The 71,009-nt window shown below is 42.9% G+C and overlaps 6 protein-coding genes across 7 annotated transcripts; all 6 read left to right on the top strand.

Moving 5' to 3' along the window:
* The first annotated feature begins 4,161 nt into the window (after positions 1-4,161).
* LOC134458629 (uncharacterized) lies at positions 4,162-7,078 on the top strand. The gene is made up of 5 exons (XM_063211059.1): positions 4,162-4,538; positions 4,821-4,880; positions 5,427-5,735; positions 6,022-6,204; positions 7,003-7,078. The coding sequence occupies exons 1-5, from the start codon at positions 4,162-4,164 to the stop codon at positions 7,076-7,078; spliced, it is 1,005 nt and encodes a 334-aa protein (XP_063067129.1).
* Positions 7,079-7,196: 118 nt separating this feature from the next.
* Positions 7,197-11,177, top strand: LOC134459022 (trichohyalin-like). The gene has a single exon (XM_063211374.1). It carries the CDS (start codon positions 7,206-7,208, stop codon positions 10,389-10,391), a length of 3,186 nt encoding a protein of 1,061 aa, XP_063067444.1. The 5' UTR covers positions 7,197-7,205; the 3' UTR covers positions 10,392-11,177.
* Positions 11,178-26,180: 15,003 nt separating this feature from the next.
* On the top strand, positions 26,181-27,666 carry LOC134459021 (uncharacterized). The gene is made up of 2 exons (XM_063211373.1): positions 26,181-26,886; positions 27,010-27,666. The coding sequence occupies exons 1-2, from the start codon at positions 26,614-26,616 to the stop codon at positions 27,610-27,612; spliced, it is 876 nt and encodes a 291-aa protein (XP_063067443.1). The 5' UTR covers positions 26,181-26,613; the 3' UTR covers positions 27,613-27,666.
* Positions 27,667-33,320: 5,654 nt separating this feature from the next.
* LOC134459020 (uncharacterized) lies at positions 33,321-35,420 on the top strand. The gene is made up of 3 exons (XM_063211372.1): positions 33,321-34,059; positions 34,412-34,664; positions 35,015-35,420. The coding sequence occupies exons 1-3, from the start codon at positions 33,783-33,785 to the stop codon at positions 35,181-35,183; spliced, it is 699 nt and encodes a 232-aa protein (XP_063067442.1). The 5' UTR covers positions 33,321-33,782; the 3' UTR covers positions 35,184-35,420.
* A 3,066-nt stretch (positions 35,421-38,486) lies between these two features.
* On the top strand, positions 38,487-46,114 carry LOC134458412 (STAM-binding protein-like A). Of its 2 annotated transcripts, none has more exons than XM_063210717.1 (10): positions 38,487-38,606; positions 39,178-39,388; positions 39,570-39,645; positions 39,749-39,844; positions 40,232-40,646; positions 41,058-41,182; positions 42,001-42,138; positions 44,470-44,582; positions 45,200-45,299; positions 45,781-46,114. In XM_063210717.1, exons 2-10 carry the CDS (start codon positions 39,186-39,188, stop codon positions 45,835-45,837), a joined length of 1,323 nt encoding a protein of 440 aa, XP_063066787.1. In that variant the 5' UTR covers positions 38,487-38,606; positions 39,178-39,185; the 3' UTR covers positions 45,838-46,114. The 2 variants fall into 2 exon arrangements, with proteins under 2 accessions (XP_063066787.1, XP_063066788.1); XM_063210718.1 differs by having other exon boundaries at positions 39,040-39,388.
* A 1,406-nt stretch (positions 46,115-47,520) lies between these two features.
* Positions 47,521-64,200, top strand: atp6v1b2 (ATPase H+ transporting V1 subunit B2). The gene is made up of 14 exons (XM_063210716.1): positions 47,521-47,668; positions 48,415-48,470; positions 49,199-49,297; positions 49,606-49,699; positions 49,984-50,061; positions 52,474-52,613; positions 54,753-54,854; positions 55,250-55,347; positions 55,792-55,915; positions 57,361-57,511; positions 58,532-58,614; positions 59,433-59,537; positions 61,969-62,098; positions 62,630-64,200. Exons 1-14 carry the CDS (start codon positions 47,530-47,532, stop codon positions 62,764-62,766), a joined length of 1,536 nt encoding a protein of 511 aa, XP_063066786.1. The 5' UTR covers positions 47,521-47,529; the 3' UTR covers positions 62,767-64,200.
* Positions 64,201-71,009: the final 6,809 nt, after the last annotated feature.

Raw genomic sequence — 71,009 nt, 5'->3', positions numbered from 1 at the left:
ACAGAACCTGGACGAAGGCTGGAAGAATATACTACTTTCCAATGAAATGTAGCCTACCTTTGTAAAACTCATTAAAGGATAGTTCCGGCGTAAAATGAAAGTTTCACCATCGCTTTCCCATGCCACATAATGTATCTAATGATGAGCCATTCCGGGCAATGCCGCGCCGTTATGGAGTTAGCTTATTTTAAGCTTTTTGGTGAAAAACGCAGCCAACGCATCACGGCGGGGCCAATTCTAAACCTATTCTTTTCTGATGTTTCCCCGCTATAAACAACTTAAAAAACGCTACACACTTCATCACAAAGATCTCGTCAATCAAACCGAGGCACAGAGAATGTCATCGAACCACACAATCTTTCACTGGCCAGTGTTTTCAGAGGTGTCTCACTGTTGCAACTCTCTGACCCGGATGCAGGCTACTCAATCAGGTGGCTAGGTAGGCTAAACATGGTCCGCGGTTCGCACCGGCTGCGACCGTAAAATGAAAAGCTGGAACCCCGACCGTTTTCACCGACTGCCACTGTCTAAACCAGCCATATTGCGGGAATGGCTAATAGCATTAGAAGTGGACGAAACTGTCATAAAAACCCGGAGGGATCGCTACTACCGTGTGTGGAGGGAGCATTTCGAGGATGATGGATGATGGCTACAAGAAGAGTAAGGGAGATGGAACACCTAAACGAAACCGTCTAAAGAGGAATGCTGTGTCAAAAAGGCGCATGGCTGGAGGTATGTTTGAAGAGAGAGAAACATGTGTAAATGTGTCTGGCTCATGAATCTTGACTGTCTGTGAATCTGTGAAACTGGTTGCAACACCGCGCGTCTTTGCCAGCAAGCACTCTGTTTTGGGAAGGCATAGCCTACAGGTACAGTAAATGTAGCCCACTACAGGAGATAAATACACTGTCAAAACAAACTAGCGCGGGATGGCAAGTGAAATTGTGAAATTGTGCGACCTGAGGCATTCGATGTGGTTGATGTCAAGCATGCTAGAGTAGTTTCAGTGAAGTAGACTCTAATGACCAGGCGCGCGAGGTCAGATGGACCATTACGCAACGGAGGAGGGCTGGAGGTGTCGTACTAGAAGTACTCTTACAGATGTAAGTACACCACCAGTGGTGTGTTATTACAAAGCTGAATCCATGTTATATTATACCGTGTTGCAATTACTTTGTAAGAGTAGTCTGCCTACCTGTACTCTCCATGCAACTCTTCAAATCTGCTGCCTGCACACACGGTAGTAGCGATCCCTCCGGGTTTTTACGCCAGTTTCGTCCACTTCTAATGCTATTAGCCATTCCCGTAATATGGCTGGTTTAGACAGTGGCAGTCGGTGAAAACGGTCGGGGTTCCAGCTTTTCATTTTACGGTCGCAGCCGGTGCGAACCGCGGACCATGTTTACCCTACCTAGCCACCTGATTGAGTAGCCTGCATCCGGGTCAGAGAGTTGCAACAGTGAGACACCTCTGAAAACACTGGCCAGTGAAAGATTGTGTGGTCCGATGACATTCTCTGTGCCTCGGTTTGATTGACGAGACCTTTGTGATGAAGTGTGTAGCGTTTTTGAAGTTGTTTATAGCGGGGAAACATCAGAAAAGAATAGGTTTAGAATTGGCCCCGCCGTGATGCGTTGGCTGCGTTTTTCACCAAAAAGCTTAAAATTAGCTAACTCCATAACGGCGCGGCATTGCCCGGAATGGCTCATCATTAGATACATTATGTGGCATGGGAAAGCGATGGTGAAACTTTCATTTTACGCCGGAACTATCCTTTAAAGCAAGCATCTATATTCCCAAATCCACCACAGGACAGTAAACCGCTGCAGTTATGACTAAGTGCTTATTCATTTGCTCCCCTTAAAAGACTAGTTAATACCGTTTCCTCCTATTACTCGAAATGTGTAACTTTCTATGAAATGTGCCTTTGCTTTCCACAAACAGGAACTCACGGCTGACGCACATTTACATCGCGAAAAGCAATATATGGCAAGTTTACATAAAAGGCGCACACTTACCGAAACAATGCTTTCAGAAGCCATCCGATGTCCTCTCTTCTGGACGTTGGTAGCCCGGTAGCCGTTTTGGCAATGGCGACCGGTAAAATTCAAAATTCAAATATCGTTGACAAGATAACTTAGATTACAGGGTTGAAATGACCCAGGGCCTGGGTGCTGATGTGGGTTTGGCCAATAACCCAGGTAATGGGTCAGAAAAATAACCCAATATGGGTTATATTTAACCCATTTTTTATAGAAAAGCAATTGACCCAGGGGTTTAGTCAAAGTAATAACCCAGCTCTTTTTAGAGTGTATGTTTTTTAGTATTGAGCTCACTTAAATGACCATACTTTTTGATTAATTTGCGCATCATTTTTATTTTCCTCATCATTTTCTTTTATTATTTTTATAATAAGTTTCATTATTATTTTGTTTTATTTTTTTGTTTTACAGTGTTTTGTGACAATGTTGTATGGCGATACTGCACTTTAAACAATGAATATTAATGTTGGACTTCATTTCATTGTGTCAATATAGGCTACATATTTCATGTAAAAATCACTGTATCTACAGTGACAATAAAGCACTCTACTCTAAGATGGCAAGTGCACTGACTGGGCTCATTCGGAATGTTGGAGAATTTCAGTGCATGTGCTTGTTGTGATGTCACAGTGAACCAAAGTTCCGTTGCAGTACAGAACAAGGCTGCTTCAAAAGCCCCCATTCTACACAGCAACAGACTAGAGAAAGAGGTGAGTGAATATTCTCCTTAACTTTACATTTCAAACACATGCTTTCAATTCATTTTAATTAAAAATTAAGATTATTTTTGTGTATTTATTAGAGTTAATTTATTGCCGCTGTATTTTTGTTACTATTATTGTTTTTTACCTGCCACAACTTCAATCACATTTACAGTATAAAGCAAAACTATTTTTAGTACGATTTTCAAAGGTAGAATAGAAAGGGTAATTTATTGTAAGATATTTAAATAAATGTGTCAATAAATTACTGAAATAGGCTGGTGGTAATTGTGGATTAGATATAATCGATGATTAGATATAATAATAATTAAGTCTTTCCAGTAAATTAATACAGGAATTACATGTTTATTGCCCAAAAGAAAATCTCTTGTTTTCAGGAGTTATAGAATACTAGACCAGCATGGTCCAACAATACACAAAAACAAGTCTAAAAATGCAGTGGCCTAATGGCAATAAAATAAAAACACCACCTCCAAAATCGTGTTTTTATTTGCAGTGATGTGACAGAAATTATGTATTTCCTCTTTTTTATCATATATGTGATGGTTGTCTGATTGTTATAATTCATGTAAGTTATCATTCATATTATTTCAGCAATATCAAATCATACATCTCTCATTGAATGATTCTGTTGTCTTGGACATGACATCACAATGACAGGCCAGCCAGCTATCAGAGCATAGTATGAACATTCCTTAGGTATAAGAGTTTTGTAAGAACAGTGTCATAAATACTGCTGTCATAGAAACAAGACCTCACAATGAAATTGAGTTGCTGCCCTAATTTTACTTGAGGTAGGCCTATAAATGGAGGTGTTTGATGATAGTTGACAAGACAAGAATGACATCACAGAGGAACATCTAGATCACAATAAGAATAGCATGATGGATCGTACATAAAGCAATTGGCTGATATAATACTACACATATACACACACACATGCATAACATGCCTGCTATCTACAGTGTTGTTAGGTTAAGCAATCACGATGCGATGCCAAGTTGTGTAAAAAATATTTCTCCTCCATAGAAAGGTGCACAGTAGTATTATAATGTGCTCCGGACCGTTCCCGGCCGGCCAGTGGAACACTGTAAGAGAACGCTGAAAGACACACAGACATGCTACACTAACTACAGCCACATTACACAGTGCCATTAGTAATACAACCTGGTCATTTCCATGCTGCTTACAGCAACATCACAACAGGGACCTTGTCTTCTTCCTTGCCTTGTCTTCTTCCTTGCCTTCTTCCTTACTAAGGGCCATGTCTTAGTAATCAAAAATGGTTCATGCCCCACTGCTTCTTCTCTCCACAGACATGTGTTATTACAGTATCGGCTGGATTTTACCTTGAAGTGTTTGAGAGAGCAGGAAGGCGGCCTGCGCATCATCAGGACATGGACGTCCAGGCAGGAAGGCAGCCTGGCCCTGCGCATCTGGACATGGACGTCCATGCAGGAAGTCGGCAGCCTGCGCATCAGGACATGGACGTCCAGGCAGGAAGGCGGCCTGAGCATCATCTGGACATGGACGTCCAGGCAGGAAGGCAGCAGCCTGCGCATCTGGACATGGACGTCCAGGCAGGAAGGCAGCAGCCTGCGCATCAGGACAGGGACGTCCAGGCAGGAAGGCAGCCTGCCCCTGTGCATCTGGACATGGTCGTCCATGCAGGAAGGCTGCAGCCTGTGCATCAGGACATGGACGTCCCAGACGTTCCCATGCACCTGCTGCAATCCCTCTCCATCAGACCGGAGCTTTATGGAGCGTTTGAAAGGTGTGTGTGTGTGCGTGTGTGTGTGATCACAATGGCCGTGATTGACTTTCATTCACTTTCATTTCATTTTCCTCACACAATCAATCAATTGTCCCTGATTCACTTGTGAAAACACAGTTGACCATTCAAAGCTGATGTCATTGTAATACTGAAGGATGCTGTGACAGTTTGCCCCCAGTCACTGCCCTTACTTAGTAATAATAACTTAATTGGTTATCCCCTCGTCTGGAGCTGCAGCTACAAACAGATATGTAACAATGTGTATGTTTTCTTCGCTGCCAGGGCATTTAGGACTTATCTTGAGCTCTACGGTAGTGGAAATCCTGAAAACGTATCTTCATGGTGAGTAAATCATAGTTTTTTTTTTCCTGAATATACTTTTCCAAATTGTAATGATAATAATAATAATAATAATAAATAACACTTAAAAGCTAAAAAAGAAACCCCACAATCTTCAGGGCCAAGCAATTGAGTCTGTAGCCTACATTTGTTGTAGAAAAGCCACTGCAATTCCTGTCTTTTTATTGAGTGGGTTAGCACGACACCATAGTATACAGACATTTCAGACAGATGCTGAAGAAGGCTTTGGCCAAGACGTCTATCTGCATGTCATTTTCACCCAATAAATAAAAAGGCAAGACATTGCAGTCAAAAAAGTGTCTCTCCTAATAGGTAAAGCATAAGCATTACCAAACCTTATTCCTGCCACAGATGATAAATGAAATAAGGGAGCTATACTGCTGGGTCAACAAACCATCAAATGCATTTGAAACAATATAGCAGCCTCGTCTTGCATAAGAACACCTTACGATGTGGCACATTATAAATTTACAACTTTGCACACATATATTGTTTTCATTTTTTCATTTGTTTTTGTTTTTACTGTAGCCCTGGTATAGCTCCATTTGATGGCCACATCGTGGGCAACAGCAGTAGCTATGATGATATTGAAATTGGGGAGAGGAGAAGAAGCAGCACTGCACACCAAAAAAGGCAAGACAAGAAGATCAGAGAGCTGGAGAGAGAAGTGGCGTTTCTAAAGGCCAAGGAGAAGGCACGTCAAGCCAAGAAGGATCTGAAGAGAAGGACGCAGATGGAGAGATTCAGGGTGGAGTCGGAGCAGAGACAAACGCAAGTGGAGCAAATGAGAGCCGAGATCGAGCGTCAAGAACGCATGCAAGAGATGCAAAGGAAAAGGTATTGTTTTTTAAATGGTGATGAATGATGAGAGACGAGTCATGTGGAGATTTTAGGTGTCGTGAAGCCCTTTACTCAAAACACACATCTGCACTGTACAAAGACCAACGTAAGAAGATGGTTAACTTAATTGGACATTCCAATTTTCAAATTCAAACTCAAGATTCTGATGACGCAGATGACATCATGCCTAATGAAACATAAAAATGCACAAAAACATTTTACACAGCCATACATCATACATCAATCTATTATTTTGCTAAGTCAGTCGTATTTCCAACAAAAGGATGGAGATTGACCTGCTAGGCATGAAGGTGGCGATGAGCATGGTGGACCAGAGAGGAACTGCGGAGGAGGTGGAGAGGCTGAGGGCCGAGCTGGACAAGAAGAGGGAAGAGATGAGGAGACTTGGGGAGAGGGCCATGGCAGGAGGAGGAGGAGGAGGAGCGGTGCATGACACACAGGTAGCGTTTGTTGTTCTGCGTTTTCCTTTTCTGTTTAACCCCTGCAGAGCCTATGTTATAACCCTACTGACATCACAATTGTAATGTTTTTTTTTGTCTTAATATGTTACTTAAGACTCTTTGTAATGTCATAGCAATGTTGTTGTGACGTTGTTAAGTATTTTCCGCAAATAGTGAACAGGCCCACCAGCGATGCATGACACACAGGTGCATGACACACAGGTGCATGAGACACAGGTAGCGTTTGTTCTATTTCTGATACCTAACTAGGGGTCAGGATCCCTAGTGGGGGGGTCGCAGAATTACTGCTGGGGGGTCGCGGACAGAAGGGACTAGGGGTAGTTTGGATAACACAGGTTAACAGCTAACATCATTTTTATAAATGATTGGACAAGAGGGCTGAGATGAGGAGACTTGGGGAGAGGGCGGTGGCAGCAGGAGGAGGCCTGCATGACACACAGGTAGCGTTTGTTGTTCTGCGTTTTCCTTTTCTGTTGTAATAAGACTTACTGCAGTAGTTCCCAAACTAGGGGTCAGGGCATGCAAAACAGTCTTTTGTTCAAAAGGAGGTCCCCAAAGAAAATGTTTGGGAACCACTGACTTATTGTATGGTCAGATTGCATAATTATACTGTCTCATCCTTTAATAATATTAATCTTTTACTAATTGACATTGTATAGCACTTGATCAGTGAATGCTGTGTTCGAACGTGCTACAAAAATAGAACTCATTTACTTAGGCCTACTGTACTTACAACTTGCAGGTGGATGATGTGAGAGCAACTACTGTGGATGTGATGACAGCTGCCCGGATGAACACGGGCACCCTAGAGACAGGGATGAGGACCAACCATATCGGGAGACCAGGAGGAGGACATAGAGAGGAAAAGATGGAGGAAAATAAGAGCACGACCGCATCAGAGGCGAGTAGATTGGATATGCCGGAGACAGAAAGGCTTGGAGAGGAAGCTGAAAAGCGAAAAATGGCAGACGAACGAGTGGAGGCGATGATGAGAAGGTGGAGGGAGATTGAGAAACAGGCAGAGGAGATGGAGAAGGAGAAGGAGGCGGTGGTAGGTGGATGCACAGGGGAGGAGGAGGTGCAGTGTTTGGAGAGAAAGCCAGCAGAGCTGATGAAGGGAGGGATGGAGATGGAGTTAGGCGAAGAAACAAACGGTGTGCAGTTGGACACAGAGAAGCTGACACTGGGAGTGGTGGAGAGGAGCAAAAGAGAGGAGCGAGACACAAAGAGAAGAGAGCTGATGAAGGGAGGGATGGAGGTGGACGGACGGACGGAGGAGGAGGACAGAGGAATAAACGGAGAGAAGCGAGAGAGTGCAGCGATGGTGGAAAGCAGAAGGCAGAAGACAGACATGAGTCTAGCAGAAATGTCCATAAAGGCAAAAGACACAGAGAAGCTGACACTGGAAGTAGTGGTGGTGGTGGAGAGGAGCAAAAGAGAGGAGCGAAAAGACGCAAAGAGAAGAGAAATGGAGAGAAAGCTGCCAGCCGAGAAAAGCACAAGCACACAGGCAATGGAGGTGGAGCTGAAAAGACAGGACGAGCAGCAGAGATGGAGGAGAGAGGAGACGATGCCGACAACCTCAGTGGAGGCGATGAGGAGCTCGGTATGGATGGAGGGACAGAGGGAGGAGAGAGGACAAAGAGAGAGGCAGCAGATCATAGATGAGATTACAACAAAGAGCGCAACAATGGAGAAAGATGGAGAAATTGCAAGAGTGAAAACAGGGAGGAAGGACAACGCAATGCTAAAGACTGTAAGTCTTGGAGTTGCCAAAAAACAATTGGGAAGATTAACTGTGGTGGACCAAGAGTCTTGGAAAACCGCTGCAGACCATTTGGGCCAGAGGACGGATGTGGAATCCGTAGGAGAAAACACAGATGAGGAAACAAGCTTGACAGAGGAGATGAGGAACGAATCAGCTGAGGTGGTCCAAATGAGGAACGAATCAGCTGAGGCGGTCCAAATGAGGAACGAATCAGCTGAGGCTGTCCAAATGAGGAATGAATCAGCAGAGGCGGTCCAAATGACAACGATATTGGAGAGACGCATGGAGGAGGCAGAGCAGAAATCGGAGGAACTGGCGATGAAGAGGATCGAACAGGACAGACGTCTGGCAGAGTTGGAGAGAAACGCCAAAGACACGGAGAGAAAGAATGAGGAGTTGAAACGGGAACGAGAGGAGGAAGAACAGAGATTAAAGAAGTTTAATCGGATAAGAGAGGAGGAGGAGGAGAGACTGGAGCAGTTGAAACAGGAAAGAAAAGAGGAAGAGGATAGACTGGAGAAGGTGAAACAGGAGAGAGAGGAAGAAATGGAGAGATTGGAGAAGGTGAAACAGGAAAGAGTGGAAGAAATGGAGAGATTGGAGAAGGTGAAACGGGAGAGAAAGGAAGAAATGGAGAGATTGGAGAAGTTGAAACGGGAGAGAGAGGAGGAGGAGCAGAAATTGGAGAAGATGGTGGAGCTACCGAGAGAATCCGAGACGATAGACAGGCAGTCGCAAGAGGAAAGAGAGGAAAGAGCTGAAAGAGAGGAGCAGTTTAAGGAGATGGAGGAAATGATCGACGTAGTGCTTAAAGTAACTGAGTTGGAGGGAACATTGGACGCCTTGAGGAAAGAGAATTACGACCTCAGTGTGCAGTTAGGCGAAGAAACAAATGACACAGAGAAGCTGAGGAATGAGGAGTTGAAACAGGAAAGAGAGGAGGAAGAGGAGAGACTGGAGAAGTTGAAACAGAAAAGTGAGGAAGAAATGGAGAGATTGGAGAAGTTGAAACGGGAGAGAGAGGAGGAGGAGCAGAGATTGGAGAAGATGGTGGAGCTACGTAGAGAATCTGAGACGATAGACAGGCAGTCGCAAGAGGAAAGAGATGAAAGAGCTGAAAGAGAGGAGCAGTTTAAGGAGATGGAGGAAATGATCGACGTAGTGCTTAAAGTAACGGAGTTGGAGGGAACATTGGACGCCTTGAGGAAAGAGAGTTACGACCTCAGTGTGCAGTTAGGCGAAGAAACAAATGACACAGAGAAGCTGAGGAATGAGGAGTTGAAACAGGAAAGAGAGGAGGAAGAGCGGAGATTGGAGAAGTTGAAACAGAAAAGTGAGGAGGAAGAGCAGAGATTGGAGAAGCTGGTAATGAAGAGGATGGACGAGGAGATAAAGAATGAGAAGTTGAAACTGGAGAGAGAGGAGGAAGAGCAGAGATTGGAGAAGATGGTGGCTGAGGCGATAGACAAGCAGTCGCAAGACGAAAGAGAGGAAAGAGAGGAGCAGTTTAAGGAGATGGAGGAAATGATCGACGTAGTGCTTAAAGTAACTGAGTTGGAGGGAACATTGGACGCCTTGAGGAAAGAGAATTATGACCTCAGTGTGCAGTTAGGCGAAGAAACAAATGACACAGAGAAGCTGAGGAATGAGGAGTTGATACAGGAAAGAGAGGAGGAAGAGCGGAGATTGGAGAAGTTGAAACGGAAAAGTGAGGAGGAAGAGCAGAGATTGGAGAAGCTGGTAATGAAGAGGATGGACGAGGAGATAAAGAATGAGAAGTTGAAACTGGAGAGAGAGGAGAAAGAGCAGAGATTGGAGAAGATGGTGGCTGAGGCGATAGACAGGCAGTTGCAAGACGAAAGAGAGGAAAGAGCTGAAAGAGAGGAGCAGTTTAAGGAGATGGAGGAAATGATCGACGTAGTGCTTAAAGTAACGGAGTTGGAGGGAACATTGGACGCCTTGAGGAAAGAGAATTATGACCTCAGTGTGCAGTTAGGCGAAGAAACAAATGGTGTGCAGTTAGAGGACACAGAGGAGCTGACACTGGGAGTGGTGGAGAGGAGCAAAAGAGAGGAGCGAGACACAAAGAGAACAGAAATGGAGAGAAAGCTGCCAGCCGAGACAACAAGCACACAGGCAATGGAGGTGGAGCTGAAAAGACAGGACGAGCAGCAGAGATGGAGGAGATCGGAAATGCCGACAACCTCAGTGGAGGCCATGAGGAGCTCAGTATGGATGGAGGGACAGAGGGAGGAGAGAGGAGGACAAAGAGCGAGGCAGCAGATAATAGACAAGATGATGCCGACAAAGGTAGAGGAGGCAAATGGAACAGAAACAATGGTGAAAAAAGAAAAGAAAGGCAAAAGTGCACTGAAATGGCTGAAGAAGAGACTGGGAATTTAACACACACACACACACACACACACACACACACACACACACACACACACACACACACACACACACACACAGAGGGCCGGCCCAAGTCTTTATGGGGCCCTAAGCACAATATTATCCGGGAGCCCCCCAAACCACCACCTACTCAGCATCAGATGCTTCCCAAGCATCTTTTACTTGCACAAGTGAGGGGTAGGAGCTAAGGGCATTGGTAGGCTGTCTGTAAATTGTGTTCCCATCATGCACTGCACTTCTTGGAGCAAAATTGCTCAAACAGAATGCCATTTATCGCCCTCAGTTTAGTTTCAAAACTCTATTACTCTTCATTCTATTCTGCATTTCTTGTAGGGTTTTCAGAACTACAAGTGGTACTGTACATGACAAAATGACTGTATCTACGGTCATTGAAGTGACCCCCAATATATAATGGCTCCTGTTTCCATTGTGGGAGTAAGTGGTACATGAGAAAGAAATATATGACTAGGGAAAATGGTGGAGAGTTCATTTCTTCCTGGAACTTTACTCATGGGGGACCCTGGAGGCGTTGGGGCCCAAAGCCATTGCATAGTTTGTTTATGTTTTGGGCCGGCCCTGCAGACACACACACACACACACACACACAAGCCTGCCAACAGGGGCGGGGGGGACAAAGGGGTATGTTGTCCCGGGCGATATGGGGATAGGGGGCCCAGAATCGGGTCCCCATTACATTGTACTGAAGGGTAGGGGGCCCTTTCAGATGACTTTATCCTGGGCCCATAAAAAGCTGACACACACACACACACACACACACACACACACACACACACACACACACACACACACACACACACACACAAACACAATAAAAATACTATATAATAAATAAAACTATTACTCACCAAATGCTGTGTATTATTTCAGATTGATTTGAACTTCAGCGTATGTAGGCTATGTTCAGAAGTGTGTGTGTGTGTGTGTGTGTGTGTGTGTGTGTGTGTGTGTGTGTGTGTGTGTGTGTGTGTGTGTGTGTGTGTGTGTGTGTGTGTGTGTGTGTGTAACTTCTGAGATGAGAGTTGCAGTATGTTTACGGGTGGGTGGAGGGCAGCCATGGCCTAATGGTTAGGGAGGTGATCTGAGGGTTGCAGGCAGGGCTCTAAATTAACACCTGCCAACCAGCCAAATGCCGTTCAAGATGCAGTTTGGCTGGTAGAAAATAAAACTTACTAGCCACTGGCCCATTAGTGAATGTGTATTAACATCTACTAGCCATCTTGGCTGGTAATGAAAAAAGTTTATTTAGAGCCCTGGTTGCAGGTATAGGTGCTGGAAAGGGGGATGCAGTGATGCATTTGCGTCCCCAATTTCGGGCTCGCTAAATGAGGCTTTCTCAACTAATACTGCAGACAAATGAATGAAGTGCAGCAGCAGTAACATTGTTAAGAAATAAAGAATGAAGAAAAACAAATGCACCACCACTTGTTCTGGCGCCCTTGGTTGCAGGTTTGAATCCATCCCTTACCTCTCCCTACACCTACCTACAACATCCATGGCTGAAGTGTCCTTGAGCAAGGCAGCCTAACCCATTGCTCCAGGGACTGAACCAATACCATGTAACTGTAAATTGCTTTGGACAAAAGCACCAGCCAATAATAATAATAATAATAATAATAATAATAATAATAATAATAATATTTAGTGTTTAGACTGCAATGTCAACATATATCATAGTCTCAAAACACTTATGAAACAAAGAATGAAATAAAAATAAAATTATGATAAAATAATTATAAAACTGATAAAAGAACATAATGTGGAAAAAAAAACTGATGGTAAAATTCATCAAAAAGTCTGGCTAAATTGAGTGCTATTAAAATTACAATAGTATAGCAAAAAATTGAACAACAAAGATTTATGAACCTAAGACTATATAATTAATAATCCCTGTAATAAAATGAAAACAAAATGTCTGTAGTGAAATGGTTGATGGACAGATGGAGGACATGGGGATCATAGGAGAGAACCATAAGAGGACAGGAAACTAAATATGAACACAAAAATGTATTATTATTATTATTATTATTATTATTATTATTATTATCATCACTTATTTTGCATTATAATATTACAATTATTATTATTATTGTTGTTGTTGTGTATGGAATAGCGGACAACGAGGTGTCCCGATATCAAGGGAAATAATGGACGAGGCGGAGCGTTCTAAACAGCCCGACGGCGCAGCCGAAGGGCTGTTCGCTTCGCCAAGTCCATTTTCCCTTGATATCGGGACACCTCGAAGGCCGCTATTCCGCTTATCACCCGGTTACCAGCATTTAAGTATTAATTTATTAATATGTTGATCTAAGGCTTCGTGAGAAGGTACATTCACCATTGCGCTTGGTACGTTGCTATGGGAAACACTTCCTAATCTAGTGAGACGCGCCTCTATCGGAGGCATGTAAGGACGCGCGCAGAATGTTGGGGTGACTTGACAACCAAATGCGATAGAATTGACGACTGGGTTTTTGACTTGACAACCAGATGCGATAGAATTAGTAACGGGGTCTTGACTAGACAACCAGATGCGATAGAACTAACGACGCGGTCTTGACTTGACAACCAGATGCGATAGAACTAGTAACGGCACTTCGCCAGAAAGTTTAAAAGAAGTAACTTGGACGCCCGCACGCCCGCATGACATCATAGGTGTCCTGCTACTGGGGAATAAAGGACACCTGCTCAGCCAATCAGAAGACGTTCCGTCTGCTCACTGGGTGATAATAGGCCTAATCGACATTAATCCCCTTTGTTGCTATGGTTTCAGTCATAGTTGTTGTTTTCAGTGTTGCTATGTTTGGTTTCAACATTCTACTTCAATAAACCAAGATCAACTGAAACAGCAGTTTGAGAACTATCCCTACGAGGACAAGAGAACATGGAGAGCAGCAGACAAGCAGGCAATGAGGACCAATGGACAGACAAGGAGGCTGCAGGAGACAACTCACAGCACAACGATGAGAAAAAGAAAAGGTTGATCGAAGAGATGAGGAACAATGAGGTACACGAGTTGGGAAAAGCCACAGAAGATAACGTGGACAGTGACTAGACAGATTCAAAGTCTGTTGGAGAAGACACAGATGAGGAAACAGATATTGCAATAGTGAAAATGGAGATAAAGGAGAGCAGAATGCAGACTGTAAGTCTTGGAGTTGCCGAAAAACCACTGGGAAGATTCATTGTGGAGATGGATGAAGGAAGTGTGGAAACATGGAACTACCTGTAGATGAACTAGTCCAAAGAGAAAAGGAGTTCAAGAGAAGGAGTAAAGAAGCAGAGCAAATGTTGGAGGACTTGAAATGGGAAAGAGAAACACTGGATGAAATCCTTGAAATGCTTGCAATGGTAGAGGAGGCGGAAAGAGAGCTGGCTGACTTGAGGAAAGTCACTTACCGTTACGTTACAGGTTGCGACCTGTCAATTCAATTGTCCCAGATGTCATGCCCAGAAACTCTTATGACTGGAGAGACTGAAGGAGAGACAACGTTGATTGCAGAGGCAAGCCAGATGAATGAGGAGCTAGATGAAATCCTTGAAATGTTTGCAAAGGTAGAGGAGGCGGAAAGAGAATTCTGTTACGACCTCTCAATGCAATTGTCCCAGATGTCATGCTCAGAAACTCTTATGCGTGGAGAGACTGAAGGAGAGACAATGATGACGGCAGAGGCAAGCAAGATGAATGCCCAGCTAGACTATAATAACCAAGAGAAGAGACTGGAAATTTAACATACGTGCACACACACACACAATAAAAAAAATACTATGTAATAAATAACAAATATTACTCACCAAAGGCTGTGTATGATGTCAGATTGATTTGAACTTCAGAGTGTATCTGTTAAAGTGGAATTCACCTCTGGGCAATGTGTGCTGTTATCACATGTAATTTATCCTCATTTTGCACATTACATGAGAAAAATAAAGTAATTTGCATTATTTCGTTTAATTTAATACAATTATGTGCTGAACCACGATTGCCAAAGCTATTTTAACGTACTCAGTTAACCAGAATGCACTGCGGGAAACTAAGTAATCAGTGTGTCTGTATGTGTATGTATGACATCTACTAGACCAATGCTTGAGCTGGCCCAGCCCCAGGGCAGACTCTTGACATGATGTTTAGTTTAGCCTGTGTGTGTGTGTGTGTGTGTGTGTGTGTGTGTGTGTGTGTGTGCAGGGACGTGCACAGGAATTTCAAAGGGCAGTTGCTCTAACCTGAAGAAAGGGCAACCCCCCCCCAAAAAAAAAACCCATCAACAATGAGCGGCCTTCAGAATTTTTAGGAAACTGCACCATGGGTATTATTATTTTTAGTAGTAGTAGGCCTAGTAGAAGTAGTAGGCCTATATTATTGTCATAATTATTAATATTTTTTATTGTATAGTATCCTGAATATGCGTACCATATGATATAACATGCTAGTTTTTAAACATGTAGGCCTACCTATTAATCATATCAGAGATGATCAGCCTTATGCCCACCTGCCCTAAATGTCTCCTGATCCACATTTCCTCATGTGTGGTATGTGGCTGCCCCTAAATTAAATGAAATTATGAGAAAAAGCCTTGATAGTTTTTAAACCTGTATCAGTCACAGAGATTATCAGTCTTATGCCTACCTGCCCTATGTGCAGAGGTCTGTGGCTCTGAGTCATCCTCATCATGAAATGAAATGATGAGTAAATTAATAGGCTAAATATGAGGATGCTTAATCAATTAATCCACTGTCATCTTTATAATCCTTGTAGCAGCCAAAGTAGACTTTAAGTTATAATAAATAGAAATAGTTAAAAATTGTTAAAAAGATCATTTAATTTGAATTTGAAATTTAATTAATAGGCATATTCCATGATTAAAATGATGAATATTATATAGGAAAGCTAAAACAATAAGAATTCACAGGTTTAGGTCATTTGTTGGGTCTTTTGTAGCCTATATTAAAAATGTGTACTGTCGCTTTAAGAATGGACGAGCCGGCTTTCATTTCAGATCGCAAAGAACCGTGGCGTGGGAGCACCAGTTCTCATATGTTGCTCTGAAGCTCCGAGCTTCTCGCAGACTTTATAACCTTTTATTTTCATTACAGATATTTTAGTTAGTTCATGCACATTTTGTAGGCCTATGTCTTGAGAAGAACAGTAAACGTCAGTTAGGCCTATCACGTGGAGTGGATTTATTTCAATTAGGCCTACATGGACATTGACAGTGGAAACAGTAGCCTATCTTTGGGTCGGAGAATAGGCTATATCAGCGTAAGAAAACGCACTTGCCTAGCGGTCTCACCAAGATCAAACCTCTACAATCCTGAAAAAGATTCTCTGCCTCACCTGCACCTGTTCATTTTTTTCGCAGCCAACTCTGCAGAGATGTGCTTCCTTTAGCTAGCCTACCCCCTTAAGTTCTCTCTTGCTTGATAAAACGACATGTCATCTGCATGTTTCTTAGTTGGGTTAGCCTTCCACAAAACAACCTGAGCCATGTAAAACGTTGACTGCAAGCAAGATAGCTGGCTGTCGTATTCCCCCAATATCTGAACGTGGCACACCCCGGCTGTCAGATTGATTGATTGATTGCTTTATTGACAACACATCAGTTATCTTCTATTAGAAGCACTGTTCTTCCTGTGGTCAAAACAAATTCATACATTATTTTACATTTTTCTCTTTTCTTTTTACAAATAATACAAACCCCAACAGAAGACAAAAACACAAGACACACAAAACAAAACAAACTCAAAAGAGGAAATGAGAACCTATCACTCATACGTTACGTTGGTCATATTAATACTACTATACATAATTAATAATCTATACTAGATTATTTAGGATCAAACGTCCTAAACTCGAGATCGGCTTTAAGAGACATTAATTGTGATCATGCAGTTTAATACTGTGTAGTCTGCTGTGTTTCCAGCTCACCTCAGGCCGTCAGGGCAGTCGCTCTACTCCCACGACATCTTCGACATATTTTGCGTCTCTGCCCTGGTCGCATGCATGCTTGTTCCCAAGTAGAGCTGCGCGTGCCCCCCGCATCGCGCATGCTGCCTCTCCCTTTGCCTATCTCTCGAGATGCAGGTGAATCTGAATTTGAAAACTTAATTTAGGAAGCTTCAATCAAAAATACGAATTGCAAAGCAAATCAATTGAAACATGAAATCTTAGCCTATTTCTTCGAGGCATATCTACAGCTGGCTGTCGGGTTTTTTTTTGCTAAACGTGGCGCTGGCTGGCTGTCAGATGTATGATAACTAAAAGTTCTAAACTCAACATTGTATTAGAGAGGTTGATTGTGAGCATATTTTGTACCCTAATATGTAGACTGTGTGTAGGGCTCTAGCCGACACCCAGGCATCTTCAAAATCTTTCGTGTGTCTTATAGGCGCTCAAAGCGCCTGTCGCGTGCCTTCTCCCTCCCCACCGGAGTTGTTGCGTAGCCTACCTACCTCACATCGCTCGTGCCCATTCTCGACGGGTCTGATGAATTTGTATGACTGACTTAAGTCTTTATTGTACAAAACTTCAATCAAAATTATGAATTATAAAGAAATCAAATGATATTGAAATATGAAATTATAATTGCCATATTATTTTACCTTCCCTTGGAAGGGCAATATCAGCCAATGTGGGCAAAAGGGCCGTTGCTCGGGCACCGTGGGCAACTATGGTCTGCACGTGCCTGTGTGTGTGTGTGTGTGTGTGTGTGTGTGTGTGTGTGTGTGTGTGTGTATGTGTTGTGTGTGTGCTCGTTATTTACTCTTTATTTACTCTTTAAAAAAAACCCAAAAAAACACTAACCCCTCTTTGCAACTGCACGTGTTGTTCTGTATATTTCCTGTGCACTTTGTATTTGCTTGTGATGTTGGCTTGATTATGTCCTCTTTTGAAAGTCGCTTTGTGTAGTAAATAGAATGTATCAATGGAATTCCACCTCTCGCGTGGAGAGTTGATATACTGTGTTCCACTGACAGTTAATTCAGTTGAGGTTATGTATCTGAAGAGTACAGTAAACCGTGCCATATGCCATGCGTAAGGAGGAAGTTGAAATGGAGCTGGAGAGGCTCATAGAGCCGGGCGTAATGGGGCACCTAAGTCACGCCCTTCTACTTCCGATCCGTGGGGCTGGAGCTCTCAAAATTTTGAATGAGAGTTAATGGAGCGAGTCAAGCGTTTGGCATGTGCTCCAGATTTCACATATGATGTAGGGCTGGTAACATTCCCCAGAAATTTAATTCTTAAAAAATGGTCCGAATATCGAATATATTTGAATATTATTAATTAATTAATTCTTTTTTTTCCCGCGGAGTAAATCACACAAAAAAACGAGCACTGGGCACAGAATAGACACTTTAGACATTGGGTAAAAGGCTATTGCATATCGTTCTACCTGTTTATTTTGTGCTGGAGATCGAATAGATACGAACAACACAATTAAACTCAAAGTGGGAAAATAGACACACGGCACTAGCCAGGCTGTGCCCTCCTAGTGGCGCAACACTTTGAACGTCGATGATAATCAGGCAAACACGGTGTGAAAGACTATCTTGGTCCGTAACTGGCGACTGTAGATGTTAGAAGCAATGTTGTTTGGTCGTAAGTAAATGTCACTCTTAATTTAGGGCGTATTCATTCAGACCAGGATTGATAAAAACACAGCGCTTGGTCAAAACGAAAGTCTATCACCTGGAGTTGGTACGGGGGACCCAGATAGTCTTTCACAACGGCACCTTCGCGGATGCGCGCTCCCTCTCTCTCACTCACCCACACACGCGCGAACAGACACACACACACACACACACACACACACACACACACACACACACACACACTAGCGTCACCCAACCTCTCCAACTAAAATTTGGGCTGTACCTCGCTTGATTCCATTGCTGCTTTGACAAACTCCTTGATGCCGCCTGCTTTTGGTCTCGTGCCCAATTCAAGTAATTCGTGACTGCCTCTTGTCGCCTTATCTTAAGCCATCATTTGTGGTGGACGGTGCAAAAAAAAATGTGAAGACCAGTCGCTTATCTGTAGCTACAAAAAAGCTATATTGCGACTTTATGGTGCTCACTCACACCTCGCCAGCTTCCATAACACTTTATCACTCGGCTCCCTTTTATTCCGTGCATAGTTTGGGGTGGGGGTGTAGAGCTCCACGTTGTAACAACTTCTTACAATGCGGTTCAAACGGCAATGACAACTCAAATGTCAAAACAATCTGCTCAAAGCTACTCTCTATCAACAAAGGAACTCACAGTCCTTGCTTCCTTGTGGTGACATGTGACTGCAGCAACTACACACAGGCCAGTAAGGGACGCACCATGGACACTTAGGAGAATCAATGCGCGCGCTGCCCTGCGCAATATATTTCGTAAATTATTCGAATATTCATTTTTGCGTTCGAATATACATATTTTTCCCATATTCGAATAATATTCGAATTTCGAATATTATTTTACCAGCCCTAATATGATGACAGTGAATTTGAAAGGTTTGGATTTGCGTCGTAAGACCACTCATTTTCGACACGCAAGAAACGTTATTTTAGCTTTTGTGCAAAACTGTGTTAGAGACTACACGTGCGCCTCGCATATCTGACGTGAACCGAGGCACAGCCAACCCTACCGCTGCACCGTGGCTGCACGTCAGACATGCGACGTCTGTTGTGAAGACCAAATAATTACATATTTTTACACACACACAACTCAAAAATCGCTTGCCAAGTGAAGTCAACAAGCACACCATTGGTTGTTATTAATTCTGAGGCACAGCATATGTGTGATCGACGGGGAAATGTGACGTGGGTCGGAAAATAGCTTTGATCTGTCCATTACAGCCCAGTCAAAAGTTTTTTGCGTTCCCAGCCCCACGAGCCGCCCGGAAGGGGTGGAGACTTAGGTGCCCCATAGAGCCAGACAAATTTTCAGAGTGGGCTGCACCAATAGTGCCGGTGCTAAAGCCTGACAATACAGTGATAGGGGGAGACTCACAGTAAACTCAATCTCCAAGCTTGAGCAGTGCCCAATTCCAAAATTGGAAGACTTATTCAAAACGCTGATGGGAGGGGTGAAGTTCACAAAACTAGACCTCAGTCAAGCTTACCAACAAGTCACGCTCGATGAGGCCTCAGAGCTTTTTCAGGTGAATCGCTTACCATTCGGCGTGTCCTCCAGTCCAGCCATCTTTCAGCGGCTGATGGAAGGGGTGGTGGCAGGCATCCCGAATGTGGCAGTGTACCTGGAGGACAATCTGTTGACGGGGCGGAGTGACCACAAGCACCTGGAGACACTGAATGCAGTCCTACAGCGGCTACGAGAGGCAGGTCCTCGACTACCGACTCCGAACACCTTCCTGGAGAGGGAGGAGGAGTTCCTGGGACACACCGTGGACGCAGAGGGGCTCCACCCTCTGCCGAACAAGGTAAAGGCCATACAACAAGCACCTGCACCAACCAACATCACAGAGCTGAGAGCTTACTTAGGCTTACTCGACTACTACTACAACAGGCTCTTGCCAAACCTGTCAACGTTGTTAGCTCCCTTGCACAAGCTGCTGCGTAAAGAGACCAAGTGGCACTGGCATGGTAAGCAGGAGAGAGCATTTGAGGAGTCTAAGAGACTCATGCAGCCGACTCCCTCTGCCACAGTCATCCACCACGAGAGAACAGGAGGAGCGGGTGCTGATGATGGAGGAGGTGACGCTTGTGTCAGCCACAGACATGAGCCAGTGGACACGCAAAGACCCTGTGCTGTCATCGCGAAGCCGGTAGCAGGGGGACCCAGCTGTATGCCGGAGGGACATCTGCAGGACCTCACAACATCACCAGAGTCAAGCAGTCCATCCTCAGTTGCAGTGAACAACACTGCACCCCAACCAACAGCTGCACCTGTTCGAAACCGGCATACTTGAAGAATTACAGGGAAGGATCACACACACACACACACACAAGGGTGAAGGCTGGTCGCTGCCCTAAACCATACTTACCGAACACACACACACACACACACACAAGGGTGAAGGCTGGTCGCTGCCCTAAACCATACTTACCGAACACACACACACACACACACACACACACACACACACACACACACACACACACACACACACACACACACACACACACACACACACACACACAAAAGGGTGAAGGCTGGTCACTGCCCACTAGTGTGTAATTCAATTTCCAGAGGGACTTTAGCGCCCTCTGGTGGCGTAGTCGGTTCATTGATTAAACAATATTTTTGTCAGTTCACCTGGTCATGCTACATTAATGCGGCCATAGACCTAACGTTAAACAGCCATACTGGATGTAAACATCTCAGCAAAAACATAAAACCCGTTTCCACTAGCAGAGATTGTCACAAACCACAACATGGAATGTAATAAGATTCCCAGTGTGAAAACACTTAACAATTAAAATACATGGATATGACTCTGACCCTCAAGGGAGATGGTTAATCCTAAGAATGGCTGTAGAGGACAAATTTATCTGCTTAGTTAATGTATATGGGCCAAATTCTGATGATCCAACTTTTTTTGGAAGCATACATGATAAAATTAATGAAGATTCTTATAAGTGTGATTATTATATCATGGTCGGAGATCACAATGTGGTCCAAAATGGGGAAATTGACCGTAAAGGGGGTATTAGAACCGAGTACCATCCCCAAAGTCAGAAAGAAATTAAAGCAATAATGAATGGTAAAGACATGGTGGATATTTGGAGATTAAAGAATCCTAAATTACGGAACTATACATGGAGAAGACAAAATCAAGCAAGCCGTATTGACTATTTTTTAATTTCCTTTTCTCTGGTTTCAAAGGTTAAAAAAATATTTTTTTTAATTAATTAATTTAAATTAATTTCTCTGCACTTAGATATAGCAGATCATCCTAGAGGTAAATCCTATTGGAGAAACTGCTGGAGGATTCTGTCTTTATAGACAAAACTAAAATTTTCATCAAGAACTTTTTCTTAGATAATGTAGGCTCAGCAGACCTTCAAATTGTATGGGATACATTTAAGTGTGTTCTGAGAGGACACACAATAACAATGGCATCGTTTACAAAAAACAATATAAATTAAAAGAATTGAACATAAAAAAATGAGATTGACACGTTAACCGCACTTGCGGACAAAACCAATGCTACACAAAATATGTTTGATAGACTGGAACAGAAACAACAGAATATGAATAATTAATGCAAGAGAAAATAAATAATGCATATTACTCAAATAAAGCTGAATGGATGGAAAAAGGAGAAAAATGTAATAAATTATTCTTGAGCATACAACGAAATAATGTATCCAAGAAAAATATCAATTGACTAATAGATAGTTAAAATATTATAAAAACCACAACAGAAGAAATCATGGAAGACATTGAGAATTACTTTACTGAAATATTTTCACCAGATCATATAGATGAACATGATGACACCTTTTTTCAAAAACAAGTTCAAATTGATGAATAATCAAACCAGTCATGTGAACGTCCCATCACAGAGGAGGAACTCAGAGGCATTTTTTTCATTTAAAAATGGAAAAACACCAGGACCAGATGGGATCCCCATTGAAGTTTACCAGACTTTTTATGACTTGATTAAAAACCCTTTACTGGAGTGTTTTAATTTTTCTTATGGAAAAGGTACACTTTCAGATACACAAAAGCAAAGCGTAATCTCTTTGCTCCTCAAACAAGACCAAACAAGAAAATATAAAGACCCCACTCAACTTAAAAACTGGAGACCTCTCACCTTACATGGGTATGACTCCAAAATACTGGCAAAATGTATTGCAACAAGAATTAAAAAAGTACTACCATCAATAATACATAATGACCAAACAGGTTTCATACAAGGACGGAACATATCAAATAGTATCAGACAAATAATTGAAATAATTGAACACTATGATAACAAAAACAAAGCTGGATTAATATTTATTGCTGATTTTGAGAAGGCCTTCGATAAAATCAGTTGAGGCTTCATTAACAAATGTTTAAAACACTTTAACTTTGGAGACTCTTTAATAGAGTGGGTGAAAGTGATGTAGGAAGGCGCTATCTGCAAAGTTCTAAATAATGGGCATTTATCCAAGTCAATAGCAATACGAAGGGGAGTCAAGCAAGGCTGTCCTTTGTCTCCCTATCTTTTTATCATTGCAATTGAGATCTTGGCAATAAAAATAAGATCTAACAGAGGGATAAAAGGTTTAGAATTAAATGGTATTAATAATAAAGTATGTATGTATGTATGCAGATGACTCCAGTTTCATGATAAAACCAGACAATGAATCGCTTTATAATCTGATTAGTGACCTGAATAACTTTTCAAAAATATCAGGGCTTAAACCCAATTATGAGAAATGTAGGATATTGCGACTTGGTTATTTGAAGAGTAGTGATTTCTGTCTTCCATGTGATCTTCCGGTGGAATGGGTAGATGGAGCCGTCAACATTCTTGGCATCCATATACCCCACAATATTGAAGAAATATCCTTAATTAATTATAAATGCAAGTTGGGTAAATTAAATTCCATTTTACAGCCATGGCAAGGTTATCATCTGACTATTTATGGTAAAGTAACACTTATCAATTCCTTAGTTGTGTCTCAATTTACGTATTTAATGTTAGCACTCCCTTCACCTCCTGAAACCTTTTTTTGAATAATATGAACAACCAGGCCCGTTTCTAGGATTTTGGGGGCCCTAGGCAAAGGGGTTGTCGGGGCCCTAGGCAATTTTTTTCCGGGGGGGGGGGGCGGGGGGGGACCTGATGGGGCAGTCACGGCACAAGAATTTCTGTTTCGGATGGGCCAGACCATTTTTGGATGGCACTTCAGTCATTGTCACATAGCCTACCATTACAACATACAGAATCCATGGAAACCTAGGAACAAACTAGTGGCTAGGGCAACACATGTGGCTTGTGGCTAGGGCAACACATGCATGAAGGGCAATGAATGCATAAAAAGCAATCATATATGTGTACATCATCATTTTCTGTGAGGAAATGCAATCTAATTATTATGATAACTAGTCCCTACAGTTCATTTTATGAAACTTTATGAAGAAAGACCTGGGCAAATAAAGCCCATTCCATTCAGTAGGCTCATTTCTCATGAAGTAGGCCATAGGCTAATTAAATGTTCAGTTGTTTAACCTCTCACATGAAAGTAGGCCTATATGGCCCAATCAGGGTTTTTTTTTTACCCTACCACGAAAATCATGATCATTGCACAAATAAAGAATGGTCTAATCTTTCCAATCACTTTTAAAATCTAACCGAGGGTGCCTATAGTCCAGAAACTCAAGGCTGAGAAACGAATGAGCAGGCACAGTGGGGGTTTGGGGGGATGTGATATTGGTAAGCAAGAAACCCAATGGGGGTCTCCTCGACGAGATTTTTTTCGTATCGCATCCATCACGCACTTGAAAATACAATCCAAATGTTGCCTAATATCGCAGCAAACACGAATAGGCTACTGTAAAGGCTACTGCTACTGGCTAGGCTAGAACTACTGCTACAAGTTAACAACCACCTGCGTTACTCCGTGGTTGACAACGGTGTCAATTATAGGGGACCAATATCCTGGTGCCCTTACCTTGAGTTGTCTTGACCGCAGAATGTAGCCTATCCCAGAATGTATCCCAACCTCTGACTGTAATCCACGCATTTCCACAATCATGGTTCCAAATTCCAAGGTGTAATCCAGCAGGAAAGGCTATTGTGCTACAATTTAGCTATCCCACTCAACGCACTTGTGTGACTCATGTTATCCGATAGCGATAGGCATTACATTGTTCATTCGTTTCTTCTTGCGTTTGTCCACATCCAAAACAGTTCCGTGTCGGGAAAATGCGCGTTACTGAACAATCGACGTTTGCCCAGTGCTTGTTACAGCACGTGGATTAATGCTTCACAGACGTTTTTGAAAACACAATACACTGTAAAGTGTAGGCTAAATGAAGCACCTTGCTGTCTGTGCGATGTCAACTGGCCTGGCTGGGACAGTTTGGTGTTTTGGCAGTACAGAGAGTAATGTGTCGTCTTCAAAATTAACTTGTATTATAAAAGCAACTGTCTTGAGCCAAAAATGTAGAGCATACTGTAGGCTGAACTGGCGTCTGCGCAACACCCAGTGAGAGATTTTGTCGCTTGATTTCCAGTTTGTATTTGCGCTGGATTTTGACGCTTGAACCAATTGGAAGGGGGCCCCCCTCCAGCTGGGGGTACATTGACTGACTAAATTGTTGTTGCGCTGTTTGGTAATGCAAACCTATTGGGAGGGGGGCCCCCTCGAGCAGGGGGTATTAGAGAGGCGCTGTTGCTTACCTCGCAGCAGCGCCCTTCATACAGATGACAGTGCCTTATTGTAAAGCTATTTAAAATCGTCATTGCTGTTGGGTACATAACCTGTCGTCCCTAGGCAACTGCCTACATTGCTTACCTTAACGCAACGGGCCTGTGAACAACAAATATTTAAGTTTATCTGGAATGGCAAAAAACATACTGTAAAGTTAGACGAGCATATCTATATAACGATTATGAGGTAGGTGGTACGCAACTGTTAAACCTGAGAGCAATGAATAAATCATTAAAAGCATCTCTCATACAAAACATTTATTTTAATCCAGACTGGCTTTCAAGCAAATTGCTCAGAAACATCCATCCGTTGTTTGAGAAAAAAATGTACCCATTTTTACAGATTAGTCAAACACACTTTAATAAGATGGAAAGCATTATACAGAAAGCTTCTAGCTTCTTGATGGAGGCACTGCAAAGTTGGCTTCACTTTCAGTATTATCCGCCAGAAAAGGCTGAATATATATTGCAACAAATCTTGTGGCTTAACTCTAACATTTTGAGTGGAGGCAAAGTCATTTTCTTTAAACAAATGTTCATTAAAGGAATTACTTTTGTGAATGACATTGTAAACGAGAAACATCAAATCCTCTCATATAAACAGTTAAGAGACAGGTATGGGGAGGTATGTACAACTCAACAATACAATCAGTTAACTTCATCTCTACCATCAAGGTGGAAGCAAAAAATTAAAACGAGCAGTGACAGTAATTTAGTTAGACCAAATATAAAGCAGAACAAATGGCTAAATCAATCAAAAATAAACAAGGAAATATATAAGTTTTATTTACATACAGATAAATTGGTTGAGCTCGCATGTAACATTTTTGATAGCTGGGAAAAAATAATTGATTCTCCTCTGTTATGGAAGGAAATCTTCAATAATTTGTATGAATCATCATTAGATATAAAAATACGTTTTTTTTTCCAATATAAATTAATTTGTAAATACTTAAACACCAAGAAAATGCTTCATATTTGGGGTATAGAAACAAATCCATTGTGTCGTTTCTGTTTAGAAGAAGAGGAAACTCCAGAACACTTATTTTGGTATTGTCCTTTAACTGTTACACTTTGGTTTGAAATAGAACGTTGGCTGTTAAAATACAACATCAGTCTATGCTTGGATCTCTATTGTAAAATAGAGTGTATAATGGCTTGTGAAACAGGTAAAACAATGTATGCAGATAGGTGGTCTAAGATAAAACATGGAGAAGGATGACTTTAGGTACCTTTATTTATTTATTTTTTTTCTTCCTTTCTTCTTATTTCCCTTTCTGTTTAGTTCATAAATGTCTAAGGTATAATTTCTAAGCATATCAGCGCAAAAGTAAATTTAAAAAAAAAAAAAAAAAAAAAAAAAGATTCCCAGTGTAATAGAGGTTGCAATACATAGGCCTATTTTATCTACAATTTCTGGATGGATCTACTTTTCTGAGAGGAGGAATCTTTGGAGGGGCAGTGCCCTTCTGCCCTTAATGCTTCCGGATTAAGCTATTCCCGTCGAGGAGCTACTCGGACGAAATTAAGTTTCTTCTCGTTTTTCTCCTAAAAGCTTTGTCTGAAACTTACAACTACAAACAACTGATTCGATGTAGTGTTACTTTAGCGTTACCTTGTTATCACTCTTACAACAACATAAGCACATAGGCTAACCTCCCCACCATCCAAATAGATTTTTGCTTTCCACCAGGCTAGCCTACATAACTTTTTTTCGCGCCGAGCCCTACTCGGCTTTAGTTTCACCTCACCTCATAGTCAATTTTGCAACACTACACCAACTATCTCGCAAAAATAACCTTTTCTGCTGCATCCGCAGACCTAATTATGGCCAACTCTACCTGCGCCTGCAGTGATCTAGCTAATGCTAATGAAAGACTAGCCAAAGCCAACATGACGATTGAAACACTTAGAAGTGACATTCGCCGGCTACAATGCGAGGTAGTCATAAAATCCCATAACACCACGTTGAAACACCAAACCAGTAATACTAGCGCCAACCTAACTACACTATCTTTTTTCCCCAGCCACAGCAAACACCAGCCGAAGTCCCCCCCGAATCCACCGTGCTCCACTCCCGCGCGTCGTAGCTGGACGGAGGTGGTTAACGGCGGCAGGGGAGTACTGCAGAAATGTTCACCACCTCTAGTGACTAGCAATCGTTTTTCTGTACTTGACTCAGTCATCGATGCAGAAACTGACCCTGTCCCCCCCTCCCACCAGGTGCCCAAGCCTCTACCACAAAGAGTGCGACCCAGAAGCCGCCGGACCCTCGCTACCCCCAGGCAAATCACCCGAGAGCAGCCTGCCCATTCAGAACCCCGGCGACCATCAACAGTCCTCATAGGATCTTCGATGGTTCGCCACGTAACCCTACGAAACGCCCAGACGTGGTGCCTACCTGGAGCTCTCGTAGCCGATGTCCAGTCGAATGTGCCGGACGCGCTGTCACAGTATCCTACTGCCACAACTCTCATCGTCCACGCAGGCTCCAATGACATCCGGCTGCAGCAGTCTAAAAAACTTGAGTCCGATTTCCTCTCCCTTATTAATACCCTTCGCAGCACTGGAAAAAAATACGCTATCTCAGGCCCCATCCCCTCTGTTTGTTTCTCTGCCTTCCAGTTCTCCCGAATCCGCCAACTGCACGTCTGGCTGATGAGACACTGCCGCCAAGAAGCCATTCCCTACGTTGACAACTTCTCCGCTTTCTGGAACCGCCGAAACCTCTTTGCACGAGATGGAAGGCACTTAAACAGATCTGGCGCTCGTCTCCTCGCGACCAACCTAGAGCTGACCCTCGAAGCCCATCGTTCCTTGGATTGACTAACAGGTGTTTCAAATCCAAAGCACTACACCAATTTAGACACTGCGTGCCCAACAGAGAGTACCCCACTAGCTATCCACGCTGTCACTACTCGTAGGAAAGCTCGCAGATATAGACCCTCTGGTTGTGTACACAACAACCTAATTACGATTGCACCTGAACGCATAAACAATAGCTCTACTACTTTGAATGTTAATGCTGCATTACTTAACGTGCAGTCCTTGACCAACAAAAGCTTCGTAGTAAACCAGCTGGTCTCGGACAAAAACATAAGCTTTATGTTCCTTACCGAAACATGGCTTAAAGACGACGGGGCTGCTACTTTTATTGAGGCTTGCCCTTCCGATTACAAATTCCTTCACGCCCCGAGACCAAAGAAACGAGGCGGAGGCGTAGCCATACTTTTCTCCAACAAATTTAATTGTACTAAGATGAATCTGGGCTCTTTCTCTTCATTTGAATACATGGCAATGAGGGTCCAAGCAAACCTCAAACTGATCATTATTGTTCTGTACCGTCCACCGAAATTCTCTTCGTCATTTCTATCTGATTTCTCCACCTTCATGTCGGACGTACTTACTAACTATGACAAAGCAATAATTGCTGGCGACTTTAATATCCACGTAAATAAATCAGATGACGCAATAGCCAAGTCTTTCTTAGACACATTGAATGGATTCGGTCTCGTCCAGAATGTTACAGAACAGCCTACCCATCGAAAAGGCAACACACTTGACCTTGTTATTTCACATGCACTTGATATCAACAATATATCGGTCACGGACGTCGGCCTCTCCGACCACCACTGCGTGTTTTTTGATTTTGACATTTCAACACAAATTAGCACACCCAACAATGTCATTCACAGACGACGCATTAATGCCTCTGCTGAGCTTAAGATTTCAGACCTCATCAAATCAGGTGACCTACTAAATGGTCACTGCACACCTGATGAAATGGTTGATAGCTTCAACAACAACTTAAGAGGAATTCTAGATAACATAGCTCCAATTAGAACGACGACAAGAACCAGAGCTAGGTATTCACCTTGGATGAATGACTCACTTAGAGCCTTAAAAAGAAAATGCAGAGTAACCGAGCGTCTTTGGAGGAAAACTAAATTAGAAGTCCACAGACAATCCCTTAGGGATGAGATCTCCTCCTACAATAATGCGGTACGCTCAGAGAGAAAAGCATATTTTTCCAAAATCATAACAGACAACCAGCATAATGCGAAAGTTCTTTTTTCCACTATTGACCACCTGCTTAATCCAACACATAGCAATAACAACCTAAATGCAGCATCACATGCCAAGTGCGAGGAATTTGCTAGATTTTTTAATAAAAAGATTGCCGACATTAGAGAAGGCATCCAAGGTGGAAACGCAGCAACCTCTGTCGCCCACTCAGGCGATACACCGAGGGGAGGGTTAAACCCCCCTAGGAGACCTGAGAGCTTCCAAAAGTTTTGTCCAATTACAGAGGACGACCTCTGTAAAATAGTCAGGGAAAGTAAGCAGTCTACCTGCAGCCTTGACGCGATCCCCACATATCTGCTAAAAAACATACTTGGTTGCTTAGCAGCACCTTTACTGCAAATTGTTAACACCTCTATGCTTACAGGCATTTTTCCAAGCTCATTCAAAACAGCCATGGTAAAGCCACTCCTAAAAAAGACAAATTTAGATCAGAATTCTTTAAACAACTACAGACCTATATCAAACCTCCCCTTTATAAGCAAGGTACTAGAAAAAGTTGTATTTAAACAGCTTAATCAACATCTGGCTGGGAATGATATCTTGGAAAAATTCCAATCAGGCTTTAGAGCCAACCATAGGACCGAAACAGCACTAACCAAAATAATAAGTGATCTAAAGCCGGGCATACACTGTGCGATATTTTCACTCGTGGGTCTTAAGCTTCTGCTCACACTGCACGATGGAATTTCACTGTTTAAAAGTTCACAACTCACGACTCGCGTCCTCACACTACACGAGCCGACAGTCGGATGCGAGCGAAATGCTTCCACGGTACGACGCGACAGGCATGTTTCCCCGGTCTGCAGAGGAGGGAACATGCGCACCTGAGGTGGAGATGAGGTCGCGCTCAACAGCGAATCGCACGGCCCTATTAATTTGTGCATGTGAAGTGTCAAATCGGGTCGTAGCACTGCTTTAACTGTGCGATTTACGCACAAGCCACGACCAGAATTTCAAACCGTTTTGATTTTCCTTCGTCCCTGCGATTGCACGATCGTGAGGCGAAATCGCTTGTCGTTACCCCATGTACACTGCACGATGCGAGACTCACGATTGACCTGCGATTGAGCAAGAAATCGGCCCGACTCTCAAAAAGTCGTGCGAGTGCCAAATCGGGGGAAAATCGGGGCAAAAGTCGCACAGTGTAAGCCCAGCTTTAGGCTCAACACTGCCGCAAACAAAGTTTCAGCACTTATCCTCCTCGACCTCAGTGCCGCCTTTGACATGATAGACCACAACATACTAATTGACCGCCTTGAATCTTGGGTAGGCTTGTCCGGTCACGTCTTAGAGTGGTTCAAAACATATATTACAGGAAGACAGTTTTTTGTCACCATCGGAGAATACGTCTCCAACAAGTATGATGTGCCTTTTGGAGTTGCTCAGGGTAGTTGCTTGGGCCCTCTCCTCTTCTCTCTCTATATGTTGCCCCTGGGCTCCATCATCAGAGAGCACAATGTTGATTTTCATAGCTATGCCGATGACACTCAACTATATATCTCTGTCGAGCCTAGCCAAACCACTGCCATTCATGCCTTGACTAAATGCATGTCTGCCATTACAGATTGGATGAACAGTAACTTCCTAAAATGAAATGAAGATAAAACTGAAGTGTTGCTCATTGGGCCTAAGAAAAAACGTGCAAAACTCCACTCAAGCCTAGGTGACCTAAGCATACACATTAAAGATAAGGTTACTAGCCTAGGTGTGGTCATAGACTCGGATTTGAGCTTTGAGCCTCACATCAACAAGATAACAAAATCTGCTTTTTTCCATCTTAGAAATGTCAACAAAGTGCGCGGCTTGGCCCCCCGACAAGACGCTGAGAAACTTATTCATGCCTTTGTCACCAGTAGGATAGACTACTGCAATGCTCTCTTCTCTGGTCTCCCAAAAAAAATTAATTGACAAATTGCAACTCATTCAAAATTCTGCGGCAAGAATCCTAACAAGAACCAGAATGAGAGAGCACATCTCTCCTGTCTTGGCAGACCTGCACTGGTTACCTGTCTCATACAGAATCGACTTTAAGATTCTGCTCACAGTATTTAAAGCATTAAATGGACTTGCCCCTAGCTATATCTCAGACATGCTGATGCCAAGCTGCTAAGGACCCCCACCCCCCCGCAGAAGAAGATCGGCGACGCCGCGTTTGCCTGCTATGCGCCCAAGAGATGGAACGCCCTCCCCATCGAGATCCGATCAGCCACCTCCGTCGACTCCTTTAAGAAGCAGCTGAAGACCCACCTCTTCATCCTTGCCAACTCCTAGCTGCCAAGGCGTCATAGTGTCCCAGCCGCCGCAGCGCCCTTACTACTCGCAATCCAGCCCTGGCAGGGGGCTCCCCTAGGTGGCCGCTGGTCTCTGCCTGAGGTTTCTTCCTGACTACAGGGGGTCTTTTTTCTCAGACCTCACTGAGCTTTTTTTTCCCCTCACAAACTATGAATCAAGCGAAAGGGAGTTTTTCCTCACCCCTGATGCCACCAGGCTATCTATGACTTATGATAGGCCCAGCCACTATGGACCTTACACATCTAAGAATCCTGGTCCTAACCTACGTTGACCTTATGACTCTACATTCTCTGTCTATCTCTTCTTCCTCTGCCTTCCTGCTTTTTCTGCCTCTCCTCTATACCTCTCCTTTTAAATCTATCTCTAACAATGTTTTTTCCCATTTGTTAAGCACTTTGAGTTACATGCCTTGTATGACACAGTGCTATACAAATACAATTATTATTATTATTATTATTATTAATTAACCGGCCGCACATTTTATCATTTTATTATGATTACCATTGCTATTAGGCTGTTTACTCTTCTACTACCTTGTTTGTTTGGACATGTTTCTTCCCTATATTTTTTCAATTCAGTTTATTCAATGTGTATGTGCGACTTGTTCTTAGTTGTTTGAATAAAAGACTCAAACGTCTTCATTACATGTTTATTACATGCAATACAAATAAGGCGGTATCAAGAAATGAAGCCATATGCCTTTACTTTTCAGCATCATTTATTGACACCTTGGAAGGTACCGTGTCCCATTGCTCTACCATTACTTAGTGAAAATAGCTCCAGCTGCTTAATGTGGTAAATTCTCTCACCAAACCAAAATAAAAGATTTCACTGAAACTCCCAAATCAAGACTGTTAGCTCTAGCTGTTAAACCTGACATTTAATGCATGTTTCACTCTGAAATGCTTTTTGAATAATTAAGCAACTGTGTCTTTTAGCACCTTTTACAAATAAATGACGCATCAAGCACCTGTGATGAGATGTCTAGCATGTGCTAATGTCACATTTTCACAGCTGCCTCATGGCAATTAGAGAGCCTGTGGTGCTTCTTTTGGCATGTGCTGTATCGCCCCAACTTGACCCACACTGTAAAGAAAATCATCTTAGCACCCACAGCACCAGTACATTTATGAAACACTGCTTCAGTGACTACTGTACTTGAATGAACACCAAGACCAGGCTGGAAGCAACATGGGCATCTGTCCCTAGGATGATTTTATTTCTCCACACCATTATTTTGACTTTCAATTTCATGTCGTGAGCAAAATACAACTGCATGGAGAAAAGGATCTCCAAGTGAAGCGTATAAGCTTATAAGCTGCCTGCCCAAAAGTTCTGGTGCACAGTATACTACATTGTGGTCATTAGGTTAGCAGTTAACACTTATTTTGTGTACATCGGTATGATGGCTACTGCATGTATGGCCTGAAACAACACCAACTGATTAGATGAGGGTCAGAAATCCTGGTGTGACACATCCCTGGTGACCCACAAATAAATACATCACTGCTCCTTTTTTTGTAACAGATCCAGTAAGACACTATAATGTAGGCATATTGTATAAGTGATGAAACAATAGGATACTTTGGTGTACACTGTATTGTACATAAATACATTCTAGGCCTTAACGCCATTGTGAGCTGTTGGGATGTGCTGAAGTCCTTGCATAGTGGATAGATCCCACCATCATCAATACAAGATCCTGATGGAAAATGAATAAATCTTGACACTTATCAGAACAATGTGGAAAGCATAATCAAAGCTACACGCTACATATTAGAGCAGGGATGGGCAACTTTCATGATAAGGAGGGCCGTATTTTTTTCATCAATACCATCGGTGGACCATATCACTACAAATCTGACTATAACTTGCAGAGTTTGAGGTGCAGTTGGTTGCTCACTGACTGATAATCTTGTTTGGAAGGAATATGAGGGTTCTTTATCGGCCAATAGTATAATTACAATGGATTGATTAAGTAGTGTTTTTTTTTCCGAAGCATTTTTTTAATTGTGTTTTATTCCCTAAATGACTGCATAATGTGCAATGATTTGTGGAGTGCAGTGAAATTTCTGTCGACTTTCATTCGCCGTCCTCTTTCATAAGCTGATGCAAGAGTCTGCAGTTGTAGATTTGTGTACAAAGACCTGATATATATATATCCATGCTGGTCACTTTTTGATTGCACTTAGAACGAGAAATGCATTCAGAGAGGAAGCTGTCTGATAGAACATTTGACAATGTTACACCCTATTTTTTTCCAAGTCTTTCTGACTTGTTTTTGTGTTGTGAGAAACTGTAATGAACTGATTGTTCATCAGTTGTTCCTTTTGTCAAACTTATTACATTTAAATTTACTTTCTTTAATCTAGCATAAACAACAGATTCGGATAGGTCAGGGATCAGGGGTGTCCTTAGGGGTGGAGCAGGAGGGGGTGTTGCCCAGGGGTGCAAATAGGACCTCAACTGCTGAACGTTGGGGGCGGTACGAGTTGGAAAGAAAGAGGTCCCACCCATGGAGGTATTACATAATATATAAGGTCGCACAACCACCACCACACTTATACACAAGGGAAGACCTAATAGAAGCTCATCACATAGCAGACCGTGAGCTCACCATGGCAAAAAGACCTTTTGAAGTAGACCAAAGGACTGAGAAGGAGCTGAGTGAAGAGCAGTCAGCTGACCTGTACTCCAGTGAAGATGACCTCTACTCCGAGAACTGGAGCAATGAGAACGACTGGTCTGACTCCGACGACTGGAGTGACAAAGAAGACAAGATGTCCAGTGACCTGACCACGAGCGAAGAAGAAGATGACGGAAAGGGTCCTCAGTGCCCACTGCGCCAAGAGGTGAAGCGCAAAGTTAAAGAGCGTCGCCGTGCCATACGATCAAGTAAGACACTGTAAAGATATGTTTTGGGCCGTATTAAAATGGCCTTGGCCTGTGAGGCACTTAACACTTTCTTTTGTGTGCTCAGTTGGGCATTCTGTGAGACACATAAGCACCGGTAGAACCTTTCACACGTTTCATTGAAGAGAGATCCCCCATTTTTGTCTTCATATCAATCCAATTTCCAGTGAACAGGCTCAATTTGTAGAACGGCCTCTGTTGTGGTTCTAAGCATGTGAAGTGTGGTTGTAACTGTAACGTGTCTGCCTCCCGGGGCATCGATTGGTCAGAGGGAGGAGTCGTGTCTGGTGGACCAGCTCAAGCTTATTCGTTTTGCCGTTGTCATTGTCATTAGAGAACAGAAAACGGCGGAGATTGGAGAACGGCATCATGAGCACAGCGTCCGAATCACACAAGGACTTCGTGTGGCAAACCCTGGAGTCGACACAGCGTGACCTACAGCTAGAGGAAAGAAGGCAGGCAAAGATGATGACCCAACAAGCAGAGTTCTACTCACAGTGGATACAGCAGAAGCGTCAGCTGGCGGACACCTCGCGGACAGTCCTTGGGGCGATAGCCGACCTTGTTCAGGTGGTCCGGCTGAAGAGGTGAGGAGCACATGAGTCACTACTGAAACCTGCTCTGCTATTAACCCTTGCCACTCATGCCATGCACCACGTTCCAGTATTGTTTCACTTTTTACCTTATGGACACTTAAGCTACACTGTTATGCATGGATGGCCTTGTTATACACTTGTAAATAATGCACAGACCTAGAGCAATACTGTCAACATTTGCCATCACTTCCATCAACGTTCTCTGCTAATTTTGTTCCATAGAACCTAGAACTGCATAATGTAAAAACACCTTGTGTGTATTATGTGTCAGCTACTTGATACCTTACAGTATCTCCCCCCTGTGAATCAATAAAATAGCTGTACTCCACTCTACTCCACAGAGGACAAGAGGCGCAGGGCCTACAGGAGAGTACTTTGGAGAGGATCCGTGAGACATACTGTACAGAGGTGGAGAGGCAGTGGAGGCTGAAGGAAGAGGAAATGAAGAAGCTCATGGCAGCTGAAGAGGTGGCGAGGATGAAAATCATCAGAGGGTGTGAGAAGAAATAAAATGGAAGCACAGATAAAAGTTATGCGAGAAGAGATACTCAGAAAAGTTGAGTGTGGGCTGATCACTGCGTCGTGTCCTCCGAAACCTCAGTCAAACTCAACTTTAGTCAAGCTCAACTTCAGTCAAACCATGAACCTGTGCACTGCTGTATATTTGGTTTGCTGATGTTTGCAACTTTGTATAGTCTTTTTTGGTTTGGTGTTTGCACTTGGTGTGTTTACCTGTACATATTTTTGGGTTGCTTTTTTAATACAATAAATGTTACATCATTGATGTTGTGTCAATATGGGCATTTATGGGCATATGGGGCATGGCATGGGCATGGCATGGGTAAGATATTATGGGTCCTTTTGTTTACAATGACAAGCTGCGTGCATAGCAAGACACATCAGGTGCTGTTATTGGTTAAGTTAAGTGTTGTGGATAGCATGTCTATCTCAGTAAACAAAAGATTCAAGATTCAAGATTAGTTTATTACGTCCTATTATGGGTTCTTTTGTTTACTATGACAAGCTGCGTGCATAGTAAGACACATCAGATGCTGTTATTGGTTAAGTAACGTGTTGTGGATAGCATGCCTATCACAGTAAACAAAAGGATGTGCTATATGTCAGTTTCATATTGGGCCAAATACTAATGCCTTATTTTGTTTACTATGATGATGGGCTAGGATGGTGCATCAAATCATCATGTGCAAACAAAGGCCCTGCTGTAGGTATTAAAATAGGTCTATCTTCAAGCGATAGGGTATAGTTCTAATTCCATGTCAAAACCACAGGAAATGGGTGCATATAAAATGTCAATGTGCAATGTCATTGTGTGCAGCGAGCACTGAGAGTTGTGGAGTGCTGTGTCACAATGACATTGGAGTTTCCCAGGTGGGGTTTCAGTTTCACACAAGTTGCTGTGGCATATCTTGCTGTAGATATAAGTAAGTACCACCACAAGCACACAATGCCATGGAAGGCAAAGTAGGGCTGGACTGATAATCTGGCATACAGGGCATTTTCCCAGTGGGCCGATACACCTCCCCCCTTCTTTTCTTTTCTGAGCCAGTGTTTCTCAACCTTTTTTGTCTCGCGCACCCCCCTAAGCCTCTTAGTTGTGCCATGAGTACCCCCCAATTCATGTTCTATCTCGCTTTCTCTGTCCTGATGTGACTGCATACATTTATCTACATTTGTTATATACATTTGTTATAATAATAACATTTTTCCGAGTACCCCCCTGCAGGATGCTCGCATACCCCTAGTGGTACACGTACCCACGTACCCCTGGTTGGGAAACACTATTCTAAGGGACTGGCCCACGTAGAGGGGGTGGGGGGACATCGGTCCATCTATAATGGACTGAGTCAAACAGGATATGCGATGAAAACGGCTTGTATGTGTGTGTGAGGGGCCCGGTTGAGCCAAAAATGGCTGTTTTTCTTTGTTTTTGTCCCATGCCTCTCACCAGACCCTCTGCTCAGCTTACAGTATTTCCAATCAGGTTTGTGAATGGAGCAGGTGGAAACCCAGTCATCTGGAGACAACCAGATAAAGCAGTTTGTACAATTGCCATTCTGACAGAGGGTGTGTGCAATCCTCCATCCTTTCCCACATTTCACTGCAATCATTTATTTTTGCTAAAACACTCTAGCCCTTTCAATGTATATGTTCAGCAACACAATGGGTATGGCCTGTCCCAACATATTGCAAAATACAGTCAGAGATCTTATAGACAGGGATACGGCATTCTAGTTCTTTTCTGGTACCCACTTTATGTCGGGTGAACGCCCCTTTAGGAGACCTTCGGTTAGGAGACCTTCGGAGTCCTGAGGTTGAGAATAAATGGAGTCCCCTAAGCGCTGTAGATGGCGGTAGCGCACTTCTTGTGCAAACACCTCAAAAATAGAAGAAGGAGGGGACAACGCCTCCTTAGGAGACTCAACTTGAGCACACTCTTTTGCATTGGGTGGGCGTGTTTTGAATCCTCTTTATTAATCCAACCTCTTTGATACAGTATTATGTTATTCTTGACTTTGTGTCAGAATCTGGCTAGTGTTCAAACAACCCCCACGTAGACTCATATAGGCATCATAGAGTCATCAATGTACAACTCTCTTACCAGGAGAAGATATGAAGTTTACCATGTGATTGCCATTTTTCATGCCTGCCTCGAGAAAGGGGTGGAGGGGGGCAGGGTGCTGTATAATTCTGCATCACACACGCTACATGGCTGGAGTAGAATATGGAATAACGCCTGGGGAACAAGCTCTCATGTGACGGCCCATATACCTAGATGAACTGGCATTCTGTTTTTTTTTTCCCAGAGTGACATGTGAATGTAATCTCAGTGTCTGTTGCCTGCCAATTGACTGCTGTAGATGTGACCCTTAAAGGTGGGAATGGCATTGTGTAATGCTGAGGCTGGCTGACTGCATTACAATACACTGCTAATGTGTATCTTCTTTTGTGTCTCTCCCTCTTGACTTTGCATAATCACATCTCAACAGCTCTCGGCCATTTCAGTAGGCATGTACTTCAACACATATTTCATGTCTACACTTAAAGAAAGAAAGAAAAATGTGAGGAAAAAATGTATTGTGGCCTACTGCAGCATGACGGGTAACAGTGCAGTGAATGCTGTGCGGTGCAGGGCCACTGCTATATGGCAGAGTACACAGAGTGCTTAGGGCATTGTTTTTCAACCTTTTTTGTCTTGCGTACCCCCTGAGCCTCTTAGTTGTGCCATGAGTACCCCCTAATTAATTTTCTATATCATTTTCTCTGTCATGATGTGGCTGCTCTATAAATTTGTTATAATAATAACACTTTTCCAAGTACCCCCTGCAGTGTGCTCGCGTACCCCTAGTGGTACACGTACCCCTGGTTGGGAAACACTGGCTTAGGGCACCAACCAGTGTTTGGGCATCAACATCTCTGCCCCCAAATTTGGAGCCTCTTAAATAGAGATTGACTAAAAACATCTTGAAAAAACCTTGGTAAAATCCAGGCAAGGGGTAGGCTACCTTCTGCTAAAACAAAGTTTACTTTTTAAAAAATACAGAATTTTAATGTGGTTTGGACAGGACATCATTCTGCGAATAAAAAGAAGAGGATAAGAGAAAACAACCTGTAGTACAACAGAGAAAAACTACAGCGTTTGCATATCAATAACTTTCAGATTGAGGAAGAACTATTTACTTCAGTTTGTGCGTTGACAATCCATCGATGTTTATGATATCGCTTGACCAATCACGGCAGACCTGGCTGATAAAGGCGCCCGATCATTGGCTGTACGTCATGTTCTGTGTCAAACAGGAAGCTGTTATGGAAAGCAGCAGTGTGTGAAGTACAAAATGACTGATCAAAATATGACATTACATCATGGTTCCGTGATGTATTCTTAGCTGCCCGACAAAGCTCATAAACAACCTGGTGAGTTTTTGACTCTGTAAAGTCAATTAAGAAAAAACTTCCACATTACTGACTCTGTAAACGTCATGTGCTGTTAACAATCTTGTGTGTTTACTAGCGAAAGCTAACTGTTGGCTAGCATTGTGCTATTCCAGTTTTGGCCATACGAGTCTGCTCAGCTGTCAAATGTATAAAATATAGTGTTGTGTTTACAGTTGATCTAAAAGTTTCGTAGAATGTGGAAGAAATCTTTATTATTATGTTTGTTGTTGTGTATTGTTATATCGCCTTGGGTTAATTTATGGCACAATGGGCACGTCCACCATGGAATAGCGAAAACTACGGTAACTGAACAAGTGAAACTAGGCCTATTATACTTGGTTTGTTTAGTACACATTACTGAAACGTTGAAGTAACTAGCCCAAGCTAAAACATTTGTGAACTTATGTAACAGGTTAAATGTCATCAGATAATAGCCTGGATTATCATCATTTGGACAGCGTTAAAGATGGACAAACAGATTATAAGGTATTTCAGTGGGCGAGAACAGTGCCTAAACCAAATGAGCTAACCCAGCGTTGTGTTTGATCAGTTGCCATCATGTCCGACGTAAACGATGTCAGTTTCCAACCTGAGGAGCGTGTCCGTGTCCTCACCAAAATGGGAAGTTCGGTCGAGGTGAATGAGGATGTTCCACCTCGACGTTACTTCCGATCTGGCATGGAGATGATTCGGATGGCAAATATCTATGCAGATGAAGGCAACACGGAGCACGCCTTCATACTGTACAATAAATACATAACGTAAGTGATTTGTCCGTCGTATGGACCCCTGACTTGCATGTCTAAATTTCATCAGGATCAGTCTGATTAAGAATACAGTACTTACCACAGCAGTTGAACCAGTGTGTCAGGGTTTTTTGTTTACCTCATTGTGGAGATGGGACATAGTCTTAATAATCCCACATGATTTCGCCAACCATAGGCTTTTCATCGAGAAACTTCCCAAACACAAAGACTACAAAACAGCTAATATACCTGAGAAGAAGGAGACCATGAGGGTATGGCCAGTCTAGTCTATCACACACATCAGCATGAATGCCAATGAAGACAATCTACCGCATGTCAACCCTGTTACACTTTGATGTATTGTTTGTTCTGCAGAAATTAAAAGAGATCGCCTTCCCAAAAGCTGAGGAACTGAAGGAACTACTCCTAAAACAGTATGATAAAGACTATGCAGAATACCTCGTCAGAAAAGTGAGTGTGTTTGTTTTTTTCATGTATGCGAGAAATGACAACAAGACGTATTTTATTGTTCACTACCTGAAACAGCGGTCTGTGTTGACAATCACTGGTTGTGCATGAAGTGGAGTGGAAATGAATTTTTTTGATGTCAGTCGATGTTATACTTATTTGTGTTTCTGCACGCACATGCATACAGTATGCTTTTATGTTAAATGTGTGATTTGTATATCTTTATACACTGTATATCTATATATATGTATACCTGTGTGTGCGCATGTTTTATATGTACGATGTACATTGTGTGTGTGTGTGTGTGTGTGTGTGTGTGTGTGTGTGTGTGTGTGTGTGTGTGTGTGTGTGTGTGTGTGTGTGTTTGTGTGTGTGCGTGCGTGCGTTCAGAAAGCGGAGGAGGAAGCGCATGCTCGGGAGCTGGCCCGCCAGCGGCAGCAGGAGGCCGAGCGCCAGCAGCAGGCCCAGGAGGAGCAGCAGCAGGCGGAGCTGGAGCATCGCCGGCAGCGGGAGCAGGAGCAGCAGCTGGCCTTCGAGGAGATGCGGCGCAGGCAGGAGCTGGAGAAGGAGCGCCAGCGCATCCTGCACGAATTTGGCCCGCCCGTCGTCGCCCCAACCGCGCCGTCACTGTTGATGCACGACGATGACATCCATGGACCTCCGATGCCGCAGACGCCGGCCCAAGCTCTGATTGCCAATCCCACACCGCCGCAGAGCCCAGAGAGCACGCCCTACCACCATACCATTCCAGGGCATCCCAACGCACCCATGTTTGATCGCTCTCTGAAGCCGGGAGTCAGTACAGGTAACAGAAACACATCAATGTTGGTGTGTGTGGATGGTTAATTCAGGTACACGGTGGACCAGTATCAGTTATACCCTCTGCCAGCACTTGAGGTTATATAATATGTATATTATTGTCACATATCATACATTAATGATGTAAGCATCATGTAATCTTAATTTAATATGTATTATACCTGTATTTCTTCAGTAAAATGCAACATGAGCTAGTCAAGGCCTTTGTTGCAGATGTGACTTGCTAGTTACGAAGTAAGTTACGAAGTGCTAGTTACAAAGTAATAGATTAAAAGGCTTGGTCATTGCCACTTTGGCAATGACAAGCTTATTACTGAGGTACTCGCTGCCATGAAAGGACTCAGTAATGACCGCACTGAAGTCAGTCCCATCACTGTGTGCCAATGTGTTTCCCCAGGTCTGACTGTAGACGGCATACGGCACCTGGCAGTCCCGTCCGAACTGTGCCACAAATTCCTCAAGTTAGCAGATGCCAACACGGCCCGCGCTGTAGAGACCTGTGGCATTCTTTGTGGCAAACTGGTAAGCCATCTTTGAGAAGTTGGTTAGTGTGTGAGATTGACCAGACTAAGTTGCTTTGAGCCCTGTTGTCATAACAGCGTTTTGATGATGATGCACTGTCATTTTTACCTCCGCCCAGGAGGCTATGTTTTCGTTCGCGTTGGTCTGTCTGTCTGTCTGTCTGTCTGTCTGTCTGTCTGTCTGTCTGTCAGCTGGATAACTCAAAAATGTATGAATGGATTTGGATGAAACTCTGTGGAGTTGTTGATAATGACCCAAAGAATAAGTGATTACATTTTGGTGGTGATCCGGATCACAAACCGGAACCAGGACCTTTTTAAAGATTCTTCACCATTACTGACCTATAAATCTAGACGCCCATAGTGACCACGAATTGAATTGTGGGAGAGGGCAAAACTTTCCAGTTTCTAACTCTACAAAAAGAGGGCAGAAAGACAGGGTGAAACATAGTCAAATGTTCTATCAAGCAGCTCCCTTGGCGGAGGTCTACGCTCTCTGAGTGCTTCTAGTTTATACTAATATTTTCAGCGCTTCATCTGCAGTAGGGACATATTGTAAATGACCATGGGCTCACATCTTATGAGATATTTTTGGAGAAAAGCAGGGTTCCTTAACCCTTTCTTGACACTGTGTACGTATTACAAGTCACTTGAGAAAGTATTTGCTACGTTTTTTCTGGGCATCGTTCAAGCTGTCTGAATATGTACAGGCCGGTAACTCTAATTTCCCTGTTCTGTATTTAATACTTTCTAATATTTCTATGCATGTGACAAATAAAATCCTTTTAATCCTTGTAATCTTTTGAATGTACTTTCCAGACCAAGAATGCCTTCACAATCACACATGTGATCGTGCCCAAGCAGTGTGGCGGTCCCGACTACTGTGACACGGAGAACGAGGAGGAGCTTTTCCTCATCCAGGACCAGTACGACCTCATCACCCTCGGCTGGATCCATGTAATTACACACCTTCGTAAACTAGTCTTAAACTATTAGGACTCCAATTTAAAGGTTGTAGAAAACCAAGACACTCATCTTCTTTGCCGTTAAAATGCCTTTGTTTTTAATGGGCATAACGTGATAAAAAAACTTTGACTTGTTTCGGCATGAAGCCTTCGTCAGGATATGTCGAAACGTGTCAGCGTTTTTTAATCATGTTATGACCATTAAATTTACCATTAATTTTAAGTGCAAAGAAGATGAGTGCCTTGGTATTCTACAACTTTTAAAATGAAATAAGCCTGTCACCAAAGATCATCATCTTTACAAAGTACTACTTCCAGGCAGCACTCCAACTGGACTTGATTCTGTATTAGTACTCCAACTTTAAAACATGTGAAAGAGATGTGGAGTTGTGACTTATGACTTGGACTTGAGTCACAAATTGATGACTTGAGACTTGAGTTGGCAATATTAGGAATGACTTGTGACTCGACTCAGATTTGTATTATATTGACTTGAGACTTGACTTGAAAGTTTTAGCCTGAAATTGCATGTTAAAGGATTTATCCGGAGTTGGAACAAGTTTGCCTGATTTTTGCATGTTTGGGATGAAATACAGTCACTCTAGAGCAAAATCAAGGCAAAAGGATGCGTTTTGAGAAAGTTTGATAATATCACGTTAGCCTCGTTAGCCATATCAGCTATGCAATATGAAAGATGCGGGCATCGTTTTTCGGCGGACACATCAAAAACACAACATTTTAAAGTCTTGCACAGCTCAAAACAACGTCACACTTACCTCGTAATATGTTGAGGGTATCCACACATAAACCAAAGTGTCCAAAGTCCTTCATGTATTCTTGAAAGGTCTGCAGAATGTGTTTTGTGAAGCTACTACCTTGAGAATATCTAAATTATGGTCAAGACAACTATTTGACACTAAAGTCCACCAAGTAGATTGCTGAGTGCGTCGCACCATCAGGTGGTTACTCGCTATGGAAATAATCATAGCTGATGGTGCGACGCACTCGGCAATCTACTTGGTGGGCTTTAGTGTCAAATAGTTGTCTTGACCGTAATTAAGATATTCTCAAGGTAGTAGCTTCACAAAACACATTCTGCAGACCTTTCAAGAATACATGAAGGACTTTGGACACTTTGGTTTATGTGTGGATACCCTCAACATATTACGAGGTAAGTGTGACGTTGTTTTGAGCTGTGCAAGACTTTAAAATGTTGTGTTTTTGAAATGTGTGTAACCGCCGAAAAACGATGCCCGCATCTTTCATATTGCATAGCTGATATGGCTAACGAGGCTAACGTGATATTATCAAACTTTCTCAAAACGCATCCTTTTGCCTTGATTTTGCTCTAGAGTGACTGTATTTCATCCCAAACATGCAAAAATCAGGCAAACTTGTTCCAACTCCGGATAAATCCTTTAAGTCTAGATATACAGTATACTATTTCCTGCGTTTGTACATGAAAATATTACATGAAAAAATAGTTAAATGTTTTGCCCTTAACCAGTACCAGTAGGCCTACTATGTTTTGTTAATAACGTAACTGCAAAGGGGGACATGCATATAGCAGAAGGGAGAGGTAAATACATTTATAATCAAAAGTAGTTGTCAAGATTGTGTGTAGAATACATAGTGACTTGTTTAAGACTTCGTTAAAAAATGACTTGGACCTGACTTGGCTTTGGTACGACTTGAACTACTTCACTTGGTCAAATGTGTCTTAACTTGTGATTTGACTTGGACTTCATTAGAAGGACTCAAGACTTATTTGTGAGTTGCAAATCAGTGACTTGGTCCCATTTCTGGTTGTTACCTATAAATTCACTGGTCTTAATCTACCACATAACTAAATTAGCATTAAAGCATTCAATTACATTTTAATAAGCTTGCCTAAAAGCAACGCTACTTAGATGTTTTTACCAATAATGTTTTAAGAACAATGTGTCCAAAATTGCTTGAGTGGTTCATCAATTTATGAAAGACTGAAAAGTTATACACTACTCTGTATTTCAATGTTTGCATTCCTGTATGTGCAATATGGTGCACACATGTGTTTCATCTATGTGAATGTACATTTTAGTGTAGCTTTCTGCTTTGTGATTTGTTTGCTAATTTGTTTTACAAAATATATTAAGCGACCTATTGAGTTCTCTTTTAATAAGCCACTGCTGATGCAATCTTTAAAAGCACATTTACTTGCTTCAACACAGCAGTGCTGGTATCCACCATAAAAAAAACAAGAATTGTGAAATCATATTTTTAATCAGAACTACAGTATGTCCATGTACATAAAATGAATTTGATTTTTTTTTTTTTGTTGCAGACACACCCCACTCAAACAGCGTTTCTGTCCAGTGTGGATCTGCACACACACTGCTCGTACCAGATGATGTTACCAGAGTCCATTGCCATCGTCTGCTCTCCTAAATTTAACGAGTGAGTCCAAAGTGTTTATAATCTGGGCTAGTCAGTTAAAAGAACTTGACTTTGCCTGATCACAGGCACCCATTACTCTGAATATGTAGAGCTGTTTCAGTGACATATTTCTTTAGTTTGTAATTATTTTATTAATCATTGCACATCTGTCAACGTAGATGTCTATGTGTCTATTGACTGAGGTAGGATGGTCCTGTCTGTGGCTACTTGACATTAATTGATATTATTGTACATCTTTAAAATTGTATAACATTATATGTACTGTATGTGTGTAACGGAGGCCAACTTGCAGAGTGTGGCATGGAACGTTAGTAAACCTCCCTCCGGAAGCCTCAATACAGTGCGGTAGTGTTGGGCTATCGGACCGACCCTTTAGCTCAGCACGCTCGTACTGTGACTCCTGTTGCCGAACCGTTGTAGTTGACAAGGTGGCAGGTTCGCATCCCCGAGGGGGATGAACAGGTGCAGGAACACCTCCTTTACATATGTACACGTATCACATGTCTAAACATGTGCATTTATAATGAAGAAATGTAGTGTCTACCAACACAGACACAGGAACACGATTCTACAATATCTACATATATGGAAGCATTATGATGTGCCTTTGTATGCAGGACTGGCTATTTCAGAATGACAGACCATGGCATGACTGAGATATCTACCTGCAAACAAAAAGGATTTCATCCACACACCAAGGAGCCTCCTCTGTTTACGGTGAGATTTCCACCACAAGCCCTTTTTATTCCTCCTCCACCCAGGGTAATTTCGCAGGTAAAACCAAAATTTGCGATATGTGGCAGTTCATAATTTTAGGTGTGGATGGTGGGTCATACCACTTTTGAGATAAATCTAGATTGTCCCCACAACTTTTTCACAAATATAATGGAAAAATAGCATACCCAGAGAATTTGCCATTGTAATGTCGCCACCACTTTCCAAGCCAAACCTACACCTTTGTGTGCCATTGGATTAATACCTTCTTAATCCAGTTTGCACATCACTGCCTGTCCATGACACTGGTTCGAGGGGCATACTGTGCTCTAATATGTGCATGTGCCTGTCACATAGTTTGCACAAGAACAGGTGAACAGCTTTTGACAAAATCTTGTTTGTTGATACAAGTTCTTATGTACCCATTGTCACAAAAGAGTTTTTATTTTTTTAAATCAAGATGTATCTTTGTTGTTGATTGCAGGATAGCAGACATGTGACCATCACAGACATCAATGTGACGGTGCTGGACCTGCGGTGATGTGATGTGATGTGATGTGATGCTTCCTCCTCCGTCTTCGCCATCCTGCGTGCCTTCCTGCTCAGGGGTGAATTTCTCAAAAGAGAAGTTGTTAGCCTGTTAGTAACTTCGGTAGTTGCCAATGGGAAAATGCATTGAAAACAATGAAGTAGCTAATGTAGTAAGCAACTTCGGTTTTGAGAAATGCACCCCAGATGTGTCATGGAAAACCTCAAGTTACCCAGTGGCCTGATCTTCTTCTATTTTGCTCATAAAAGGACAGAAACGATAAAAGACATTCTTGACAAAAAGCATGACCATTTACATCATCTTTTATTGTTTTAATCAGAAGACATCACTTTTGTTTACCATCAGTTTTACTCTGAGTTTGTTACATATTTCTTCGTTTACATCTTGTCATCTCCCTTTCATCTCATTCCTACTGCCACGTCAGAGTAAAATGGTAGTACAACTTTACGGAAAAATTAATAAAAAGATGTTCTTGTTAGGCCACTGGAAAGAGATGCAGTCGGTAAATGTTAGCATGAGAGATACTGAATGTCACTGGTGCCATTTGTGGAATTGGGGAGCAATCGTAGCACTGCATTTGTAGTAGATTGGAAATACTGTAAAGGCAGCAAAAAAATCTAAACATAAACAGAATATGCAGCCTGTAAATGATATGTGTGGTATGTAGTATTGCTGTCAATGATGTAGTTATTTCTGAATCAACTCATCTCGGGTGACAGATCAGGGCCATTTTTACGATTCTGTAACTTTAATTGCTCCACATGTCCACCAGTTGACATCTCTCTTGGTGACGTCCTATTATTCCCTCCGTCATTGGTAATAAGGTTCAATAATCAAGACTTAAGGTTTTGTTATTATTATATATATTTTGCTGTGTAATTTTGCCTATGCATTCCAAGTTAAATGTATGACTTTGTCATTTAATCATTCAATTATTGAGTCCAAAGTCTGGAGGCTGTAGCCTATTCAGAAAAAAATGTACATACCTACAAGTCATCTAGTCTGATGACTGCCAGTTTGACACATCATCTTTGAGTCTTAATGTCGGGACTTCCTGCCGGGAGTTGGTGTGTGCCAAGTCAAGATTATACTCAAGAGAAATTATAAAGATACACAAATATATAATAGTTAGATTCATCATGTTGTTGATTGTATTTATTATTTCTGATACTGTACCGTTTATATGTTTGCCATTGATCTGTTACTCATAATCAACAATGTTCAGGCTAATTATGGTCTACAGATAACTTGGTAATTAAGTCTATACCTCCTACTCAGATTACTTAGAAAAAAATACACCAGTTCATTTAGGGACACAAAAGCTTTGTTAAAACAATTAAATGAAATGATCACGCATTATGCTGCTGTTTTTGTTATTGTATGCCTATTCATGAATCATGAGCGTTATCTTTTGATGTCATTACCAATGGAAAGACTCTTGCACTTTTTTCTTTATTTTTTCTGGTATACACGAGTGCTGGAGTTGCCATGTCTGAAGACAATTAAATACATTGAATTGAAACAATGACAGTGCACGTTGTTTGTGTAACAAGAAAATATCAGCACCTTGGCCAGCTCAACCTGCGCCAGGAGAATGCGCAAGGGTCAACACTGAGCACGCACCGTGTAGTGACATGCGCAGTGTGGTTGTCACGACTTGGTTGATGCTGTCAGCACGGTAACATGGCGATGAATGCTATGAAGGGAATGGTCGGCGGTGCCATGAATGACTTCTCAACTGCGTTTGGCGGCTCTAAAACAGCAGCTTCTCGTGAACATGCCCTCGCCGTGAGTCGGGACTATATTTCCCAGCCACGTCTAAGTAAGTTGCATCAACGTCTGTTACTAAAAAATACATTTGACGTAGGTAGCCTCTAGCTAACGATGATACATTCCTTGGCTAATAAATAAGCGATGCAACGTTTACCTTTTCCACAGAATGTGACGTCTTAATATAATATGATACCATGTGCTTATAACGCATTAACTAATACAACACGACGCAAAGACTGTTAATAGTGCACGTCAAAGCTACGTGATTTAAAAGGCGATAGACGTAGCATCTGATTCTGCAGAGAACATACCATTTTGACATCTGTCAGATTGACGTTTTTGCCAGCTAGACGTACACGTAGAATAGAAAACCATTTTTTCCACAACATCCTACCAACACACAAAATAAAATTCTAAATCTGAATGCAACACAAGGAGGCAGATAGCGTTAGCATCTTCAGAGGCTTCTATTGATGTTGCTGACCTTGCAAACCATTATGCTACATTGATAAGGTGGTTTCTGATGGCACGCAGTATGACAACATGACAGATGTAGAACTAGTGTGACACTTTTTAATTCCAACTGAAAGCTAAATATTCATTTGGTATCGCTTCTGACTGTTTGCCACAGTCATAGCACGTGTGTAGCATCCAAAAGAAAGGCCAATTTAGGTCCCAATTTTCGAATTATATCTGGCCTTCCTCGGGTTGGTTGTTTGGCAGTCAAAGCGCAGTGGGCTTCTCATGACTCATGACTCTACGACACTGTATAACGATAGTGTGTTGTGTTTACAGCATACAAGACAGTGGCGGGAGTGAACGGCCCCCTGGTCATATTGGATCAAGTCAAGGTAGGTTAATTGTCAAACGTGAATGACACAAACATGGTAATGGTACTTTAATTACACATAGGCTAGCCTTAAATTACATGCGACCTAGGGATAAACTTGGAGCTTGCTAGATCCCAGATTCTTTGGGAGGAAGTAGGAGTAGTGGTCACATGTCTCCCAATCCTAGTGCTTTTCATCACGGGAATGTCACATGATTGCAAATGGAATGTGTCATGAAAGGACCATCTTAAGAACTCACTTTTTGCTCTCTGACTCTACAGTGGTTATACTAGGGACTGTCATTTGCAGATGTCTACGAATAGACCGTCAGACAATCTTCGTGGCTGTAAATCAGACGTGTAGCTGATCATTATGATCACTCAACATATGGCATCTCACACTAATCTGCAAGAACAATACTATTGGTACAACTGAAAGCCTTGGCCAGTTTTCACCCCTCTGCCGCTGCACAAAGGGGGCTTCACTAACTATTCATCAACATCTATTATTCTATATCCTAGAATTCTATTGTAAATGTTATTACAGTATATCATCTGCTATCATTCATCATTTATCATCCATCTGAATATTACAGGATTACAAGATGTTTTATTGTCATGATTCCTGACTGAGCAATGTAAAGTTTTGTGCTCAACAAAGGTCCCCAGAAGAAAATATTAACAATAATAACGTAACGTAATAACGTTGGTTGTGAAGTGGTGCAATAGTGCTGTGTTGCTGTGCTGTAGTTCCCCAGGTATGCAGAGATTGTGCACCTCACCCTCCCCGATGGCACCAAGAGGAGCGGGCAGGTGCTGGAGGTCACCGGCTCTAAGGCTGTCGTGCAGGTGAGAGTGTCAAGACACATACGCACACGCACACACACACACACACACACACACACACACACACACACTGTGCAGTTTTTAAAAAATATATAATGTACAACTGTATTCCCCAATGTCCGCTGAGTTTCATTAATGGCCATAACATGTCAATAAGAACATTAACAGTATGTGTGTCAGATGAGTCTGTCAACTGAACTGACTGAGACTGTTTCTGTGGACAATTTAACTGATACAATCATTCCAAGACTATTCCATCACGAAAGATGATCCTTTTTTTTGTTTGTTTGTTTTTTTTAACTCTAATTCAGGTATTTGAGGGAACCTCTGGCATTGATGCTAAGAAGACCAGTTGTGAGTTCACAGGTGACATCCTTCGCACGCCAGTGTCTGAAGATATGCTTGGTAAGTTTCTGCACTGAATTGCAAGTCAGTTGACAGAGATACCAGTCATTCCTTGTTTACGAAAGCTAAAAATACTGCCTTGTATTCAAACTCTTTGGACACCTAACACAAGTTATTTTTTACCAATGATCAGATCTATCTGTCTAATGGTTCGTGTGCTCAGTAGGATTCGTTGGATAATATAATGGATGGTTCATGTATGAGAAGAAGGCAGGATCACATCACTGTTATGTTAGTATTTTGCTGTGGGTTCTTTTTTTATTGACATTCCAGTGTTTTCACAGGTCGAGTATTCAACGGCTCGGGCAAACCCATTGACCGTGGACCTGCCGTTCTGGCTGAAGATTACCTGGATATTATGGGTATGGACAATGTTGTGGGTGTATGGATATTGTCTTTATTCCACATGCTTTACTGGATGTTCTAAATATTGACCATGTTACTACAAAATTGTCTCTAAATGATAAAAAAAATTAAATTCGAACTTGTATAACATGTGAACATTCTTCAGACTGACAGACAGACATTCTTTACCAACACGTTAAAATTCGTTTGTGCCATTCTTGCTATACATGGGTTCTACATTTTTGTTTTCTCCTGGCTGCGCGACCCTAGCTGCGCAACCCTAGCTGCGCACAACTCAACCTCTGATTGTTGGAAACCGCTGTCGCTCTCGTGGTTGGCTGCCTGCCAGTGTCTTGCCCCTCCTCACAACATTGTGTTTATAAACACAGTGAACCCATGTATAACAATGTTATAGTATCAGAGGCCTCCACCACATTGGTTCATTTGTTTAACACTTCAAACTGTGTTTGAGTGAGCAGCTGAGACATTAATTGGCACCGTAATGGACACGGTGAATAATTGACACAGTAATTGACTAATCATGGCCTAGTAGACTAGACCAACTCGGCTAGTGGCAGAAAATATTTTTGCCTGTCGTGTGCGTGTGTCGTGGTCTAATAGCGCACCATTGGAGGTAATCAAAAAAGGCACAACATTTGTGCTGAAATCACACCGCTAGCCTCTAGCTGTGTGTATCAGGGTTTTTCACGGTTTTAATCTGTGTAGTGAGTGTTTGGGAAAGGCTTAGCGTAGTCTCAAGACTTAGCTGTACTGCCTGATAATGAAACTGTTTGAACCGGTTTGAACACCAAACCATCGGTTCCACAGCTTCGCCAATGATGCGGTGGCACAGTATCCACTTTATCATCTATGTTTATAAGGGAGTCGCCATCGCTATTTGGGTAGCAGTTGCTAATGCTAAATCATTCACAGGGTTCCCGCGGGGTCTTAAAAAGCCTTAAAAGCATTGAATTCAAGAATTTGGAAATAATACCTTAAAAAGCCTTGGAAAAGCCTTGAATTTTACTCGAAGAAACTTGTAGGAACCCTGCATTCAGAAGGGCCATGGGCAGCAGTAACTAGCAGAGAGGAAATGCAGCAGGGTTTGTGGGTGGGATAGTAATGTGGATACTTTTCATTAGGGATGGGCATACGGTGAAAATGTCTTCGTCGATCGTCGGGAGAATTAAGTAAGGGTTAACGTTCGGCGAGAAGGTCGCTACCGTGGAATAGCAGCACGACAGAGAGAATCTTTAGACCCCGACGCGGAGCGGAGGGGTCTTGTTCTCTCTGAAGTGCTGCTATTCCACAAAGCGACCGACTCGCCGAAAGTTAACCCGCTTATTATATGGATATACTTAAATGATTCACACATGGCGGGGACATTTCTTTAGGCCTATTTAATGTGAAGTAATGTCAAAAGATTGTTGCTGCACAAAACAAAACAGTGCCGTTGTGGAACACCGCTAACAGCTAGGTAGCCAGGACAACAGGTGTTGTCTATCACAGCAGCTGATTAGAGTCTTGTTGAAAAGTCGCTTTAGCAGTGAGAAGTCTTGTTGCCATTGACAGCGGTCTGTTATAGACCAACCCGTCCGTTATCGAAAAATAACAGACGTGCGAACGTTGGGGAGCCCCATTGAAATGAATGGAGCATTCGACTGATGACGTCACAACCATATAATAATAATTAATAATCGGTTAACCATTAACATTTTTATATTAAAAACATCACACATTTAGGCCCACCGTGCCCTATACTCTTGTATAACAACAATACATCAAAAACATCATGTTTTTCTTCGAGGATTTGTTTTTATTAACAACACAAGTGTCAAGTGATTAACAAGAAAAATTAAACCTGAATTGGTGCACAATGCGCAAACGAGGGAGGCTTCATGTTGCGAGCCATCAACGAAGGCACATAACGGTGCAGACATCGAGGCGAGGCTGAATCACCGCCGTCTTTTACAAGGCTTGGATGCGCGGTGTTCAAGTGATGCATCATGGTCGTTGTCGATTAACTGTATTTGTAATTCACATTGCAGTAATTACAGTACACTTTGTCATTTTCTAACCGAAAATGGTCCCACGCCACACTTCGCCAAGACCTCTTCATGGTTAGGCAAAGCCCGCTCTATGGAAGCTCGCATGTAACAAACAAGTCAAGCCAGGGTACGGTGATGGTGAGATATTGCCCCCTGCTGCCCAAATTGTGTAGGTGTAACAGCAAAATGCATTGCATTGAGGACGTGCACTAATGACCTACATTCATGTTTTTTGTTTGTTTTTGTTTAACGGTTCGTCGGCGAAAATTAATTTCTTCGACTAAATGTTTAATGATCAATCATCGGTTAATCGGTTAATTATGCCCATCCCTACTTTTCATGCTAAGAAATGAGTACGCACTGCTCCCTCTTTGTCCACAGGCCAGCCCATTAACCCTCAGTGCCGTATCTACCCCGAGGAGATGATCCAGACTGGTATCTCCGCCATTGACGGCATGAACAGCATCGCCCGAGGACAGAAGATCCCCATTTTCTCAGCTGCCGGCCTGCCCCACAACGAGGTCTGGAATGGACCACATATTTCATTTTTTTTGATGGCAGGCTTTGCACATTTTAATTATTTTATAGTGTAGTGTTTTCATAGTGTAATGTGTATTGGTAGAAGTTGTCCTTGCACTGCCTGTATGTCTGCATTACATTTGCTTTGCATCAATATGTGTACTAACACAATTACTGTGACAAGTCAGCTATGAGGCGAAACAGATTTTATTTAATTTTGTTTAATTTATAACTTGATTTAATTGGAATAATTAATAAACTCACACAGAGGAAAAAGTATGTTATTTCAACTGCTGTTAAATTGGGATTATGCAAATCACAACTGCTGCACCCTTCAGTTTAGAATTTGAACTACATTACTTAGGCTACTACAGACAAACCTTAGCCTGGGCGAAAAGCCGACTGTTGACTCCGTCAATCAGTCTGGCAAAAGCCACGAGGATCCGTCTCCGTGGACGGTGGGAGATGGTCTGATCTTACTCTATCATTAAATGAAATGGAGTTCCAAACTCAAATGAAAACCCATATTGTGCTTTATTAGCATGCCTGTTACTTTATAGCGTCGCAAAAGCATACAAATAACAAAATGAAAGTGTGAATATAGTTACCTTAACCAATCAGTAACGGAGCTTGCGGGTGAGTTCTACATCACCACTCTCAACTGTTTGCTGATTGGCTAAACACTGAGCGAACCGAGCTCGAGGCTTTTGCCAGACGATATGCGAAGCCAAAATCTTTGGGTGGAGTACATCAGATGGCGTCGCCGGGCTAGACAAACCTAGTCAAGTTGACAAAATTACCTTTTTTGTTTTCAGCCTTCACAAGGTCATGTGTAAGGACAGGTACAGTATAGTAAAATGACTGGCCCTTTTAGAAAGTTCCCTGTAGTGGTGGCTAATCCCAATTCATATCCCAGTAGAGGTTGTGTCATGTATTGCTTCTGCCTGTGGACATACTGCCCTACAAAGCCAAATAGCAGTAACTTCATAATTTGTTAGAGAACTAATTGTTAAGTCTGCAACCTGACTGTACTGTACAACACCCTCTTAATCTCATGAATAGATAAATATCTTACTTCTCAGTATTGGGAAAGAACATAAAAAGCATATTCCCTATTATAAATACACCATGTTTGTCCTGGCAACATGAAATTAATGGAAATTATTTCCCCCAGTTTTTGTGTTCATATATTCTACAGACTGAATTTTGACTTTGTATGGCAGCATAACCTAGACGATTTCACCCAAAGCTTGACTCATCTACCCAGCCGTGCAAAGTGCCTATAAGATCGAGCATATTTTTACATGATTGGCCAAATGTGCAGTATGCCACTTACGTGGCCCTCTGTAGCTGGGTTGCCCACCTCTAGTTGCTTTTAGTTGAGAACCTCCCTTGCCGTGTTTCCAAACTTTCCAAGAACTGAGTCTGTAGGAATGTATGCTGTGTCCCAGTCAGGGTTGCCAGATGAGGCTGATGATTTCCAGCCCAAAAAGTGCTCAAAACCCACCTAGAAGCACAAAATCCCGCCCCATTCTATTGATGTCTATTGGAGAAATTGGGCGGGTTTTTCTGCTAAATGCCATTTTTACCCGCACATGGCCATCCTAAGCAGCCCATTTGGGCGGGAAACAGCCCAATCTGGCAACACTGGTCCCAGTGCTCAGAGCAACTGTCCCACTAACCAGTATGTGCTCATGGGGGCATCAGGGTCATGTCCCAAGTCTTCCCTACAGTCCCCTAGTATAGTACCTCTCTTCCACATCTATCCTGTCCCTATCTTCACTGCCCTGCCAAATTAAGCCCTAAGAAGACCCAAAAATGTACATCAATTGCACATATGTACTGTACTTATTACAAATGTATTTCAATTATGAATTTGATAAAGTTTTGTCCAAGTGCCCTTTACTCTATTTAAAACCATTCACGTTTGTGATGTGCTGTGCTGTGCTGTGCTGTGCTGTGTTGTGCTGTGCGTGCGTGCGTGCGTGCGTGCTTGTGTGTGTGTGTGTGTGTGTGTGTGTGTGTGTGTGTGTGTGTGTGTGTGTGTGTGTGTGTGTGTGTGTGTGTGTGTGTGTGTTTGTGAAGTGTGTCTCTCTGGAACAGTTTTGGTGCTTCTAAACTTTTGTCCTTCATCACGTCAGATTGCTGCCCAGATCTGTCGCCAGGCTGGACTGGTGAAGAAGTCCAAAGACGTGATGGACTACAGTGAAGAGAACTTTGCCATTGTCTTCGCTGCCATGGGGGTGAGCCACATCACAGCATCCAGTTTCTTTATATGTATATTCAGGATATTTCTTGATGCTAAATATTGAGCTTTTTATTTTTTGCCTGTGTATTTTTAGATGCGTCCTAGCATCTCTATAAGAGGGTTTGTCCGTCCGTCGATAGGTCTGTCTGTCTGTCGGTCCATCTGAACGCATTCTTGAAATTGTCATTCCCTCCTGTGTCCACAAGGCGGCAGTGCATAGATGGACGCATCTTTGTCCGCCTGTCGGACTTGTTGTACCAAAGATTTATCACATAGAATATGTTCTACAGACTAGCTGCATCTATCAAATGCAAATAACCACTGTTCTCGTTTTGTCTCGAGTTGTTACTCTCTGGCTGTTAATATGTAGCGAACGATCTTTGATTTCAGGTGAACATGGAGACTGCAAGGTTCTTCAAGTCTGACTTTGAGGAGAATGGATCCATGGACAATGTTTGTCTTTTCCTGAATCTTGCCAATGATCCCACGTAAGTGCTTGGAATGTAATGTTTCATTCTACAGAATTGCTGATTGTATTTATTTGATTGTTCTGTTGTGCATTTTATTTTTCAAGTCTGTTCTGTTGAGGTCTGCTGAAGCAAGCCCATAATGCATATTAACACCAAAGATTTTCTAGTAAAGTAAGATAAATCAAATCCCGCCTACCCAATGCAAAGCAGTGTGCTCAAGTTTGGTCTCCAAAGGGGACCTCCTTGTTCTTCTCTTTCTGTGGCATTTGGTGGCAGTTTGCATAAGATGTGTGCCATCACACTAAAGGAACTCCATTTATCCTCAACCTAAGGTCTCCTAACCTAAGGTCTCCTAAAAGGGTGTTCACCCGACGTCACTTGGATCCCGGAAAAGTACAGACTTGATTAGTTTCTACCTTTTCCAATGTCTCTGGTAACACTGAATTACAATGTGACCTGCAGGATCGAGCGCATCATCACTCCGCGCCTGGCACTGACCTCAGCCGAGTTCTTGGCCTACCAGTGTGAGAAGCACGTCCTGGTCATCTTGACGGACATGAGCTCCTATGCAGAGGCCTTGAGAGAGGTGAGCTGAGTATGGATGTGGTGTTCTTCGTAATTTTCAATGGGGGGAAATTCCCATTCCAGCCTGTAAACTGAAACGTAATACAAAACTTCCTCCATACTCTCATTATATACTTCTACAATGTCAATAAACGGTCACTTTAATGATAGCAGATAGATCTTAAAGGCTCTGCATACTTAACGTGCACACTTTGGCGCATTTGGCGCGAGAACCATTAAAATGTGGCAGACCATTCATAGTCAAAAGCGCCATTTACAGGCTTTTGCTTGCATTTTCGGAAGTGTGCCCTCTGCTGTTCATGAGAGAAACGGCAGAATCTGTCGCAGAAATGGCAGAAACTCGCAGCTGGAGTTCTACAGATGTATAAAAAATAGAAAGCCAAACACGACTGCTGTAGGGCTACTGAACGTCTGACTTACCACAATGAAACATATATTTTTGTTATAGCCTACATTACCAGATCATTCCAAGACCATGTGAGAGCATTGTTCTGGTTGCAGAATTTATAAATAGATCGCCGAACACAACGTGCTTCTGAACAAAGTAAACAATTAGTTCACTGAACAACATTTAAGGGAGTAGATAAAATAACTCTCTAGGACATTTTATTATCCACAAAATGATGCAGGGTCCATTCTGTAGTAGCCTACAGTAGCTGTAGCCTCTCTTCGCAACTCCTGCTTTGTCTGCCTATACCTGCATGGTCGCTGGTGGCCAAGTTACAAAAAATGTGGGGTGCACGAGCTCGCGCCGCGGCAGCTTGCGGAGGGGCGTGTGACGTCATTTTGAGCGCACGCCATCGTCGCGAGGGAGGTATGAATGAGGTTAGCGCCAGTTACGCTAAGTATGAAACCGCCTTTAGACAAGTTGCCTGAAATCAGATGTGGGATCACAGGTTACATTTAACATTTGCTAGTATTCTGGTAGTGTTGGTTTGTGCTGGTAGTGATAGTCTTGAAATGTTAGTGTCATGTCTAGAGTTATTTTCAGGTTTTGTTTTTTTCATGCCCCGTGACCATAGATGTAGAACTACTTGTCACATTGACTACCTCCGTATTGTGGTAACGATTATCTCAATTTGAGTGCATCTTTGTTTGGAGGTGACAAGATGATACACAAATTATCCTGTAGGTGGTGTTAAAAAAAACCCACACATTTTTGCTGAACATGAGAAGAAAAAGTAATCCTGTACCAAGATGGCAACTGACCACACCAAAAAGATAAACGTGACATCAAGTATTCTATATCCATTGGGGCGCTGTGGCGCGACGCGGCTGGGGTCATTTCCCGGACCTGCCCCATCTCTCTCTCGCTATCGTTTCCTGTCTACTCTCATACTGTCCTGTAATAATGAAGGCCAAAAAGCCCCCCCAATAAAATACTCTAAAGTAGTCTATATCCATGCCCTGTGATTATAAGCTCCGTGTCCTTTCCCTGCGTCCCAGGTGTCTGCTGCCAGGGAGGAGGTGCCCGGCAGGAGGGGTTTCCCCGGCTACATGTACACAGATCTGGCCACCATCTACGAGCGAGCCGGCCGCGTGGAGGGCCGCAACGGCTCCATCACCCAGATCCCCATCCTCACCATGCCCAACGACGGTGAGGCCAGGGCCAGGAGCACGGCTGAAAGATTGTGGGGAACATGGCCGTCACTAGCACTATGTGGTTTTTTTGTTGTTGTTTAAAATATTTTAATGGGCTTTTCATTCCTTTATTGGAGATTGTGTCCATGGACGGTGAGGCTCAGGCAGACAGGTATAAAGCAGAAGTTGATTAGTTGGAAACTGGAATGTCAAAATTCACCCTATCCTGCAATGGTGAAGAGTCGTGATCTGGATCGCCACTAAAATTGTGTCACTTGTTCCTTTTGTCATTTCCAACAAGTCCACAAATTTCATCAAAGTCCGCCATGCATAATCCATCATCCTACTGACTGACAAACAGAAAAACAAACCAATGCTACCGAAAACAACCCCCTTGGCAGAGGTAATGAGGACGAAATTGAGATGGAGATATCTTGACAGGCCCTGCCGTGGCCAACCGGTAGGGCACTAGTCTGCCATGCGGCTGCTCCGGGTTCGATTCCCGGCCCGGATCATTTGCCAACCCCATCTCTCTCCCCATTCGCTTCCTGTCCACCTCTCCAACTGTCCTGTCAAAAAAAGTCGTAAAAGACCCCAAAAAATCTTAATTAAAAAATAAAAAGACATATCTTACGATCCCATACATAGAGGTCAGTGGATTTAAGAGATGTTTGAAGATGAGCAGGAAGACTTAGAGAGTTTGTCAGTTTCTAAGATGAATGGACAAGAATAACCTAAACTTTTGCCCTCGTGTGAAGATGCCGTACAAATGAAAGCCTAAGCTATCATTTTTAAAATTTCATCTCTCTGCGTGCTTCAGAGAGTAAGAAATGAAGGTTAAAGTAAGCGTTGACAATTCTGTTCAATTTTTATGAAAATCAATGCTCAGGTTTTAGGAGACTGTATACACAATGGCCTTTTTTAGCAGCCTACTTCAGGTCAAAATGGGTTAACTGAAAAGGAGTGCACTCTGGAGGTCAGTCTGAAAGTGTCTCCATCTTGTGTTATTAACTTGCTTCCTTTCTGTGATTTTCAGATATCACCCATCCCATCCCTGACCTGACTGGCTACATTACAGAGGGCCAGATCTACGTTGACAGACAGCTACACAACCGACAGGTCAGTCTGCGAAATTAGACCCGAAAAATGTAGTTGTGTGTCCCGTTGAGTTCTGTTAATACTGTAGGACGTAAAGGATTTTTCTTTCGGTTGCAGTCCCGGGAGCAGTGTGGGATTAAGTGCCTTGCAAAAGGGGATGTAGCCCCCATAATGCATGCGGTTCCACAAGTGGAATGCTGTAATAGTCGTTGAAAAGTTAAACCTTAGTACTACACTAGACATAACACAGGACCTTTAGTAATGCATTATGACTTGGTCATTGCCATTCTTGTGGTAACAGCAAATTTATCACACCGTTACGCCATTACATACTGCTTGGGGTGGGATTTGAAACTGCTACTCTCTGATCCCTAAAGCAACTCCCTAACCATTAGGCTACTACTGACTCCACTTTCTGTACACATTGGTACAGTTTCCTGTGGAGTGGGGTCAGTAGAATGGAGGCAAGGCAAGGCAAGTTAATTTGTATAGCCCATTTCATACAACGAGGCAACCCAATGTGCTTCACAAGTAAAAGAAAAAGTGGTCCTTGCAAATAAATAGAAGTGAATTGAAAAAGGTGAATACAAAAAGAAAAATAATAGTAGTAAAGACATAAAAGCAAATAAAACACATGTTAATTAAAAGCATCTATGAATAATTTGGTATTTAGCTTGGTTTTAAAAGTGCAGACCGTGGAGACTGCTTTGATGTCTAGAAGTAGGCGGTTCCACAGACGGACCGCGTAGTGACCAATAGTCGCCTCACCCTGCTTAGCATGGAGTTGAATGGAGGCACGTTTACCCCCTCACATCCAACTTTGTGGGTTCTTTCCTCAGATCTATCCTCCAATCAACGTGCTCCCGTCCCTGTCTCGTCTGATGAAGTCGGCCATCGGTGAAGGAATGACACGCAAAGACCATGCCGATGTATCCAATCAATTGGTCAGTACTGTACTGCGGTTTTCCCTCCTCTGACAATTGTTAAATATGAATCAGTATGCATGAAAACGACAATTGTTTACTGAGTTGTTAACTGATACCAGACGAAAGAGTTGGCACTGCGCTATGAATGGTGCCAAAAAATGCAGATACTGTGAACAGGACAGACAAGTCTTGATCTAGAGGCCACGTAGAAATTACATTTTCTCAATTTCTGCGTTTTTATGAACCTGTCCATGACTCCTCATACTGAACATCATACTGTACAGTTTATCACTTTACAGTAAGAGCATCAATGGACATCTTAAACAGGAGCTTGGCATATTAAGTGTGTTTGATTTGAATTGAGTCTGCAATGTATTCATGGAAGCATTCATGCAAGCCAGCATCTGGTAATTGAAAACACTGTCTATATACACTGATGTTACTAAAGCCAAATTGGATGCTGTCATTTTGAAGTGTTGCTTATTACTGATCAAACGACAAATATATGTATATATATTTAATTAAAAACAATCTCTTGGAAGACGTGAGGCGTAAAGCCTGAGGAACCTTGCAAATTAGACATAGTTAAGAGAACAGCCAATATGCTGTAATAGTCAATGTGCAATAATGTGTGTAATTGAGGTGCAACATCGCTCTTGTCAAGACCACCCCCTTTTTAGCACCTACATGTATACTCACCGGCCATTTTATTAGGCACACTGTTCCAACTGCTCACTGACACAAATTTCTAATCAGCCAATCACATGGCAGCAACTCGATGCATTTAGGCATGAAGACATGGTCAAGATCAGAATTGGGAAGAAAGGTGATTTAAGTGACTTTGAACATGCCGTGGTTGTTGGTGGCAGATGGGCTTGGTTTGAATATTTCAGAAACTGCTGATCTGCTGGGGTATTAAAATACAACCATCTCTAGGGTTTACAGAGAATGGTCTGAAAAAGAGAAAAAATCAAGTGAGCAGCAGTTCTGTGGGCGAAAATGCCTTTTTGGTGCCAGAGGTCAGAGGAGAATGGCCAGACTGTTTCGAGCTGATACAAATAACCACTCGTTACAAACGAGGTATGCATAATTGCTCTGAATGCACAACCTGTGGAACCTTGAGCTAGATGGGCTAAAGCAGCAGAAGACCACAATGGGTGCGACTCCTGTCAGCAAGAACAGGAAAATGAGGCTGTAATTCCCACAGGCTCACCAAAATTGGTCAATAATAACCAATAACTAGAAGAGTGCCTTGGCGTCCTGCCTTTTTTTGATATTTTCTACGTCTTGGCCAAAGAGCACCTTCAAACCACCATCAGTTTTACCACTTGAACGCTGCAGACCTCCAGCTCTCTCCCTTTTTAGGTCAATAATAACGTTTGAAAAATGTTGCTGGGTCTGATTAGCCTTGATTTCTGCTGCAACACTCGGATGGTATGGTCAGAATTTGGTGTCAAGAGCATGACAATCAGGCTGGTGGTGTAATGGCGAAGGGATATTTTCATGGCACGATTTGGGCCCTTTAGTACCAATTGCACTTGTTGGAAGGCAGTTCTGAAGGCAAATATGTGTCCAACCCAGCACTAGCAAGGTGTACCTAATAAAGTGGCAGTTGAGTGCGTGTTGCCCTTTCAGACACTTTCAGACTAATGGTACATGCGTGTAACGTGACACGCGTGACAACAAAAGGCATTCTATTCTATTCCATTATATAATCCATTATTCTATCCCCAAACCCCCTTCTCACATGACACTTATTTATGACTAGTTACATTGCAGACCATGTAATTATTACTACCAGTTTCCCCTCCTCTCCTCTTCTCCCAGTCAGTGTGCCTACTATGCCATTGGTACCAATACACATTACTAGACTCATCTCCCCTCTTTTCTGGCAGTACAGTATGCCCGAACTTGTGCCATTGGTATCAATATACTGTATGCACACTTCTATCAGACCCATCACCTCTTCTCTACTCTCTCTCTCTCTCAGTATGCCTACTATGCCTCTGGTAGGGACAACTGGTTATAGACCATGTAATTAGGGATGCAAACGATTAATCGATTAATGCTGCTTTAATCGATTAAAAAACATGAATTGCAATTAATCGACAATTCAACTGACAAGAGACCCAAGTGAAATGGGCATGTGAAGAGTGTGTGTGAAGAGGGGTGTGAATAGTGGGAATATTTAAATCACCTTTGGATTAAATAATTGAAATAGAATCAATATAAATGTGGTACTTTATCTCAATTTTTAATTACATTTTTTTAGATTTAGTTTTTTTTTTTTTTTCGAGAAACATTGAGATTTCGGTGAGAAAACGCCGCTTATCAATTAATAGTAAGTCGATCGATAAGGCTATCAACTAATGATTAATGAATTAATCGATAATTTGCGTCCCTACCTGACTCAGGCCCCTGTCCTCTGCTCTTCTCTCCCACGCTACAGTATGCGTGCTATGCCATTGGTAAGGACGTGCAGGCCATGAAGGCGGTGGTGGGAGAGGAGGCTCTGACGGCCGATGACCTGCTCTACCTGGAGTTCCTGCAGAAGTTTGAGAAAAACTTCATCGCCCAGGGTAAGACAGCCGAGACACCGGGGCAGCACTGGGGGACAAAACAGCAAGAGGGCTGGCTATGAACTGGATAAATAGATATCGCCAAAAGTGTGTGTGTGTCTGTGTGTGTGTATGTGTGTGTGTGTGACAGGGGTGGAACTTAAGTTTTTTCCCCACCATTCACGGTGGCAGGTAGATTTCAAAATCTACCAGTCACTAACTGTTTTTACCAGTCAAAGTGACTGGTGGGTTGAAAAATGTACCAGTCACCACTGAAATTTACCCGTCATTGGCAGGTGGACGGGTGCTTATTTCCATCCCTGGTGTGTGATATCAGTTTTTTATTGCCTGAAACATATCCGAGTAACTACTAAATTTTGTGTCTAAAGTTTGTGTGTGATCAATTTTTAAAGTGTGGGATACAAATAGAGAAGTTAAGTGTGTGTGTGTGTGTGTGTGTGTGTGTGTGTGTGTGTGTGTGTGTGTGTGTGTGTGTGTGTGTGTGTGTGTGTGTGTGTGTGTGTGTGTGTGTGTGTGTGTGTGTGCCTGTAGGGGCCTACGAGAACCGCAGTGTGTTTGAGACTCTGGACATCGGTTGGCAGCTGATGCGTATCTTCCCCAAGGAGATGCTGAAGAGGATTCCCCAGACCACACTAGCTGAGTTCTACCCTCGAGATTCCAAGCACTAACCACCCACCCACCCCCCGTCTTTATGCTGCCCCGGAAGCCATGAAACCCCCACACCTCCCCCACCGCACCCTCTCCTCAGCTCTGTATGCTATGCGAGCACAGTCCTGTCCTATCGTCTCCTCTCCACTTTCCTCCTTTCTTCTCCCTCATTTCCTTTCCTCTCTTCTCCTTTCCCCTCCTCTCATTCTTGTCTTCTCTTCTGTCTCTGCTCTTTATTTTTTACCTTATTCTCTCTCTCTCTCTCTCTCTCTCTCTCTCTCTCTCTCTCTCTCTCTGTCCCACTGCGCTCCATGGTGTACACTGCTTCAGGTCCTGCTGCTCTGTTCCGCTGTGGTGTAAATGCTCCTTGCTCTCATCAAATGTGGTTTGGCCATACACCTGCAAACAGTGCCATTGCTCCACCGACCTTAACTTCATCTCTGCTTTTCAGTAGCCATGTTGGGAAAACAAACGCATACACGCGCACACACTTTTCACAGTTGACAAATCAGAGTGTAGATAGAGCTTTCTTTCCAGTGGAGCAGGGAGTGGATTTGGCACGTGTGTGTATCTGTCTTGAAGTATCACACCGCTTAAAAACCATGATAGCCCAAGACAGTCTGCTGCGGTCTGAAGATGTGACTTGCCTTCAGTCTCCAATTGCAGTCAAGGTTATATAGTGAATCAGTTGAATTTGTCTCTCTACATAGTACAGGTAATACAACTTCTATGTAACAAGTGGGAAGGGATTCTATTCACTCTTTGCATGATGTGTTTCTAAGCCACAAGAGCGAGGACGAGCCCTTATTGGTCTGAATGGGACAGATTATTAAGTGTCTCTTCAATGTATACAATTTAACACACTTTTCCATTAACTTTCCGTTCCAAAAAAGAAGATGGCTAAGATTCTTAATTGTGAAGGTAGTATGAAAATATTTAAGACACAAAGAGGAAAAGTAAGCAATTAAGAATTGATTATCCATCCTGTAGAACACTGGCAAACAAGTTCTTATTCTCATTTTTATTGTTTATTATTTTATAATTTTACTTTTTATTTTCGGGGTAACAAGCGTTAAAGCTTCATTGTATTTTTCTACAGTGATATGAAAGCCGATTGGCAACCAGCCATGTTCTGGCAAATCTCATTTGGGCCACACTTACGTTTGAAGTTTACAGTGGAATGTCAAAGAAGTGGAGTTACTGTGTTGCATAGATTTATTTATTTTATTATATGTGCCATGAAATGCTAAGAGTATGGTGTAACATGTAATGTATGTACAGTACAAGTATATCATGTGAATCCCAACAGGTGTCTTCATGTAAATGTCTTATTTCATGATTTTTTTTTTGTGTACGGATGTGCAAGTTGTTTTTTGTCATTGCATGCTGATTTTGTTGTTCACGTTATTGTATGGTGTGACTGTTGGTGGATTAAATATAAATCTGACTGAAAATGTATAAAATGTGGTTTATATTGGAATTGAGAGATTTTACCTCTGTGGACATTGACATTTGCCCACAGCATCTGACGACTAGTGTCACCCATATGTTTAACAAGTTTAGACCTAATGTAACTGGAAAATATTCACTCAAATGTGTAGCCGACCTGAAATGAAAACCCAAGATCTGTAATGAGACCTCATCCTGTCTTTAAGTAAGAGTTAAGAATAGTCATGAAGAAATAAGAGAAAGACAAGCATATAGTAAGTTTTCAACTACAAAGAGAAGACTTTAAGCTGCAAGTCTGACAGGTCGAGGTGCAGAAAGAAAGTAACGTCGTCCTCTAGGTTAAAAGCAACACACACTTTTGGGAAAAGAACACGCAGGCACGGCCGCACGTACACACACGCGCGTTCGCACGTACGCAGGCACACACACACTCTTGGGTATCTTTTGCTTCTACGCGTCAAGTGGTGCAAAAATCACCCACAGCGTTGGCCTTATTGGAGGCAGGCTGTCCTCTGGGTAGCCTATGCTACATGTCTACTGGTGTTGAACGTATAGAGCTAACATCTAGTTAAATTCCTGTACTGCATGTACAATATATTTGCATGGCCAGTGAAAACTGATTCTCATTCTTCTACATTAGTGTTTCTCATTGGTGATTCTAAAGCCCCCCAGGGGGTATTGGAGAGCCCTATGGGTAGCGTCAAAAGGGGGGGGGGGGGGGGCGATGCTTAGTTGCCATTGGGGGGCATCAGTCTTTTTAATTTTTCAATAATAAGGGGGGCATTGGTAGGCATATGAGGAGGTCAAGGGTGCTGGGAGGTGTATGATGGTGTCCAAGGGTTTTTTATTCAAAAAACAAAGAACCACTGTTCAAAATCTAAGCACACAAGCCTTGTGACGATGTCTCTATGGCTGACATACAAATAGAGTAGATCTGAGTTCGACCTGGTGTCATTTCCAATCCTTCCTTATCACTCTCTCGCACTCGGTTTTTCTCCCTGTCCTGTTGGAACACAGGGATTTAAGTTCTAAACCAAATCTTAGAAAAGCCCTCTGACTTTGGCGGAGAGTGGGAAGTCCTGTGTGCCTGTATAGGGGACTAATTCATGAAGTCAGTGGCACCCCACATCAGTTTGATAGTGAACCACTACATGCTTGAAATAGGCCTACATTTCCAGTCTTCATTGGTGAGTGACCATCCTCCTCCTCGTGCTATTTTCTCTCACTACTGCCTGTACCTCGCCCTCTTGCTGTCTCCAAGTTTGCAACATTCACACAAGAGAGATGAGCCCATCTGAGGTTAGTGTGCCATCCCTCAGCTTGCGGCTGACTGGATTTTCTTTTGTGCGAGTGTGTGTGTGTGTGTGTGTGTGTGTGTGTGTGTGTGTGTGTGTGTGTGTGTGTGTGTGTGTGTGTGTGTGTGTGTGTGTGTGTGTGTGTGTGTGTGTGTGTGTGGGCGCCCCGTGCAGACGATCCAAAACCGGTGAACATTCCATTCCAACATTTCATTCAACATGCCTCTTTACATAGCCTACTGCATCTACACTATGACCTATATGGCCACTGATTGCTGTGTGCGTGTGTGTGTGTGTGTGTGTGTGTGTGTGTGTGTGTGTGTGTGTGTGTGTGTGTGTGTGTGTGTGTGTGTGTGTGTGTGTGTGTGTGTGTGTGTGTGTGTGTGTGTGTGTGTGTGTGTGTGATTATTATCAATGTTGTGTGTGTGTGGTTAAATACCTCCTCTTAATGTATGTTCTCTACAAGTCTTCTGTTGTCCAGTCTTGCACTTTAAATGTCTGTATGAGCACTGTCTATGTCCATACTATCTTATGTCCATGTATGAGTACTGTCTATGTCTATACTGTCTATGTCCTCCTTACCTAGATTAGTCTGCATGGGAAAGCAAGAAACGTAATTTCAAATTCTTTGTATGACCAGTGCATGTAAAGAAATTGACAATAAAACAAACTTGACTTGACCAATGTCTTATCTACTGTTTATGTTTAGTTTAACTGCACATTGGAGACTGGTCAAAAGCAATTTCAAACTTCTGTGCTAACCTTGTTACATATACAGTATTATTGACTATAGAGTACACTTCACTTGACTTCAAAACACTGCAGGTGGACAAACACACAGACAGGCCAACAGACAGACCGGGTGATTGCAATGCGTGGCCCAACCCCCTCAGGTCAGTCAGTCCCAACGTTACCAGACAAGCTAACAATGGTATTACAAATGAGAATACCATCTATGAACATATTGGCCATCATTGAATGTGGTACAACAACATCATTACTAATGGGTTATTATAACTTAACATTAACAGACCACAATTTAATTATTATGACACACATGTAGTCACATATAAACCAGGACTGTTGGACATTAAGAATACTTTTTTGTACATGAGGCCTTTGAATGATGAGAATGAGAATGATGCAAAAATGATTGATAATTATTTCATGTTTGCTTTTACCCCTTCATGCAGTTTAAGTTCCCCCGTGGTCTTATCAGGACGAAGACTAATTTGATGTTAATGATGATTGAGGGGACTGTGATTACCCCGTTGAAAAGAAGCCATTAATATTCTTATAGTTCCCCCAAGGTTGAAAACAAAAGATAGGGGAGTGAACGACAGGGGAGCACATATGTGTGTGTGTGTGTGTGTGTGTGTGTGTGTGTGTGTGTGTGTGTGTGTGTGTGTGTGTGTGTGTGTGTGTGCATGCGTGCGTGCGTGCGTGCGTGCGTGCGTGCGTGCGTGCGTGTGTGGGTGTGTGCAGTGTGTATGCGTGCATGTGAGCAACAGTGAGGCAGAAAGAGAGACAGAGTCAGGAAGAAAGAGGATAGGAAAAACATGTCAAGAAATAATAAATGTTATTAGTAAACGTTCATTTGTTGCAAAACCTGACACAAGACTTTTATAAGGCTTATATTTTGCGAGGAAACTGCTGCCCACATTCAAATGAACTGAGGAGTGCATTTGAAGGGAAAAGTCTCCTATTTATAAAAAGGTATTAGCATGTTGAACACCTTACAGAATGAAGGCAACAACCTTGAAAGCAGCAGGATGCTGCGCTGCAAGAGAAGTGGGCAATATCTTTTTTTTAATGTACTGAAGTAAGTATGAAAAGTAAAGCCTGAATCAGTTGACCTGGAGGCAGTGGTTAACCGGTTAAGCCCTTTGCCTTCATGAGAAGGATGCCTCTGGGCTATTCAATTATAACATGTACAATTGGCCGTAGCGTACACAGCGGGAACATTTTTACTTGTAGCCTATTTTATTTTCAGAACTTTAATTATTTCCAGTCTTGTACTTTCAGTACTTGAGGATCAGATTCTTAATCACTTACTTGTACTTGTACTTTAGGTAGGCCTACTTGAGAAGTGTTGTTAAAGCACATCCACTTGCAATAATTGAGTACAAGACATTTTGAATAATTTAGTACTTCCGTATGGTATTAAAAGAGCACTTCTACTTCTACTCAAGTCACTTTCTTGATATACAGTAGGCCCAGGGATGCCGACAAGGGGGACAAAGGGGTCAGTTGTCCCGGGCCCTGGGAGATAGGGGGCCCATAATTGGGTCCTTATTACATTGAATGTATTGGGTGAAGGGGGCCCATTCAGATGACTTTGTCCTGGGCCCAGCCAAAGCTGTCAAACCTGAGTAGGCCTATCCACTTCACTACTACTCTACTCCTCCAGACCATTTCTTTATGCATCACTGATGATTACATTGCTTCATTAGATAACTGTATATTTCACATTCTTTTACAGACATTAAGAAGGTTATTAAGAAAATGATTCAGATATTCCAGATATCAACAAAAGTATTCATTAATGTTGTTCCCTTACACGTGCTAGAGAAGTGATTGCTGGCGTAGACACTTTTCATCCAGCATGAAAAACAAACATGGAATGGGGGTGCTGTGGCGCAGCGCGCTAAGCCCCCCACATTTGGGCTTGCATGCCCAAGGGGACCCCGGTTCTAGTCCGGCCAGGGTCATTTCCCCATCCCACCCCGTCTCTCTGTCCCACTCGCTTCCTGTCACCATCTCAGACTGTCCTATCAAATAAAAGCCCCTAAAAATATATTTTAAAACAACAACAAAAAAACAAACATGGAATGGCATTTGCCTCTTGTTTGGTAATTCAAGATGGCGAATGAATATTATGATTGGGCTACCGTTCACGAGAAGACGTGCAAAATAAAGACAAGAAGAATTCTGTGGCAAATATTCATGATCAAGTTCCTTTGAATTCTCTCTTGTTGCATGTTGTTTTCTTCAGCTCATTTACTCTGGCAGCAGGAGATGACATCTCGACCTTGCTCTGATTCTTGATTCTCTTTCAAAAAAACCCTTGGCCTTTTTGTTCACCTGCTGCTGTGCACAAAGATACTTGCAAGTAAATATTCATGAACATTCATCACACATCTGTGAATGGTTAACACCACATTTGCTAAACTAAAGAACATCTTCTTTTGTTCACCTCAGAATCTCAACTTCAAAAAGGTTGTACAGTGTTTCTTAAAAACTACTACTGTTTTTTTTTTTACCTCACCATCATTTATATGTATTTTTCTATGCAGATGTATTTTCCTGCTTGAACCCTTGAGGGCATATTATCATGGGCTCCCCAGGCAGCCAGTGCGTGGTAGGGGGCCATGTGAGGACAGATGCCCCCTTCTGTGCTATGTAGGATCAGGGCCGCTGAGAGCTTTGACCAGGCCCGGGACAAAATCGTAAGAAAGGGCCCTCCCATCAATACATACAATGCAATGAGGTACTAATTCTGGGCCCCCCGCCTTTGCCTGGGCCCGGTACAACAGACCCCTTTGTCCCGCCTCGTGTCGGCTCCCCTGTGCAGGATACCCACTCTAAGGAGCTTCAGCCCCAGCCTCCTTTGGCAAGAGAGAATTGAGCATGTTATGTGGACACAGTACAGAGTACAGTATTGCGGCCAGACTTTGCCTCTCGGGAAGGATCAAGCTTAGCAAACCCTGCACTCATACAGACAGATAGGCCTACACAGAGGCAGCGGCGAACACGCGTACACACGCGCACGCACACACGCAGGCACGCACGCACGCACACACACACACACACACACACACACACACACACACACACACACACACACACACACACACACACCACCACAATAAATGTGCACTCATGCACACAGCTCCCCCCCCCCCCCCCCCCCCCCCACCCCCCCCCCCCCCCCCCCCCCCCCCCCCCCCCCCCCCCCCCCCCCCCCCCCCCCCCCCACACACACACACACAAACACACATGCACATACAGACAGACATGCATATATGCATTTGTATGTCCGACAACAAAGTGCACTCTCACAAACTCACATCCACATCCACACAAACACCCACACACACCCACACACACACACACACACACACACACACACACACACACACACACACACACACACACACACACACACACACACACACACACACACACACTCAAATGCTGGCTCTTACGCATAGTGGGCAGCAGACTTCCACCGGTGTCCACACAGTGGTGCTGTGGTCACAACAACCACAGCACAACCACCGTCCATTCTCCACACAGCCACCATCCTCCATCCTCCACCACCCTCCACCCTCCATATCTAACATCCACCATCACCGTCCTCAACTCCCACTCCACCACGGCCTAGTCGCCACCACAGCAGACGAATGCATCTTTGTGTTTGTGTACGTTCCAGATGACGGGTTAAATAAACACAGGAGCAAAGCAAAGCACGGAGCCCAACCATCGGTCCAGAGAGAGAGAACAGTCTGCATGCTTAGTCCTGGCATTACCCCGCCGCCAACGCCAGTGCTCACAAACACACACACGCATGCACGCGCTCGCATGCACGCACGTACACATACACACATGCAGACACACACACGCACACGCATGCATGCATGCACACACATACGCATGCACACACACACACACACACACACACACACACACACACACACACACACACACACACACACACACACACACACACACACATTAACCCTGAACCACCCCCCACCACCACCACCACCACCACCTCACCCCCCTCTGTGTTAGATAGTGACGGGCGTTTACGCTCCACTGGATAAAGGCTGTCCTTGTGGTCACCAGAAGCAAAAAAGCAATGACCAGTGCTCAGTTTTTATTTATTTATTTATTTGTTTACAGATGAGTGGAGAGATGAATGGAAAAGACAAGACGAGTTGTATATCTCTGGAGAAGATGCAGGGCCGGTTTTAAGCATAGGCCGGCTAGGCGGTCGCCTAGAGCGCAATGTGAAGAAGGAGCGCCGAAATGGCGCTCTCCGATGCGTAATTTTGCGATATGGAGGTTTTTTTTAATGAAGTCGCAATCAACAAAGCGTGGCGAAAGCGCTCCTCACGGCAAAACGCCCCTCAGCCAATAGTAATATCGCTTTCAACTGTCTCTGGGAAGTCTGTGAACCAATAAACAGACAGTCCTGAGAAAGGGGGCGGGACGAGTGACAGCGTGCGATATGTTTTGAATTTTGGAGACTCACTCGAGAGACAGAGAGGGCAAGCGCCAACAGCAGTGTTGCTCTGCTGGGTGGAGAATTGTTATGTTCTCATTAAACCAGTCATTGCATGATGCAGGAGTTGCAGAGGGTGTTTTGGAACTATGTGATTTAATCAGCAACCGTTTGTGATAATGGAAAGCCTAATAGTTATGAGGCTACTGTTTGGAATTAGAGGGAAAAAGAGCTTTGCTTTGGATCTGAGAAATCGCTAGTTAGCATGCTAACATTAGCCAAGTATGCC

Source organism: Engraulis encrasicolus, chromosome 11 (genome assembly GCF_034702125.1).
Source record: "Engraulis encrasicolus isolate BLACKSEA-1 chromosome 11, IST_EnEncr_1.0, whole genome shotgun sequence".
Lineage (NCBI taxonomy): Eukaryota > Metazoa > Chordata > Actinopteri > Clupeiformes > Engraulidae > Engraulis > Engraulis encrasicolus.
Note: the sequence above shows the minus strand (reverse complement) of the source record. Positions and strands in the feature narration are given on the sequence as shown.

Coding starts and splice junctions, on each gene's coding strand:
- LOC134458412 (XM_063210717.1), top strand. CDS start 39,186: ATGTCCGACGTAAACGATGTCAGTTTCCAACCTGAGGAGCGTGTCCGT. Junction 42,139..44,469: donor TCACCCTCGGCTGGATCCAT/GTAATTACACAC, acceptor TTTTTGTTGCAG/ACACACCCCACTCAAACAGC. Junction 44,583..45,199: donor TGCTCTCCTAAATTTAACGA/GTGAGTCCAAAG, acceptor CTTTGTATGCAG/GACTGGCTATTTCAGAATGA.
- LOC134458629 (XM_063211059.1), top strand. CDS start 4,162: ATGGACGTCCAGGCAGGAAGGCAGCCTGGCCCTGCGCATCTGGACATG. Junction 4,539..4,820: donor CTTTATGGAGCGTTTGAAAG/GTGTGTGTGTGT, acceptor CTTCGCTGCCAG/GGCATTTAGGACTTATCTTG. Junction 4,881..5,426: donor CCTGAAAACGTATCTTCATG/GTGAGTAAATCA, acceptor TTTTTACTGTAG/CCCTGGTATAGCTCCATTTG.
- atp6v1b2 (XM_063210716.1), top strand. CDS start 47,530: ATGGCGATGAATGCTATGAAGGGAATGGTCGGCGGTGCCATGAATGAC. Junction 57,512..58,531: donor CCTCACCATGCCCAACGACG/GTGAGGCCAGGG, acceptor TGTGATTTTCAG/ATATCACCCATCCCATCCCT. Junction 59,538..61,968: donor CCGATGTATCCAATCAATTG/GTCAGTACTGTA, acceptor CCCACGCTACAG/TATGCGTGCTATGCCATTGG.
- LOC134459021 (XM_063211373.1), top strand. CDS start 26,614: ATGGCCAACTCTACCTGCGCCTGCAGTGATCTAGCTAATGCTAATGAA. Junction 26,887..27,009: donor CGCGTCGTAGCTGGACGGAG/GTGGTTAACGGC, acceptor CCCTCCCACCAG/GTGCCCAAGCCTCTACCACA.
- LOC134459022 (XM_063211374.1), top strand. CDS start 7,206: ATGATGAGAAGGTGGAGGGAGATTGAGAAACAGGCAGAGGAGATGGAG.
- LOC134459020 (XM_063211372.1), top strand. CDS start 33,783: ATGGCAAAAAGACCTTTTGAAGTAGACCAAAGGACTGAGAAGGAGCTG. Junction 34,060..34,411: donor TCGCCGTGCCATACGATCAA/GTAAGACACTGT, acceptor CATTGTCATTAG/AGAACAGAAAACGGCGGAGA. Junction 34,665..35,014: donor CAGGTGGTCCGGCTGAAGAG/GTGAGGAGCACA, acceptor TCTACTCCACAG/AGGACAAGAGGCGCAGGGCC.